The 71,084-nt window shown below is 44.4% G+C and overlaps 3 protein-coding genes across 4 annotated transcripts; 1 reads left to right on the top strand and 2 right to left on the bottom strand.

Moving 5' to 3' along the window:
- Positions 1-15,171: 15,171 nt before the first annotated feature.
- SCO1 (synthesis of cytochrome C oxidase 1) lies at positions 15,172-29,458 on the bottom strand. The gene is made up of 6 exons (XM_081108756.1): positions 29,139-29,458; positions 28,139-28,229; positions 25,489-25,686; positions 24,084-24,176; positions 20,895-21,010; positions 15,172-16,044 (listed from the first exon to the last, which is right to left on the bottom strand). The coding sequence occupies exons 1-6, from the start codon at positions 29,421-29,423 to the stop codon at positions 15,910-15,912; spliced, it is 918 nt and encodes a 305-aa protein (XP_080964882.1). The 5' UTR covers positions 29,424-29,458; the 3' UTR covers positions 15,172-15,909.
- TMEM220 (transmembrane protein 220) lies at positions 15,172-62,894 on the bottom strand (the record flags this gene model as incomplete). Of its 2 annotated transcripts, XM_081108758.1 has the most annotated exons (9): positions 15,172-16,044; positions 20,895-21,010; positions 24,084-24,176; positions 25,489-25,686; positions 28,139-28,229; positions 57,103-57,226; positions 59,223-59,283; positions 62,073-62,102; positions 62,759-62,848. In XM_081108758.1, 5 exons carry the CDS (start codon positions 62,846-62,848, stop codon positions 28,208-28,210), a joined length of 327 nt encoding a protein of 108 aa, XP_080964884.1. In that variant the 3' UTR covers positions 15,172-16,044; positions 20,895-21,010; positions 24,084-24,176; positions 25,489-25,686; positions 28,139-28,207. The 2 variants fall into 2 exon arrangements, with proteins under 2 accessions (XP_080964884.1, XP_080964883.1); XM_081108757.1 differs by lacking the exons at positions 15,172-16,044; positions 20,895-21,010; positions 24,084-24,176; positions 25,489-25,686; positions 28,139-28,229 and adding exons at positions 44,492-45,673; positions 55,787-55,846 and having other exon boundaries at positions 62,759-62,894.
- Positions 37,000-44,465, top strand: ADPRM (ADP-ribose/CDP-alcohol diphosphatase, manganese dependent). Its single transcript, XM_081108755.1, has 4 exons — positions 37,000-37,009; positions 37,097-37,714; positions 38,558-38,674; positions 41,715-44,465. Exons 2-4 carry the CDS (start codon positions 37,114-37,116, stop codon positions 42,029-42,031), a joined length of 1,035 nt encoding a protein of 344 aa, XP_080964881.1. The 5' UTR covers positions 37,000-37,009; positions 37,097-37,113; the 3' UTR covers positions 42,032-44,465.
- Positions 62,895-71,084: the final 8,190 nt, after the last annotated feature.

Below are 71,084 nucleotides of genomic sequence, written 5' to 3'. Positions count from 1 at the left end.
TTTGGGATGCCTTTTGCTGAACTTGGGGCTGGCGACGTGACGGACCAGCCTGGCTGGGGAGGCCCTGCCGGACCACCGTGCAGGCAGCTGCCAGGCTGCGACATCAGGGGGAGCCCTGCCCGGGACAGAGCAGTCAGACTGGCCACAGAAACCTCATCTTACAGGAAAGTGAACGAAACTGAAAACGTTCCCATCCTCCTGGAGATTTGAGTAGACTTTTGTCACAACGCAGGACTGTGTGATTATAAAACTTATGCGAGGAACAACGGCGACAGTAGTAATTCTCCTTCCCTCCCTCCCCGCTCGGCCCACTTCTCCTTTCCCTGTGCACCTTTCCGTTTCACTAGCAGCATCTCAACGTGATCCTTTCTCAAGCACCAGTAGGGCCAGTAAATTAGTGCTGGGCGCTATCCCACCCGCTAGTATTCCCAGCAACAGCTGCGAAGGCCCTGTTGTTACTAAGACGTATGACCGATTAGGAAAAACCAGCTGCTGGCCTAGGCGGGGGGCCGGGGGACAGCGGTGGCCTGCAGAGAACGGGAGGGTGTGGGGTGTCTAACCAGTGTGGTTGTTGCTAAATCAGGATTGGAAAAATAAAGCCTCAGAGAAGAGCAAGGGTGTAGTTGAAGCTTTTGCCCATGCCATTCTACTTTTCGCTTGTTTTACCCCTCTTTTCCTGATCAAATCTTTGGGAGTGGCCAGTGGGCAAGCTATGGCTGTTAATTCGAAAGAGAGCTGTGTGTCAACAGTCCCCACTTAAGAATAAGGGCTGCCTGCTCCCACCCTTACCAAGCCCAGGTATGGAGGTTACTCAGAGAGGTGTGGGGACATTAATGAAACACCTACTGTGTGCTGGCCCCTATACAGAGCACTTCAAAAAGATACAAAAGAAAAGGAAGATGCAGCCTTTATGCTTAATCGTTTATATTATAAATGATGAATCAATTGTTTTTCAGATTTAGGCGATTGAAGTTCAATGCAACACATTTATTGAGTGCCTGTTGTAGGAAGGCCAGGCCACCGGGGAAAGGCTGCTGACCCCTTCCTGCAGGACAGGTAAATGTCACCTGTGGGGCAGGTGTTCTCAGGCCCCGTGGAGCCAAGGGACAGTGCAAAGGGCCCTGGCTACCTCTCAGGCGGCGAGGGGTGCCGGGCAGACGGAGGGTGGGGCTGGCGCTGGCAGTGCCTTCTTAAACACAGGAGCGCTGCGGGGAGGGCCTTTGTGGGGGAAGAACATGGGTCCGTTTGGATTCGTCCTTCTCGGTCACCAGCTCACGCAGGTCTCTGTGTAACCACACGCATACCCACGCTCAGGAACTGAAGGGCATATTCCCCACGGGACTGCGTGAGCGCCGTGAAGGAGCAGATGTCACATCACCGAGCCCAGGGCGGGCTCTGAGATGCTGCCGGCCTTCCCCAGCCTCCCCAGCTACCCATCCTCCTTCTTTCCTCAAACTTCCTGTCGAATCAGAGGGTTCCGATGGAAGGTCGTAGAGCGCACTTGCTGCCCGACCTCCTTCTGCATGTGAGCAAGTGGAGGGCAGGACGCTGCCCGCGGCCATAAAACAGAGGATCCGGTGAGGCATGAAACGCAGCCCTCCGGAAGAAACCCTGAAGATGAAGTGACTACCGAAATGGCCACGTGGAAAGCAGTTTAAATATATTTTTATTGATTTCAGAGAAGCAGGGAGAGGGAGGGAGAGAGAGAAACATCAGTGGTCATGGGCATTCAGCAGGATGTTAGCTTCTCAGACACTGTGCCTGCCGCTGTGTCTGTCACGTGAAGGTTCCGTGTGTTAGGCACACGCAGTACCACTGCCTTTCTGATGAGCCTGAGTGGACTATGTTGAACATTTGTTTCATTGAGATGGGGGGGGGGGATGGACATATATAATATATTTTTCACAAAAGATTCCATCCAGAGAGAGAAAAATATCAAAGAAGAGAACCTCTTGTTGCTTCAAGGGCAGTCTTCAGGGGCTAACTGGGTCCTCTGATGGTGTGGGATTCCTCCCGGGATCCCTGGGTCAGGTGGCTTATCCGTGTATTATTAGTCGGCTTTGGGGGACCAGGAGGAGCCCTTGTTGGTCCGGCCATCCCCCAGCCAGAGCTAATCCCCGCAGCCGGGCGGAGAGCTGCCTTTATTTTTGGATGAGCTGGAAAGAACACGTATTGTCTCAGGAATGCTCACTGGCTCCGGAGGCAGTAAGTGGGGGGCCGCTGCGCCCCCTCCCCAAGCCCCACTCTTCCTCCCAAACTGTCCTCCACACCTGCCACCCCTGCTCCGCGTGGCCACGGGCTCGGGCTGTGCACCGCGTGCTCAGGCCACTGTCCCCGGAGCATGAAGTCAGCTTCCCTCGGGAGCAGGTGCCTCCAGGCCCCAGTGCCTTCCCGGCGTCCCACTGGGAGGGAATTGAGTGTCTGGGAAACGAGGAGCTACTCTGAGCCAAGACCGCTGCCAATGCCCAGAGCCCCCGGTGAAATGGAAGCAGAGGCCTTCCACCCCTTGAATTCAATTCCACAAACGCCCTTTCCCCCACTTTCTATTATGAAAAATTTCAATGTACAGGCAAGTGCAAAGCACCCACTCGGATGTGGACCCTCCTGCTAGCTGTCTGGGGGGATTCAGGGAGGGATGGTCAGGAACTAGGAAGTGAGCCACCTGTTTGTGAAGTCAATCAGAGCAAACTTACTGAAAACGTCCCACTTCAACCTGCAAGTGAGAGGGAGAGCTGGTGCTAGAAGGTGGCCAGTGCGGAGATAACTCCACAGTCAGGGAAACATGGCAAGGACTAAAGATGAGCGTGGGCAAGGCTTGAGCCACTCGGGCTGGCAAGGAGGAGGGAATCCCTGCCGCAGGGGGGGCCCTGCTGACGTCCCATCCCAGCCGGCAGGGGTTGGATGGCTCATGGGCCTGTGGCTGGGAGCACCGAGCAGCATGATGGGAGCAGGGAAGATTGCTTTGAGCAGGGCAGGAGAAGACGGTTATTTTATTCGGAGGGCAAGGCGGTAAAGAGGCAGACCTGGCCCAGAGCTTTGCCAAGGGGTCGGAGGATAGGAATGAAATCTAATGCATGAGTCTGGACAAGGCCATAGAGAAAGAAACAGGTAAACTAGCCCACTGGCTGCATGTGGGTGTGGAAGGTAAAGGTCAAAGATCACCAGGAGGTTGCCAAGGGGTGAAATGGAAAACATATAGCACCCTGATCGTAGAGCTTCTGGAAGAAAGGTGGCCAGTGTGGGGGGAAGGGGTTGATTACGATTTGAGCCATAGCCTGTGTATCGAAGGATAACACTGAATTTTCATAATAAGTTGTGGTTTTCAAGTTGGCTATACCTTAAAATCACCTGAGGAGCTGTTAAGAAAAAAACTTTGGCCCTAACTGGTTTGGCTCAGTGGATCGAGCATTGGCCTATGGACTGAAGGGTCCCAGGTTCGATTCGGTGAAGAGCATGTACCTTGGTTGCAGGCACATCCCCAATACGGAGTGTGCAGGAGGCAGCTGATCGATGTTTCTGTCTCATCGATGTTTCTAACTCTCTATCCCTCTCCCTCTCCCTTCCACTCTGCTAAAAAAAAAAAAAAAAAAAAAAATCAATAAAATATATTTTTTTAAAAGAAAGAAAAAAAACTTAGCATAACCAATTGGAAGACATGATGTCAGGTGGAAGAAAAGGCTCCACAGCCATAAATAAGGTGAAAACACTGTAGAATAAACTTAACAAGATCTGTGCAAAACCTGAAAGTGGTTCCGGAAGACACAAAAAGAGATTTTCTTTGCTTTTGATGATTCGACATTATAAAGATGCCAGTTATGCCCAAATTAATATATACATGTAATGCAATCCCTATAAAAATACCAAAAATCTTTTAGAGCTAGATAGTTGATTCTAAATTTCATGCATGAATAATAAAGAAAGCCCTGAAAAAAAAAGTCACGGGCAAGCAGCCCTCCAGATATTAAAACCTACACGATAACATCAATAGTGAAGACTGTGTGCTGGTGCCTGAAGAGACAGACCGACAAACACACACACACGCATGCGCACACACACACGCACACACACACACACATGATCAAAAGCCCAGAAAACAGCCCAAATAAATACACAGGGAACTTGATTTCTGATGAAGGGAGCATCTCAAGTCCCCGGAGCACAGACAGATTCTTTCATAGCGGTGGAGGGACAGCTGGATGGCCATTTGGACGAGGATAAATTTGGATCCATACCTCATGCCACATACCAGATTAACAACAAGTATCAGATCCAAGTGTAAAGAAATGCAGGCAGTGCTAAAAGAAAGCTTGGGTGAATTCCTTTACGGTCTGGGAGTGGAGAAAGCCAACTGTGACTCAAAATGCAAAGCAGTCAAATAAAAACACAGACCAAGTCAACAGCATGACAATTAAAGCAAACCTAATGGCAACAAAAGTGAGCAGAGGATATATTAATAACAAACTGGGAGAAGATATTTTCAGTTTAATTACAAAGGGATAATCATCTAGTATAGAAATCTTAAAAATTAAGAAGAAAAACATAGAAACTTGAGCAAACAAAGCAGGCAGCTCACCGATAAAGATAGACAGGTGGCCTTTAAACATAGAAAAATGCTCCCTGTTTTTAGAGAAATGCATATTAAACCACACTTTCTCACCATTTTGAATGGGAAAACATCCAAACACTGAGTGACATGTTCGGTTGGGGGGCTGTGATTAAATTCATACTCCCATACCTTTCTGGTGGGTGAAAACTTGTGCATCTGTTATGGAGGAGAATTTAGAAAAAATTAACAAAAATAAAGAGAGCCCTGGCTGGTTTGGCTAGGTTGGTTGAGCAATGTTCCATGCACCGAAAGGTTGCTGGTTTGATTCCTAGTCAGGTCACATGCCCAGGTTGTGGGCTCCATACCCAGTAGGGGGCGTGCCAATTAATGTTTCTCTCCCTTCTCCATTCATCTCTCTCTAAAATCAATAAAAATATACTTTAAAAAAAAAGCAAATAGCAATTTCCCTTTGACCCAGCAAAACCTCTTCCAGTAATCTGCCCTGAAGATCTATGTCCACGAGTACTAAAACATTGTAAGCACCAGGTTACTGTACTTACAATGAACAGTACAAAATCGCAAGTAGCTCAAGTATGTACTGATGGGAGACTTGCTGACTAAGTTATGCTATAGCCACATGATGGAATATGTGGGTCTATGGCTATGCAACAATTAAAAAAAAGAATTAGAAAGGTCTTTATGAACTGAGATGGAATAATTCCCAAGATATATTGCAAGTGAAAAAAAAGGTGCAGAGCAGTGTATATAGAATTCTACCTTTTGTGTGAGAAAGGAGACATAAGAATATCTATACATATTTGCTCATTTTTGCAAAAAGAAACAAGGATAAACCAGAAACTAATAAAAATGGTAAAAGTGGTTACCTCCAGGGGGTGAATGTGAACCATAAACTCTGCCTTCTTACATGATCCTGACTCTGAGCCATGTCAATGACATATATTCAAAGATAAATTTAAATTGAAAAAGAGGGGAAAAAGCAATTCCTAAAACTGAATACAAAGTGAACAAATAAACCTAAAGTACATCAAAATGATAGCATAGCCACACTTTAAAAAGACTCCTGTCAATTTGGAAAAGTACGGTGTACCTTCTTAGGGAAATGTACTAAAAGCATAAAAGAACTGCAAAGAAACTGGGAACGCCTCTCAAGTGTGTTTATTATTAGTTATAATACTGGATTATAATTTCAAATAATTTATATTTTTTGGAAAAGGCAAATAACTACACTTGATCTTAGCCAAAAGGCCGAGAAGCGATGGAAAAGGCAAATAACTAAATAAATATGTCCTTCTTATGAGAAACAAATATTTTCACTCTAAAATATAAAATAAGACAAGAAGGTAAGAAAATCCCTGTAATATTCATTTGAATTGTGCCTGTTAGTATGAATCAATCTGAGCGTCTGAAAGAATAATGACTAGTTGAATATCAACATATTGAATAGAAAATAGTCCATGAGTCTTATGGGTGGGCCAGTGAAGAAGGAAAACTCTTTGTCACAGAAGAATGCCACTAATAAAGGTGGACAGAATGAGAAAAATCATTTCATTAGCCAATATTCCAATACAAATTTTTAGTAATCTTCACCAACATTATACCTTTATTATATAATGAACTTTCATTAACATGGATCTATTTCCATACTTTTGTGACTTGATCTGCTAAATGCTGTGTAAGCACCATCCTTTAAAAATATTCATATGGTTAGTAAGATAATTAATATTATTAAGGCAAGTCCTTTCTCCTTGCTCTTATTTCTACTAATTATTTTTCACATTTATTGTTTCAGGTTCATTTGAGAATCTTTTTATTTTTTTGAGCTCCAAAAAATGCCATTGTAAGTTAAAGAAATATCTTAACAGGAATTTTATTTTCAGCCAATTCATTGCTTAGAGCAGTGATGGTGAATCTATGACACGCGTGTCAGAGGTGACACGCGAACTCATTTTTTGGTTGATTTTTCTTTGTTAAATGGCATTTAAATATATCAAAGAAATATCAAAAATATAAATCTTTGTTTTCCTATGGTTGCAAATATCAAAAAATTTCTATATGTGACACGGCACCAGAGTTAAGTTAGGGTTTTTCAAAATGCTGACACGCTGAGCTCAAAAGGTTCGCCATCACTGGCTTAGAGTCTGACCTAGACATTGGATCAGACATGGGATATTTGGGGAGAAGAGGAAAATTACATAAATCAATATTTTCTTTCTTTCTTTATAAAAGCATTAAAAAGTCCTCCAAATTTTTAATTTTACTATTAAGTTAAAAAATAGTTTAATTTTTCTTTTACTCAATTTCAATCTGGGTCAAGAGATTCCCATGGAATTTTTTACATGCTCAAGTCTTGCATATTATACAGAAAACTCCTTTTTCTTTCTTTTTCTTTGATGAAGGCCTGAGTGGCAGGGGGGGGGGGCGGGGGGGGGGGAGGAGGAGTGGCAGGGGCAAAGTGGAGGGGTCATTGAAGAAAAAAGGAACATCTGTAATACTTTCAACAATAAAGATAAATTTTTAAAAATTAATAAAGGAAGTAGCATAAAAAATTACAGTTGACATACAATATCACATTAGTTTCAGGTGTATGACATAGTGATTAGACATTTATATAACTTACAAAGTGATCACCCCAATAAGTCTAGTACCCATCTGACACCTTACATACTTATTACAATACTACTGGCCCGGTGCACGGATTCGTGCACATCGAAAGGAAAGTAATTAAAAGGTGGCTGGCAGGGCGGGACTGGGCAAGACAGGCTGGACAGGCCCTGGAGCCAACCTCCCACAGCCCCTCCCCAGCTGGCTGCACCTGGCAGAAACCGGCTCTCTGACATCCCCCGAGGGGTCCCGGATTGCAAGAGGGCACTCCGCAAAGCTGCTGTTGTACAGGGTGTGGAATGCAAATGCAAGTGTGCAGTAAACCAGATTCAGGCCGACAGTGCCCCCGCAACAACATAACCCAGGCTGAAGGTGGAATTGCACGGCCCCCGCAAGGAATCAGGCTCCCTCCTCTCTGATCCGGCCTCACAGGCTGGCCAACAGCCATCCCCTCACTGTTTGCTGGAGTTACATCAACTCAGTGCAGACACCTGGGTAGCCTGTGCTGAACAGACGCTCCCACAGGGAGTGAGTGAGAGATGTTTTTGAGGAGAATTTTGAAAACGGGGCCATCAAATAATTATCGGAAAATGGAATTGTTTACCTGAGAGACACACATGATGTGTTTCATGGAAGCAAATGAGCTAAAGGACTTTCTGTTCGGGGAAGATGAGTTCGTTTACTACTGTTTCCCTTGTCGCTTGCCTGTTGGGCAACAAGCAGAGGCGCTGAGGTGCAGAGGACACAGGTCAGTGTGCCGCGAGCGCTTCTCCAACCTGCACGGGCACAGGACTCAGGCCCGGGAGGCGTGGAGTGGAGCCCGTGACTCCCAGGTCCCTACGCTCCCAGGGGACGTGGTGCTGTGGGTCCGGGGCCACACCTGGGAAATAAGGCTGGAGAGTGAGTTCTGGTCTCAGCTCCGCTACAAACCTGTGGGCAAGTCCTCACTCGTACTCCTCCTCTCCCGCACAGTGAAGGCATACGAGATGGTCTCCGCCACGTCTGATGCTGGGATGGCATCACAGAAACCTCGGTGCCCAGCAGGGGCAGGCCTCTTGCGACTGGGAGGCTCTAACACGTGTCTGGAGAGTTGGCTCTGGACCCTTACCTTTGCATCATCTTGAATGGAAAATGGGTAATGGGCCGCTAACTGTGGCTCCGCCCACGAATACTTCAGAGGGCTCAAGTTTAAGGGCTTTGTCCCTGGCTTACTCCCTAAAAAGGGACTCCACCAGGCACAGGAGCCACCCAGCAAATGGTCAAGCAGCCGCACAGCTCGATGGACAGTGCCCAGCTGCTGCTCTTCTGTAACAATAGTAAACTCCCTCCTTTGAGAGGAAGAGAGAGGGAGAAAGAGATAGGAACATCTGGGTCCTGGGCCCCAGAAGGCCTCTGAGCAAACCTCTCTCCAAGCGTGCAGCCTCAGCCCGTCCCCCAGCGTGGGGGTCACCAGAGGTACTCATTTCCTGAGCCTCTGAGTGCAGATGAGAAGGAAGGTACTGAACATGGTGGGCCTTCACCAGACCCACCGACTTCTCTGACTCCCATCACTGACTTCGTTAAAGCTTTCGGAGTTTCGCCTTCTGTGCAGTCAGTGTGTGGGCCTTCTCTCACCTGGGAACCTGGTGGGGACCATTAGCCCCTGTCCCCCTGGCCAAGCTGGAGCGAGTTGCTGGGTGGTGGCCGAGCCTTCTCCTCACCACACACAGTTTCCTTGCAGGCCTGCCTCTCACGGGAACTCTTCTTCCCTCCCCCACCCCCTGTTTTTGAGTCATAGATTCTATACAACAAAATGCATAAGTCTAGTTTATACCTCAATTCATTTTTAGATACGTAATTCATCATCCGGATCAAACTAAGCCGTGCACATGCCCAGGGCTCCAAAGGTCTCCTCGAGCTTTTCAATTACTAGCCACCCAATTACTTTACACTCTTTTGACTATGATCATAGTTTAGTTTTCCCTGTTCTCCCAGCATCTCACTTAGTTCTCAGGTTATCCACTTACAAAAACAAAACACCGAACCAAGGTCTTTCTAATCCGGCCCAACCTGAATGCCACCAGCCATGCGTGGGAGTGGTAGGGAGGCTGCCGGGTCGTCTCTCTAAACCCCTCTGTCCGCCATGAGCTGGGTGCAAACGTGAACAGAACACACCTCCACAGCGACAGTGCCGTGCCTCCTACAAAGCATAGGGCCCAAAATGAACTTGGGTTTTCACTGACTGGCTATTTGATATGAAGAAAAAAGATGGTGTGTAATAATGGGATTGTAGTTATGCTTTAAAAGCTAGAGTTGGTATCTTTTAGAGCAGGGGTCCTCAAACTACGGCCCGCGGGCCACATGCAAATACAAATATTGTATTTGTTTCCATTTTGTTTTTTTACTTCAAAATAAGATATGTGCAGTGTGCATAGGAATTTGTTCAGTTTTTTTTTTTTAAACTATAGTCCGGCCCTCCAACGGTCTGAGGGACAGTGAACTGGCCCCCTGTTTAAAAAGTTTGAGGACCCCTGTTTTAGAGATACCTACACATGCAGGATCAGGGTGGGTGGGAGTGGGTGGAGGTATAGATGAAATGAGATCAGCCACATGTTGGTCATTATTAAAGCTCAGTGATGGGTAGCTCACGTTCATTCAACTATTCTACTCTGAATAGATTTTTAAATTCCCACAATAAAAAAAAAAAAGAGAATTCAAGTTGTCTCTCAATTAACAATCCAGAGCTGTTCTCCTGAAATATTACACAGGGTGAGTGCTGTTAAGACCGCTAGGAGGGGTGGCGTCAGCACGGTCAGACATCTGTGAATCAAGACCATAATCCCCCGGCGATGGGTCAGGTCAGGGCCTGCTCTCAGCCCTCCTGGGGCCTCCATGGCACTCAGAGTGTCTGCTGGGAAAGCAATGGGCCCTGCCCCTTTGCCCTCATTGCCCACTGTGACTCTCCAAGCTGTTGTTCGGCTGGGCTCCCAGCTGTTCTCGAGCTTCCCACACATACTCCCAAGGTCCCCCTGATACTCCCAGGGCTCACCCCCAGCTTTCAGAAGGTCACCTCCTGAAGGAGTGACCAATCACACTGATACCCACCCTCCCATAACTGCCCAAACCCCCACCTTCTTCACAGCACTTATTACTCTCTGACCCCACTGAGGGTATTTATGTTTCTAGTCTGTCTACCCTACTCCACACGGCAGGGAGTTGGTTCAGTTCACTACTGCATCCCCAGCACCCAGGGCAGTGCCTGTGCACAGTAGGTGCACAATAAATACTTGTTGAATGAACAGACAAGTAGGCTGATAAGTCAAGCTTTTCTCCAGGCTGGCTGTGCTGGGGCTGAGAAGGGGAAACTTGCTCACCATCTGTTCTGGAACCCACCCTGTGAGCCCGTGAGTAGAGGCAAGGTGGATACGGATTAAACTAACCATGCCCAGAGCAGCAGACACGAGCCCTAGGGGAACCTGGGCCGCAAAGGACAGCAACAGGTCCCTCCATCAGAGTGGGAGTGACACCCCTCTGTGGAAGCAGCAATCCCCGATGGAAATGGCCATGGCCTGGTGGAGCAGCAGCTCCCCCAGCACTCTGCCCTGAGCATCTGTCAAGAACTCTGAAGGAAGCTCACTCTCTTCAATGGACTCGCTTGAAAATGAGCCGGCTTCCTGAGGCCTCTGGCCTAGCAGGACCCTAGAAACCCTCCCTCCCCCCAGGCTGCCTGCTCTTCCCAGGAAATCATGCCCTCATGTTCTGTCAAGATCAAAAGCCCAAGTTTCTGGTTTGAACTTTATGTCTTTTCAAGAAACTTTCCTCTACATAAGAGAAGGCAGGTTTGAATAGTTAAGGCAAGATGACCGAACAGTTCCAGGCTTAGATACGTGTATGGGGGTGGGGCTGCAGAAAACGCGGAGGCGACCAGAGATCAGCATACAAGGCCGGCTGGAGGGGAACCGTGATGGAGGGACAGTGAAAACGCTTAGGACCAAACCCACCTCCTGACACAGTCTTGGTCAAGCAAGCTCCAAACCACCACCCTCCTCAAATAGAACGGCGACCCTCCCTTACCGAGCATGTGCGTCAGAGCCTTCATGTCAAATAGACCCCTGGCAACAGTCTGTGAGTGTTCTAGGGTGCGGGGAAGACAAGTGAGGCTTCGGGAAGTTACTTCGCCAGGGATTCAGACCAGGCTGGTTCTGGTGCATTGAGTTCCTGAGGGGCAAGCAGCGATGGTGATGGTGGGAGCAGACGGTGTGGGCGCCCTGCACACCACCAGTGCCTGCAGGGAGAGCCCCCATTCTGCCAATAGAGGATCCTGACTGTGTGGTTCCTAGCTCCTTATGGCCATTCTCAGAGTAGGAAGCTTATCCAACAACATACCCCAAACAACACCATTGTTCAATAACAGGTGTGTCTCCATGGTGGGGATAGGGGACAACTGAAGTTTACTTCGCAAACAAATTTTTTCTCGAGTTAATCTACTACCTAACCTTGGCAAGGGACAAGAGGAACTATTTCAGGTTACTTTCAGTATTTACCACTCAGTAATATAAATATACAAAGACATAACAAAAATAAGCCACAAAAACTAGTAATATCTGCGCTAGTCACGGTGATAAAACTTTTAACCTAGTATTCATCATTTGAGCCAAAAACAGCCTAAGTAGATCTAATACTCTGGAGATACCCACCCACCCTGCATAGCAGTGGGCCGTGGTGGGCAAGAGATTTGAGCTTGATCCGCCATGTCTAATTTTTTTAAAGGAATACATTTGTGAATTTCTGGTACAATAAAATATTTTAAAATGTTGCAGATGGTAAGAAAATGCATCCAAATATTTCCTGGTGGTGATTTTAAAACTTCTTCTGACTTTTCTGTATGTATAGTACAAATTTTCTCTACTGAGGATCTGTTAAAATTATGAAAGAACCAATAAATTTTAAGATACATCTTTTAAAAAATATATATTTTTATTGACTTTTTACAGAGAGGAAGGGAGAGGGATAGAGAATCAGAAACATCGATGAAAGAGAAACATCGATCAGCTGCCTCCTGCACACCCCCTACTGGGGATGTGCCTGAAATCAAGGTATATGCCCTTGACTGGAACCGAACCTGGGACCCTTCAGTCCACAGGTTGACGCTCTATCCACTGAGCCAAACCAGTTAGGGTAAGATACATTTTTTTAAATGAACAGAAGATAATTATCTCCTAAGTTCTAAGGGTGTTATTAAACAACACATGGCTGAAAAGGTTAATTGCATCTCATTAATAAATGGGAATAACCTCCAATGTCATTAGTGATATAATTCATAACTGAGTAAAAAAAAAAGCTGAAAAGATAAAAAATGCTTGTGTGACTGCTCTTTTAAAGGTAACACACACAATTTAAATAGTGCTATATGCAAAAAATTGTTACTTGGGGGATTATGGGTGATTTGAAACATTTTTTAACTAATCTTACATTTAAAACTATATTTTATGTAGATACTTGACAATTTCAAATCACTTTTAATGAGTTCATGTTAGCCTCCAACTCACATGTGCGTTTTTTACTGGAATCTCCACTCTCGTGCCTAAGGTATCAGCTGCCTCAGGGACAGCTGGGCATTAAGTACTTCCGAGCTTTTTGCAGACAGGATTCTTACAATTTTCAAATAAACAGCATTTCCTGTTAATTCCATTGAAGAGTCCAGTGAAAGAACACACTCTAACCCACCCAGGTAAAGGCCTGCAAGTGATGCTTTGCTGAAAGGCAGTCTTGATTTCAATTTCCCAAGATTCACAACTGAAAGGATGCCCCACAAGGACACAACACCTCGTTTCGGATTCATCTATACTAATAAAAGGGTAATATGCTAATTAGACCAGGAGACCTTCCAGATGTCCTTCTGGACAAAGCCATGGTGGCAGGGCCGAGGCAGAGGCAGTTAGGGGCGATCAGGCCAGGAGGGGAGGGCAGTTAGGAGTGATCAGGCTGGCGAAGGTGGGGGGGCAGTTGAGGTCAAGCAGGCCGGCAGGCGGGGCCAGTTGGGGGTGAACAAGCTGGCAAGGGGGGGCAGTTGGGGGCCAGAAGGCTGGTGGGGGGGCAGTTGGGGGTGAGCAGGCCGGCAGGCAGAGTGGTTAGGGGCGATCAGGCAGGTGAGCGGTTAGGAGCCAGCAGTCTCGGTTTGCGAGAGAGATGTCCGACTGCCGGTTTAGGCCCGCTCCCATAGGGATTGTAAACTGGCAGTTGGACATCCCCCGAGGGGTCCCAGATTGGAGAGGGTACAGGCCAGGGTGAGGGACACGTGCCCCCCCGCCCCCTGTGCACGAATTTTGTGCACCAGGCCACTAGTATCACCATAAACACCCCAGAGCGGTGGAACAAGTAGGGACTTGACTAGAAACTGGGGCCCAAATTCTAATCGAGGTTCAGAAGTAAAGGCACCACCTTCACCTGTGGAATTGTCTCCTCATGTATCAAGATTTGGATGTCATTCCTGGGGCCCCTCTCCCTGCTTCTAACATCTGAATCCTAAGCCTTTAAACTTGATACTGGAATGAAGAGCAAATCAAAGGTTTCTTCAAAAGCTGCCGTTCCCTTTCTGGATCATTACACAAGGCCTAACCTGCAACAGCTGAGAATGAAGACAATTTTATCTACAGCAAGCACGCTGCAGTGATCCACACAACTGCTTGGTGGCTTAAAACAGACCATCTTTTAAAGTGTCTGGCATTTTAGACACTTAGCATCTTGTTACATGAGACTAGCCTTTTAGCAAGTTCCTCACCTTCACAAGGTTCCTGGGAAAGTCATTCCAACCTTGTAGCGGTTTACTAAGGAACCCACCCCAAGAAGGGACGGCTACTGTGCTCATTCGCTAAGGCTGCTGTAATGAAGAACCAGAGACCAGGGGCTGCAACTAGACATGTACTTCCTCCCGGTTCTGGAGGCAAAAGGCTGAGATCAAGGTGTCGGCAGGGTAGGCATCCTCTGGAGGCCTGTCTTTACAGGGTGCTGGGCGCCCTGATCTTCTCTGATGAGGACATCAGTCAGACTGGAGGAGGGCCCACCCTGACAGTCTCATTTTAACTTCATCACCTTTAAAGACCTCCATCTCCAAATACAGTCACTTTCTGAGGTCGGTGAGGATTTCCACGTATGGGTTTTGGGGGACACAATTCAGCCCATAACCACTGCTCATGATTTTTCTTTTTCACATATTTTGACATGCCTTTAGAGTAGGTTTAATTAGGTATTAAGAAGACATATAAAACCCAAAAGATAGGCTTGTTTCATGTGCATGGAAAACGTAACTGATGTGCACAGAGAATCTGTGGCCTGACTAGGCACTACACCTGCTGTGGTAGGATCTGAAAAACTTTCAGAGGACTTAGCCCTATACAGCAGCTATAGGTGAAAAAAGTGAAATTCAGAAAAAGGCCAAAATTCATTCTATCATTCAACAGTCATTTCCTGGTTATGTGTACTTTTTTTTTTTTTAAATCCTCAGCAAGGATACTTTTCCACTGAAATTTTTAGGAAGAGTTGAAGAGAGGGAAAAAGAGAGAAACACTTGATTGGTTGCCACCTGCATGAGCCCCTGACCAAGGCCCAGACCAGGGAGAAGCCTGCAACCAAGGTACATGCCCTTGACCAAAATCGAACCCTTTGGTCCACAGGCCGATGCTCTACTAGTATATCCACTGAGCCAAACCGGCAGGGGCCAGCTGTGTGTACTTCCATCGACACATAAAGTGATGGTCAAGTCTTCACTCCGCCCCGTCCAAACCTTGTTCTCTCACATTTTCTCAAGGCAGTTCCCAGGCCACAGCATTTGAAGCACGTCAGACGTCTGTTATGAACGCAGCCTCTACATCCCACCCGACTCAGTGAATCCGCTCAGGGTCTGGGAGCCTGCACTACAGCACCACCCACCCGTCCCCTCCATTCCCTGGGAGTCTGTCCTGAGCTGTGTGCTGCCATCTACGCTCTCGCTCTTCACCCATGAGGAAGGTCACGCTTGTCCAAGCTGCAAAACTGAAAACATTTATTTCACACAGAGCAATCAGTACAGACAGGAAAGAGCTCGGTTTCCATTTGCTGTGTCACTGAAAACCTAGCACATCATTTGGCTAAAATTCACAAAAAAGTTCCCAAAAGAAACGAATCTAATGGTTTCCCCCAAACAATAGATTCTCTCTTGATTAGTCAGACCAGCACCTGCTGAGAGGGAATGCACTGCAGACCTGACAGTGATATTTCTTAACAAGGACGACTCCACATAAGCTTTCAAGTGTAAAGAGCAACTTCGAACGGCAGCGAGCCTAATTCATCAGCCACCAGACTCGAAGGGGAAGCCACAGCACTGCGGACATTACACTCCTCCTGGGAATCCAGCCCCACAACCTGCAGGAGCAGGGGTCCCAGACAAAGGAGAGGCAGCAACACTGAACGGGCCCTACCCCGGGCGGAAACGCACGGACTATGCCTCCTCCTCGGCTGTGTCCTTCTCCGAGGTCCACTCCACTGGCTTCATGTTAACTTGGTCCTCAGTCTTGCGGTGCTATTTGGGAGACTTTTGGTTGTAACCGGTAAGTTCTAAGAATCCACGCTGGCTGATTCCAAGGGTGGCAGGCCCTGTCCAATACACAGGTGTCCTCACGGCTTGAAGGCCATCCTGCAGGTTGCACACATATGTCAGCGGTCTCCTATGGGAGACGGAGCTCCTTCCTCTTCAGCAGAGAACAGTGCAGGGGCAGCGGCTCTGGCTAGCTCCTCCTCCTGTGCTCCCGCATGTGTGCAGCGATGGAACCAGCTATTTCTGCATTCCTCTTGTTCTGGCCAAAATAATCTAGAAATTCACCATCTGGTCCAATCAAGTACATTATTATGGTATGGTCCACCTGCAGAGAAAGGGGGGTGGGGATGACAAGATTACCAACATAAGCGGCTTATGTTACTGTTTAGGTGCTGCAGGATAACAGAACTTCACATTGTGCTTAAATAACCCATGGCACCTATTATCTACTGAATGGGCCGAAGCCTATTATAGTGACACATTATCTCAAATAGCTTGTGTTGTAGAACTCTGCACTGACCATTGCCTGAAACATCAGCTATAATTTGGATTTCCTTTGGTGTAATCCTTAGCATATCCACACAATCTCTGCGAAAAGATTCCACTTCTAAGAAACAGCAGCTCTGGCCTGGCCTTCATAACACGGTCAATGCTTGTGGACAATGCTCGCTTGGGAAGAGCTGACATTTATGAGTAAAATATTTCATCAGACCCCTGGACTGTATTACAAAGACATAGCGCATGGAATTAAAAGTGTTGGGGAGAAATTATGTTATTCAATGAGTTCTTGGGTGTATGCCTTTGCTTTAGGAAGAGCTAGCTGGCTGTCAATTCATCAGGACCTGAATTCTGCTTACCATGTTTCATGAGAAGAAACCAGAAAACCAACTACTAACTATAAAAGTTATAGACTCTAACACAGTATTTAGCCCTGATAGCAGTGATTCAAATGGAAACATGACAACAGGTGTCTTTCTCCCGCAGGAAATTCTTACACTACACAGGGCAATCCCATCCGAAGCAAAGCACCGGGAAACTCTGAGAAGCCACAACATTACACCTTGGAGGGATCACCTAAAATCCACCATCCCAGTGGTTGGCAAACTGCGGTTCGCGAGCCAAATACCGACTTCTGCGCATGGACCACGAAGTTTCAACCGCACTGTACGTGTGCGCCCACACGTGGTATTTTGTGGAAGAGCCACACTCAAGGGGCCAAAGAGCCGCAGTTTGCCGACCACTGCTCTATCCTTTCCAGGCAAAGTTCTTAAAGTATTCCTAGCTCTAACTTAAGTTTAGACTAGTCACCAGTCTTTCTTAGTTACATGATTCCACAAAACCCCATTTTAAATGAGCAGAAGACTTAGAATTTAGAGTCCTTGGAATTTACTGCAGGCTTGATTGTTATTTGGCAAGATTAAAAGACAGGGATGTGATCACACATACCAAACTGGAGACAGCCCTCAAATATATCCGAACATATGGTATATGCGTGAGGTAATTACTTTTTTATAAACACACATTCATAAAGACACAGCAAATGGAAAGAGCCACCTGCCCACTCAGATACGGAAAGAATGTACCCCGCAGGCTCAGGCAGCTGTGGCTCCATGTCTTGCATCATTCACTGCAGGGGCAGGGCAGGGGCTCTGTGCTTCTCCACACATTTGAAATATTGGTCAGAACTAGGTCTCCAGCTCATCTTCAAACCTTATCCTGAAGCTTACCCCCTCCTCCTCCCTATTTCTTCCTTTTCTCTATTCTCTATTTAAAAATAGAATGTCAGTGCAGTGAACTTAACTTTATGAGTATTCTTAATATAAATTACTTCATAATACATAATAAAAATATTGTACTATCCATGTATGTTAAACTTGTCAGTGGTCAAGTCTCAATGCACATTTGGTTAAGGGCAGAGCAAACTGCCACCTGTTTTTAGTGTGGGATACTTTAAAGTTCTAGTAGTTCCCAGTAGAGAAAAATAAACCGAGCCACCTGGCCAGGGCACAAGCTCTTTCAAGTGTCACCTTAACCCAGGAAATAGGTATCAGACACCTCTACAAACAATAAAATAGGCTGAGAGGGTAAATTATCACATTGGTAAATGCCAGACCGAAGCTTAGAACCTAGATCTGCCCAATTTCAAAGTCCACAATCGTTTTATATCCTGTTGCCACTATCTCTACTGGATATACACGCACAGGCCTTTTCATTTTTGAAAAGGTAACTATGCTCATAAAAAAGAACACACTTATTCAACGAAAGTCCTCCTCTTCCAGACCCTCTGAGCCCTCAGAGCCCTCAGTTCTCCTTAGAGGGAAGCCCTGCTGCCAGGTCCTGTGTTCTCCTAGAGCAGAGGTGGGGAATGTCCGGCCCATGAAATCATTGGTCTGGCCCTGCCAAGGCATCAGGGGTGAGTTAATTAAGTGTCTGACCAAATACAGCAGCTAATGTTTAAGTTGATAAATTTGTATGGCCTGGGAATGATGTTATAAATATCCACGTGGACCTTGGCAGAAAAAAGGTTTCCCACTCCTGTCCTAGAGAAATTCTCTGCATCTATTAGTGTGAGTTTCTATCTACTTATTTCTTTTACCACCTGTCACCTATTTATTTTTACAAAGAAGTAACAATATACTTTTCTTCTCATTTAATGACATACTGGACGTTGTTCTGTATCAGCACATATATCGTAAGCCTTTTAGAAATGGTTGTCTGGTTTTCAGTCTTTTTATAAGCAATGCTGCAGGTTATAGCTACAGGTAAGTTCCAAACAGTAGAACCTCTAACCGAAAGAGCATCTGACAAACTGCCCTCTGAAGAGGGCGTTCCCGTCAACCACGCAGGAAGTGCCTCATCCCAACAGCTCCTGGGCTCTTTTCCAAAATTCGACTTTGACAACATGTTTCAAGCTTTTGATCTTTGCTGGCCTAACAAGTGAAAATGGCATCACAAGTCATGTTTTTCACTGAATGACACTGAACATCTGTTTTTGGTTTGAAAGCCATTTATATTCTTTGTCAAAAGTAGTTTCCATGCATACAAAGCCCTGTCAGATTGCATGCACACCGGGCAGCGCTGTGCACATTTAGCTTTCAGAGGACCCCTGAGCGGCTGGCACACCAGCACACATACGGCCACTCTGAGGGCTCCGCTGGCGTTTGGAAGCCAGAGGCGTACCTTGTTGCTATTGTTTGAGATTAAGAAAACCTCATTCCATTACACCTCAACCTTTAAGATACTCCCTGCCTCCTTGCAGTCCCTAAAATTGTAACAGCAGTTTCGCACACGATCTTGTGGATGAAAATCTGTGACTTCCAGGGCAGAAGCCATACTAATGAACCAAGAAACTGGAGAGTGTCTCCCCCTGTTGGTTGATTTGGCAAACGTAGAGCAATGGACTCCACATTAAGATAAAATATTAACATCCCATTCTGGAGGATGTACACAGTACAAATCTCAGTGCCCAAACTCGAAACCAGTTAACTCTCTTTAACAGAAAGAGTAAATAAGCTGGAATTTCTTGACGTGGCTTCCTCTCGCCCTGTACTCTTCTCTCATTCTTCTCATGCTGCTGGTGCAACACGGGAAAACCACAGTAGGGTTTCCTCTTTCCTTAAACTTAGGGCTTATGGAAACATGCTAATTTTCTCATGAACCCAAGTTTCCCTAAATCTAGGAGGCATCAGAATTGGAAAATAAGATTATGGAAAATAAGATTAAAGCAAAGGGACCAGAAGCCAAATTGAGGCTGTAGGCTACAGTGTGCCCCAGGTTCAAAGGTGACAGAGAAACCACAGGGCCGCAGACAAAGCACCACAGTGAGATGTCCCCTCTGCACACTGCTCTTGGAAATGAGCCATGGCATAGCCAGCAGATCAATGACTCAAGGTCCTGGCCAGCTTTCTTTCTATAAAACAGCTTTGCTGGTAAAAAAGCTCTTCTGGTTAATCACTTTGTCCATCCAAATTAATACAGAAATCAGAGTATGAAAACTGAAGAAAAAAATGGAAATGATACTAAAATACAATGTCAACTTTTTTTAAAAAAAAAAAAATACATATTTCTATTGATTTCAGAGACAAAGGGAGAGGGAGAGAGAGAAACATCAATAATGAGAATCATTGATTGGCTGCTTCCTGCATGCCCCACAATGGGGATCGAGGCCGCAACCTGGGTATGTGCCCTGACTGGGAATCAAACCCTGACCTCCTGGTTCGTAAGTCAGTGCTCAACCGCTGAGCCACGCCGGCCGGGCAATGTCAGTTCTTACTGTGATGGGAGAGGATGTCCTACTGAGAAAACCGAATGGAGCAGCTGCATGCCCTTTGTTGGTGCCTCACTGTGAGACCACTGGTAAGAAACGGACCTCAGGAGCTCGGGCCTTAGCCTAGGGCTCCTGGGGCAGTGCTGATGAAAGTAGATAGCTCTTGAATGGATGAGCTACAGCAGAAACCTTAATGGAATCATTAAAAAGCACATAATTAAACATCTAATGATGCAAGTCATATAGAGATATGAAAATACACCTGCCCTAGTTTGGCTCAGTGGAGAGAGGGTCGGCCTGCAAACAGAAGGAGGCTGGGTCCAATTCCGGTCAAGGGCACATATCTTGGTTGCAGGCTCCTCCCCGGCCTGGGCCCTGGTCAGGGCTCGTGCAGGAGGCAACCAATCGATGTGTTTCTCTCACATTGATATTTCTCTCTCTTTCCCTCTCTCTTCCACTGTTCCTAAAAATCAATGGAAAAATATTCTGGGGTGAGGATAAACAACACAAAAAGTGTCCTTGAGTGGGGATTAACAAAGAAAAAAAAATAAAGAAAATACACCTTATAGAAAGTCTACCTATCTGTGCCTTTCCTATTTTCTCTTGCTTTTCTAAATTCTTATTCAATTCATTCACCCCCAAAATACAGTTCCTTATGGCCAGACACTGCTTCTCAAAAGAAGCATATTTCTTTGACCTCTTCACAGGGGACACAGAACAATACAATGCTTTTAACAAGTAAAATAGCTTTGCTCCAAAATGCTGGCTTCTCTTTATCCCTAATTCCTAAGGAATTTGCAAAAATCTCAGGTTTTCTTTCCTCTCTGATGCCAGTTGTCACTTAAATCTATATGAACATCTGAGCCCCGAGAGTTGGCCTGTGGGTAGAAACCTGAGCAAGTACTTACTATGTAGTCCTCATCTTCGTCCCTGGGGCCAGGGCTGTAATACACTCGGTAAGCTCTGGCTACTTGATCAATCTCCTCTTTTGTGCCAGTCAAGCCAACCAGTTTGGGAGAAAATTCTAAATAAAAAATGAGAAAGACAGCAAAAAATGAGAAGCGCTCAAAACAACCTACCCCTACATGAAAAAGCAGTACTAGTTATAAAGAAGCCCTATTGCTACTTTCTTCCTGTGAGTCCCTAAGCATTTCCTCATGTTTCAAAAGAAAAAAATTTCACATAGAGAACAAATAAAATTTTTCCTGTGGTATACAAGTCACTTTGGAATTAAACTAGAAATCAGTAACAGAAGATAGCTGGAAAATCCCAAAGTATGTGGAGATAAACACACTTCTAAATAACATGGGTCAAAAAGGAAATTTCAAGAGAGTAAAAAATATTTTGAAAAATGAAAATGGAAATGCAACTTACCCAAATTTGTGGGATGAAGAAAAAGCAGTGCTTAAGAGAGAAATTTATAGTACTGAATGCATACATTAGAAAAGAAGAAAGATCTAAAGTTGGTAAGTTTCCTCCTTAGGAAACTAGAAAAAAAAAGAGCAAATTAAACCCCATGTAAGCAGAAAAGAAAAATGAGAGCTGAAATCAATGGACTTGAAAACAGGATATTAATATAGAAGATCAATGAAACTGAAAGTTGGTTCTTAATAATCTATCAGTCATATCCTTTCATGACTATCTAGTAAAGAGGGAATATATTCTAATTATTTGTCACATTTCTTATTTAGTTGTTTTTAAATAATGAGATATGCTGAAGTTCAAAGATATTGTCATGAATTAAGCACTACAGTTTTTATCTTTATATCATATCATGAGATAAAAATTTGTCTCATTATTAGTTCACACCAGGTCAAAATATCTGTATCTCATTTTCCAGCAAATAATCTCATACTACGGATCTGCTGTTAAGTTTTTGGAATTTATGTAAGTAAGCTGGTGAAAGTCACTTAAAACACCTGGATTCATCAGACTATTAAAGTGATAGTCCAACATTTAACCACAGTACCTTCTTCTGAAAGCCTATTTTCATTCCTTGGACTAGTTCATTCTAAACTGAAAAATTGTTCAGGTACTGAAAAAGCAAGATGGCTTGTCTTTCTTTTCTGCTCAATGAGTAAATGAAGAGAAAGGTAAAAGAAGCCTGAATTAGTTGCACATCCAGACCTTTTTAAATTGTTGAAATTTCAATAATTTTCTAGCTACTAACTGAAATATTTTAAAATTCCCCCAAATGCAATTACTAATGATTACTTCATCAATCACTGTCAAGTGATTGACAGTGATTGATGAAGAGTATCACCACAAGGTTTTGGTAGTCTAGTTAGGTGCAGCAACTCAGGTATCTATTCATTTGGGGTATTTATAGTTTGGTTGCTACTAGTATACCTGCTTTTTCTGGCTTTAGAAAATACCCTATTGCCCAAGTTTCTGACAAACTTGCAAACTATGAACATTAATTCCACTTTTACACACTAAAAACATAAACCTTTGTAACCCTGGATTATGCAAAGATTTCTTACATATAAAGCCAAAACCATTATCTATACAAGAACAAGTTTATAAGCTGGATCTCATCAAAATGGAAAATTGCTCTTCAAAAAACATGGCTGCAATGACAAGCCATGGGAGAAAATATCTGCAAATCATACAATTGATAAAAGACTTATATCAGGAATATAAATAAAAGTGAATAAATAAAACAAACAGCCCCAAAAGATATAAAGAGACACTTTTTACTGAAGAAGACATACAGATGGCAAACAACAGCATGAAAACATGCTCAACACTAGGGAAACGCATATTAAAACCACAACGAGGTGCATATCCATGCTCTTAGCAGTTTTATTTGTAATAGTCAAAAACTGGAAATAACTCCAGTGTCCATCAACTGGATACTATTCAGAAATAAAAATGAATGAACTATTGATACATTCTACAATAAGGATGAATCTCAAAATAATTAAGCTAAAAGAAGCCATTCAAAAAAAGAGTACATATTCTATAATTCTATTTACATTGACTTGTAGAAATGCAAACTGATCTACATAGACAGCAAGCAGATCCTGGCTGCCGAAGCCAAGGGGTGGGTGAAGTGGAGGGCAGGAGGGAGGGATGAGCAAGGGCACAAGGACGCTGCTGGGGGCACGGATATGTTTACTCCTTTTGTGGTGATGGTTTCCCAAGCACACATATGTCAAAAGGTAACAAACTGCACACTTAAATATATACACTCTGTCAATTATCTCTCAATCGGTCTGTTAAATAATAAAATATATAGTAAGGGCCTTCAAAAACACATTTTAAAAAATAACCTCAAAGATTTAGAGGACATGTGCATTAGACTGTGTCATAATAAAAACAAATAGAACACTATTCACTAGTTGTTCTGTCCAGTAATTTAAATCAATTTCACCATAACTACAACTTAAATTCCTGATTTTTAAGCACCCACCTTCTGCACACTAGTATAAGAACAAAACCTGCTTGATCAGATCTTTATTCTCAACACACTTTTCAGCTGAAAAAACTCAAATCTAGAGAAATTAAGCAACTCACCTAAGCTCATAAAACCTAAATATTCACCTTTAATTCTACCATAATTTAGTCTTTAAAAGTACCTTCTAATAGGTTTTGACCTGCATGTTGAGATGTTTGAATTGAAATCCTTCCACTAGTAGTTATGTTTGTCATAATCAATGTTTTGGGTTTATAAACTATGTCCTGAGTTCAAAATGTGTTTATATAAGATTTATTTTTAATCTCTCAATGCACATACTCCCAGAACGTATGCACATTAATTTTACAAAGGAGAGAATGAGATGCACAGGCAGAATTAGAAACAAGGCCCCTTATTCTCAATTCAAGGCTCTATTGACTTTGCTGATACACGAAGGCTGAGTTCAGTTCTCCCACCCTGACAAAATAAAAGGACCCTGTCCCAGCAATTAAGAAGCCTGTGTCTTATTTACTTATTAGCCACAGTCATAACTCTGAGCCTCTTCTTTTTATTTGACTGTAAAATTGGAGATAACATTTGTCCTCCCTATTTCACAGGCCATTTTAAGGTACAAATGAGTTGATATTTCAAAAACTGTAGAGCTAAACAGATATTAAGTATTAGTAATGGAACACACCTTTCACATAATTTGCAATGGCTTCTTTTGTGTCCCTCTCTGGGTCAATAGTGATGAAAAGTGGAGTTAAATTTGGCAGAGTTGGAATATCATCTGAAAGAAAGTTCCTGTTAGTCAGTATTCACACTGTAAGGGAAACGACAAAGAAAACCAGCAATTACAGTAGAGTGTAGTAGCTACAGCAAGGCTTAGGGAAACAAAGGCACATCTGACACTGGTGTTACATGACCGGGAAGGGGATGGGATGGCCTTGAGGAGAAACAGATCGGTAATTGCCTGTGGTGGAATCAGACAACCCACCAAATACCTGCACCAGGGTATCTTGTCCCCTAATCCAACCCATATTATAGGTTAGTCCCCCCACCATGCCCCAAAGGCAGGGCAAACTATTCATAAGAACCGAATAGCCTGGGATAATTCATTTTAACACATTTTGTACCACTCAGGAGTTTTCTCGTGTTTCGCGCGCCATCTGTTAAGGACCGCTCACGAGTGTTCTCGTTTTTCACGCCCACGGAAAAAGGAGCGAATCTAGATACTTACGTAAATTTTGTTTGGTCCCTCTTCATAGAGGAAAATGTTTTTTTACACAGTGCCATACGTTAAAAAAGCACTAGGAACTTTTATTGTTTAATTGTTTTTGTAAATAAAAATGTTATAATTACTGAAAAACAACACCTAAAGTGCATTATGATGACTTAAATAATGTGCAGTTTGCCCAAAAACGTGCGGTCCCTGGCGTATGTCTTAGAGATTTCTATGCGGTATGCAATGTGTTAAGAAGGATGTAGCCTGCCTTCTTATTGGTATTAATAAATGCCCCTGACTGCACATCATAGACCACCCACAGATTTCAGTCTAACCAATAGTCATCTGGGAAAGGCAACAGTGGAGTCAATGATGGAAGCCACAATAAAGGGATACAAAGCAGAGTTAAGAGAGATCCAGACCACACTGACATTTTTTTAAAATCCTCACCTAAGGATATTTTTCCATTGATTTTTAGAGAGAGTGGAAGGGAAGGGGAGAGACAGAGGAACATCCATGTCGATTGGTTACCTCCCACAACGTGCCTGCACCAGGACTGAGGTAACATGCCCTTGACAGGGAACTGAACCCAGGATGCTTCAGTCGGTGGGCTGACGCTCTATCCACTGGGCCAAACCAGGTAGGGTCACATTTTTAAGCAAACTAATACTTAGCATCATAACAAGCTTCTTTTGGTGGAGAATTTATAGGTCATGGGAATCCAAGCAACAGACAAGCCTAACACTAAGATTTTATGTTCACACAAACCAAATAATTACAAACCTCCATCTAACAGTAATACTAGAATGTGAAAAGCATAGTAACATTAAGGACATTAAGTAAACATACTTTTCATGGTAAGCGATGGCTTCCTTACCTATTTCATCCACGACTTGAATCATTTTTTCTAGTTCTTCTGGACAAACATCAGGGCAATGAGTGAAACCAAAATAAATCAATACCCACTGACCCAGGTAGTCCTTATTAGTTTTGGGCTCTCCGGTATGAGTTACGAGGGAAAATGGTCCCCCAAGTAGAGGCTTTCCAATGCTTCGCTGCCGTTCCTTCTCCAGCTCTTAAACAGACACAAATACACACACACACACAAATTGTCAATATAACCATAGTTACTCAATACCTGATATATGATTCACACTATACTAATGGCTGTGTGGGCACAAAATGTACAAGAAATAGTGTCAGTTTTCAAGAACCTTAAAAAAACCTCTTAAGGAAAATAAGCATAAAATAAAAAAAATCAAATTAAATCTAATATGTACTAAAGACGATAAGAAACGAAAGTGGTAAAAATATTTCTTCTGGAACAATTCAATCCTAAGCCAACAGGTGTGCCATAATGCGGGTGAGAGAGGGGGCATAGCTATACAGAATGCCTGAGCCCAAGCGGGCAAGGTGGTGGCCTGGCATTGGAAGTCTGAGCCTGAGTGTGCTGAGGGCAGCTGTGTGCTGAGGGGAGGGGACAGCGGGATGGGAGCTTACTTACTTACTGGGGGTTGATCAAATCAGTAAATATATTAGAGATAAGAGAGTTACAAATGGACAAGGAGTTAGAACAATAGAAAGAAAGAAAACTAGAATGAAACTTGCAGTACTGGAAAGAAACTGGAGGTACAAAATGAACTTATGGTTTCTATATATACAGAAATATAGATAAAAAGATATATATATATACATACTGTATATCTCTTTCCTAGCTCTGTCTACTGAGAGGACCTGGGAGAAGATACACTGCACTCATATACCAATAACAACAAACTCGTATCCTGACTTCTAAATATCCTCCTCCACAAAAAGGAAACAGGGTTTTTAGAGAGATAGCTGATATCAGGTCCTGAAAGTCAAGTAAAAACTGAAAAACTTACAGATTGAAGGAGACTAAAAAAGCAGCTAGGCATGAGGTGTGGTTCTAAACCAGACAACTTTTGCCATAAAGGGCATCAGGCTGCACCACTTTAAAGAGGTCTGAACACTCAACAGTAAAGCATATCAGTGTCGATTTTCTGATTTTGAACACCGTATTGTGATTATACTGGAGAATGTCCTTATTTGTAGAAATATACAATAAAGTATTTGGAGATGCTGAGGCATCATGTCAAGCAAATATTTTCAAATGATTTAGGAACACTTTGAATATTGTATGTGTCATAATACATTTTTAATAAAAATGTTATTAATTGCAGGTGACATTCCAAACTAAAGTCAAACGAAGCTTGCATTTTCCTTAAATGTCTTTACCAACACTTTCCTAGCTTTTCAGTTTTATTTCACTGTGAAACTAAAGGAACTTAACTGCTTATTAGAATATGAAAATTATATCAATAAAGTACTACCAGTTATACAAAAGAAAGGTCTAAATATCTGCATGAATCTTATATTGCTCAGGTTCTAAAGCCTATGAATTCTCACTCCCAGATTTAAACACCATCCTGTGTATAATGGCATCAAGAGACACTAAAAAAATCAAAACAGATTCAAGTGACACTGTAAAGATTTACTGAAAACTCTAAAACAAATCTTAAGAAGTCCTAGAATATTCGCGAAAATATAAACTTCTTGTAAACAATTGCTAAACACTTCAAGTGCCTGTCCACAGCGGTTCCTGGCTTCCCGCCACAGGTTCTCCCTCCCTCTGTCTTCCACGGTCAGTCTCTGGCCTTCTTCTGTCTGCTGGTACCCAGTGGCTCATGGTAGGGGTTAAGCCTTCCTTTGGCCCTCAGAGCACCCTGAACTTCCCTCTGGCCTGACAGAACCTCATCTAGTAAAATCTGTGCTTCACAGGTATCGCAAAGGCTGGACTGCATCTTAGTCATCTTTGTAGCCTCTGGACTCGCACTAACCCACGTTCAAATCTGTCCGAAAAGAAGTCATTGCACATAGGTGGACAGCGCTATGCTGGATTGGATCCTGGAACAGCTAAAAGGCAACGGAAAAACAAGTGAAATCCAAATAAAGTGAGTGAGTGGTTTAGTGAGGACTAGTGTGTGTACCAATTCTAATTTCTTAGTTTTCATGACACGTCAACATTAGGGGAAGCTAGGTAACGGGTACATGAGAACTCTCTATGCCAGAGGTTCTCAGCCTTCCTAAGGCCGCGACCCTTTAATACAGTTCCTCATGTTGTGGTGACCCCCAACCATAAAATTATTTTCGTTGCTACTTCATAACTGTAATTTTGCTACTGTTATGAATTGTCATGTAAATATCTGATATGCAGGATGCATTTTCATGGTTACAAATTGAACATAATTAAAGCATAGTGATTCATCACAAAAACAATATGTAATTATATATGTGTTTTCCGATGGTCTTAGGTGACCCCTGTGAAAGGGTCGTTGGACCCCCGAAGGGGTCGCGACCCACAGGTTGAGAACCGCTGCTCTATGCCATGTTTACACCTCTTCTGTAAACCTAAAATTATTTCAAAATTAAAAGTCTAAAAACAAAGAGATGCTAGTCCAGAGGCAGGGAAGACGTTATGCAGAGCTGACCAAATGACATGTACTCACTGTCCGTCTTCTCTTTCTTGAAGAGCTTCATTCCAGCCAGTAAAGCGCCTCCAATGGCAAACGTGACAGCTAGCGACTTCCAGGAAACGGGCTACTGGGGCAGAGATTTCAAAACCAAAGCCACTAGTAAGACGCAGACATTTAACCACACTGAACATATTACCGTAGTTTTTAAATATCAAAACGGGGGCCCTGATATCGTTCAGGGTGCGGAACGTTTCATGCCATTTGGGATGAGGACATACTGAAAGTGTCTGCGGATGCAGCTGTATCTGGGCGCCTAAACGCAACCACCAAGGCACGTTTCCAAGGGCAAGTCCGCTCCGCCCATTTCTTTTCATTTGGGGGGGGGGGGGGAACTAGCAGTGTGCCTCTGATCCCCACTGCTGACTTGAAAACCAGTTCATTACCTGCTGGTGCTGCTATTGTGAATATCAATAAACCAAGTAAAGTTCGGGAGGTGAACCTGGCTTGCAAAGTGCAAGAGGCTGCGAGTTGCAACGTTCCTGCAAACGCATGGCACCCTCATTTCCTGGTTCTCTGCGAGTCCCTAGATGCGCGGGCTGCGCAGCCTAACTCACTGACATCCCCCAGATCCGAGAAACACTGCCCTCACCCACCACCCTAGACTCTAGGTCCTAGAGGAAGCGGCTTGTAAGTTCTTTTTGGGTCAGAAGAACCTGCAAGAACCGCCCCCCCTCTCAAAAAAAGGGGGGGGGGCTATCCAGCAGGCAACAACGATCCCTATTTTGCTCAATTCCAACGTGCACACCGACCCTCCGAAGGGGGACTCGAGTGTCCAGATTCTCAAAACGCCCTGACCCCTCAACAATGGAAAGTTTCGGGTGGAGGACGCTAAGGAAACCCAAAATGTTGACCCAGGTGAGCGGCTGGGCCGCAGACGGTTTCAGGCGCGGCCGGGTGCTTTCCGAGGTGACGACCAGGTGGGAGGGCCCGACGGCCGCGACGAGGGCAGGAGGTGCTCCGCGTGTGCACTCACCCCGGGCTTCGAGGGGCGCGAGGGGTCTCGGCGGCCCTTCGGCTCGGGTCCCGGCGCCCCCGGCGGCGGCGGCATCGCGGAGCTGAGGCGCCTGCATCCCGGGCAGCCGCGGGGGAGCCCCCAGGCCCGCCATCCCTTCTCCGGCTGCGCGCAGCGTGGCCTCAGGAAGACGCCCACGGCCCCAGGTGCCCGGCCCCACACCCCGAAACCTCGAGGCGAGAGGAGCCGAAGCTGACCACCCGGAAGCCGCAGGAGCCGGCCCGATCCCAGTAACAACCCCGCCATTAGCCGAGGAGGTCGCGCCTCCTTCGACCCGCCCCTCGACTTCCGGTTCCACTTTGACTTCCTCCGGAAGTCGGAGGAGCGGCTCTTCCCGCCCCGCTCGGCTCGGTGGTGACGCGGTGAGTCGCTGAGCGGAGAGTCCGGCCGCCCTTCGCTGGGAGCTGGCGCGCGGTAGGTGGCTCCTCGCGGTCGGAGGCGGGTCGCCCCGGGCTGGGCAGCGGGACCCTCCGGAGCGGCCGCCTAGGGGTCCCGGCTTCGCGGCGGGGCCTGGGCCGGGCAGGCCTGAGCGCTGGGGGCCCCTCGCTCCCCGGGCAGCTCCCCACCGCCCCCCCGGTCTCGGGGACAGGAAAACGGGGTCCGCAGCCCCGCGAGCCCCCGCAGCCCTCACCCCACCTTGTGGCCCGCCCCCTGCCCTGTGTGGAGGCCGCCAGTTGGCTGCTGACCCCTCTGCACCTCCGCGCCGCCCCCTGGCGCTGGAAGGAACTGTTGCCCATAAGGATGATGGATGTCTGTGGTCGGAGTGGCGAGGGCGAGTCAGGAGGACTGATGCCCGGCGCGCCCGGCTCTCCTGGAGCCTGATCACACACAGCGGCGCAGGGCGAGGGAGCTGTGCTGCGTCACACCCGGCCCCTTAACTTTCTCCCTCGGCCCCAGTTTCTTCAAAAGCCCCCGGCGACCCCCCTGCCCCTTCCGTTCCGCGGCGGAAGGTTTGGGCGGGTGTCTCGTCTGGGGCGGAGGGGCCGCGGCCCCATAGTCGTTCCTTCCGAAAGCTGGACTCGCATTCGTTTCGTCTGCCTTTGTCTCCGCGTCTGTGATCGGAACCCCTCCCCTCCCGGCTTCCCTGGTGGATTCGCAAAACGCAGAAAAAGGGAGAAGTCGCCCTCTCATCTTCCTCCTCCGCTGCAGACCCCACTCCCGCGTGGCTTTCCCGGTGCCCGGCGCGCGGGGCGCTGAGCTGGGGTTTCCTGGGCCACGTGTGCTCCGTTGGTTGTAGTCTGGCATCACCCATGTGTTTTTTTATTCCAAAGTTGAACGGGAATTTTCTTGAATTTCTGCTCAAAGTCAGTATTTGCTCAGCACTTCAAATCCATTTTTTAAAAAAAGATATTTTATTGATTTTTTATAGAGAGGAAGGGAGAGGGATAGAGAGTTAGAAACATCGATGAGAGAAATACCGATCAGCTGCCTCCTGCACACCTCCTACTGGGGATGTGTCCGCAACCCAGGTACATGCCCTTGACCGGAATCGAACCTGGGACCCTTCAGTCCGCAGGCCGACGCTCCATCCACTGAGCCAAACTGGTGAGGGCCCTTTTAAATCAAATTAAATTTTCTGTCTTGGAGTTGCCTGTGGGTAGTAATATTTCTTTACCCTCATATGTCTGTGTATTGGTTTGCCCAAGGAGAAATTTCCCCTCAAATGGACAGAAAGCCACAAAAGCACTTTGCTTATTCGGGCAATGAGCGGATGAAGTTGCTGTCCGTCCTTTTCAGTTGGAGGCTCATTGATGACACACGCGTCATGTACGTTGGAATGGAGTGCGGTGTGTTGCCAGCTGGTCACTTCAGTTGTGTTTACCAGGGTGATTCTTTCCATCGCCTCGCCTTCGTTGACCAGAGCATTTTTATACAGCCTCTTCATATTAAATTTATAATGTTAAGTAAACTATTAGTTTCTGAGACAGCTCTTGACTCAAAGTAGGTGCTGTGTCGCTGTCCTTCGGAAGAATTGCTAAGCGTAACACCTCCGCGCCTGATTCATGGACCTATGGAACTTTAGTGTTAAAAGCTACCTAAAGCATTATCTAGTGTAAACCTATCACTTATCATCAAACCACCAAGATCCCCAAACGAGGTGGGGTTTTTTTTTAATTTATTTTCTTTCCATTTCAATACTTTTCTTGGAAGAGCGGACACAAAGAATCATCTGACGATGCTGACCAAACGCTGTCCTTGCTGTAGACTGTTTTGACCAGGACCGCTAGGCCTAACTTTCGGAAAACCTTCCCGGCCCTGGAACTTTATTCTCATCTCCGGTTCACACATCTACCCCGGGTGTCTAGCCACAAACATTTCTGCCTCAGTTTTGCCATGACTGCAATATTTAGCACAGTTACATTTCAAGGCCCCCCCCCCCCCCCCTCTTTCCACAGCCGCCTACCCCATGGACTGTGCAATCACAACTTGGCTCACCCACACTCGGTCACACTCTTCTGGCTCAGGCTTTCAGCATCTCTCTGTTGGAGCAGTTCCTCTTATCACAGGCTCTCACTAGTTTCTGGATTTGTCACCCCTCCCCTTTATCTCTGACAGTAGAATAAAGGAAATATTCTTTTCAGTGTCAGGCTGTTTTTCTCCACCAGATGGTTAAGGAACTTCAGCCTTCTGCCAGACCTGATTATTACAGAAGTTTTATTAGTATCCTCTCGGAGCAAGTTTTCAGCAGTTAAGCATCTCTATGTATTTCTTTCTTGTTCCTAAAAATCATTGATGCCTGCTGTGATTTTCACAAAATGCTGGCTGCTTATCCTGCACCGCGACTTCTTGAGAAAAACTTGCAAAGTTTTCTGCATTTTCTGTTCTGTAAAAAGTTTCAGGTATTTTGAGGTTGACCAGGCAGACATCCTTTCAAATATGTAATTAAAAAATAATATTCTAGCCCTAGCCGTTTGGCTCGGTGGATAGAGCATCGGCCTGCGGACTGAAAGGTCCCAGGTTCGATTCCGGTCAAGGACATGTACCTTGGTTGCCGGGCACATCCCTAGTAGGGGGTGTGCAGGAGGCAGCTGATCGATGTTTCTCTCTCATCGATGTTTCCAACTCTCTATCTCTCTCCCTTCTTCTCTGTAAAAAAATCAATAAAATATGTATTTTTTAAAAAATAATAATAGTCTTAATAGTGCTTTATGATTTACAAAGTAAACTACTGTGTATTATAACTCAGTTGAATCTCACATCAACTGATGAGGGTTATTTTGCTGGGAAGTTTTCTCCTAAATGTCCCCGTGGGGAGCGTGTGGGAGGCAGCCAATCAGTGCTTGTCTCTCGTCATTAACGCTGCTGTCTCTTCCTCTCCTCTCCTTTCTGAAATCAGTAAAGAACAAGAACAAAAAACTTTGAAAACTTAGCATATGGTGCAGGCAAAACTTGCAGAACAAAAACTTGGTATTTTCCTTTCTTTTCAAAAGCAAATTATTCCCTTGGTTATTCTAATTCTTCCAGACTTTATTTTCTCTAAACCAGTGGTTCTCAACCTTCCTAATGCCGCGACCCTTTAATACAGTTCCTCATGTTGTGGTGACCCCCAACCATAAAATTATTTTTGTTGCTACTTCATAACTGTAATTTTGCTACTGTTATGAGTCGTAATGTAAATACCTGATATGCAGGATGTATTTTCATTGTTACAAATTGAACATAATTAAAGCATAGTGATTAATCACAAGAACAATATGTAATTATATATTCAATATGTGTTTTCCAATGGCCTTAGGCGACCCCTGTGAAAGGGTCGTTCGACCCCCAAAGGGGTTGCAACCCACAGGATGAGAACCGCTGCTCTAAAATTTTGAATGCTATTTAAAACTTTGTATTGTAGACATTTAAAAACACATAGAGCGAATAAACCTCATGTACCCATTGCTAGCTTCTACAATTATCATCCTCTCCTCACCCATGTTTTTTGTGTTTGGTGAAGCAGGGGGATATTTTGAAAAAGTCCCTGGAATTAATTGATGAATCTTATTAATTCTAACTCTCGCCCCTGGAGGTGTCTGAATTTTGTCCTCTGTCTAGGGGACTGCTCTAAGCTCCCTGAGTCATGATCTAAGACTTTGAACTAATCAGGAGAGTCTGCTTCCTGCCCATGGGTTCTCTTCCCTGCCTTACTCACTTGTGATCCTAATTGTCATTCCTTGAAAGTGCTTGTGTTCTTTCCTCTTGCCTCATATCTTTCCCTGAAGAGATCACAGTATGGAAATTAAAGTTTCTGTCTTTTTAAGTAATTTCTTTATGTAATAAAATCGCATGTATCCTATCCATAACCTTGTTATTTTTTTTATTCTTGCCTGAGGATATATTTATTGATACTATTTATTATTATTATTTTTAATCCTCACCCTGGGATATTTTTTCCATTAATGTCTAGAAAAAGTGGGAGGGAGGTGGGAGGTGGGAGGTAGGAGGGGAAGAGAGAGACAAAGATAGAGCCAGACAGACATTTTTGTGAGAGAGATACATCAATTGTTGCCTCCCGCACCTGCCCCCACCAGGACTGGGGAACCTGCACCAAGGTGCTTGCACTTGACTGGGACTCGAACCCTCGACCCTTTGGTCCACGGGCCAGTGCTCCAACCACTGGCCAAAACCGGCCAGGGCATATTTCTTGGTTTTAGAGAGAGAGGGAGAAACATCTATGCAGTATGTGCCCTGATCTGGGATCGAGCCTACAATGTTTTTGGTGCCCAACCAGCTGAGCAATTCTGCCAGGGCCATAACCTTATTCTTATTTTTATTATTTTTTAATTTGAGGGAATTTTCTTTATATGTCAACAAATGATCATTTTTCTTCAGTGTTACATGTGCATTTGCAAAGAAGGTGTATTCTTTCATATGTAATACACGATAATGAGATCCACCTTTTGGTTGTATTATTTAGGTCTTCAATAGCCTTATAAAATTTTTGTCTACTTGATCTATCTTCAACTAAGAGAGGTTTTAAGTCTTATTAATGTTTCCAAGTCTTATTGACCGTCCTAAGACGTTTTTTAAAAATCAAAGTTGTCATAATACCCATGTATCCAATAGTACATCTTCATTGAGCTTGCAGCTTGTAGCCTTATTTGTGTCTCCCTCTTTAATCATTTCTGGCCTGAGTTCTACCTAATGCAACGTCAAAGGAGTAACCTCTGTTCTCTTATATTTGATTTTTCTGGGATTATCTTTGCCTAACCTCTTATTCTTCACCTTTCTGAGTCTTTCAATTTTGTACTGATAACATAACCTTATTTTTTTTAAATATATTTTTATTGATTTCAGAGAGGAGGGGGGGAGAGAGAAACATCAATGATGAGAGTGAGTCATTGATGGGCTGTCTCCTGTACGCCCCCTACTGGGGATCAAGCCCGAAACCCAGGCATGTGCCCTTGACTGGCATTGAACCCAGAACCCTTCAGTCTGCAGGCTAACGCTCTACCCACTGAGCCAGACCAGCTAGGGCCATGACCTTATTTTTCAAAGCTATATGCATTCAGTATTTTGATCTCTTTTCTACTCCAGAACACATTGGTCTTTGGAAGTGTATGGTCCTTGCTGGTTCTTTCCATGTTGCTTCACTTTAAAAAGTTGGCGAATCTTACTTTATCCCTAACCTGAACTGTGTCCCAGGAAGATGTGTCTGATTGGAATCACATGATAGAAAAGTAAAGCCAATTCACTTTGACTTTAAGCTCAAAGGAGAATTTCTTGGCTGATATAACTCAATGGCCAATATTAGTTCTGGCAGGAACAGGTGGATCCAGGTATTCAACGAATAGTCCCAGGACTCTACCTACTTCTTTCTGTCAGTCAGATTTCTTAGTTAATTTTCCCCCAGCAGTTCCAGTCTTAGTTATCAACTTAGTAGAAGAAGTTCTAATAATTTTGCTCATAGTTCCAACAAAAGTCCCAGGGCTGACCCTTGGCCCAGCTTAGGTTATATGCCTACCTCTGACAAGTAGGGAATGGCTTTTATAGGCCAACCCTGGGTCATGTGTCTGCCTCTCAAACCACATGAAGTAAGATTGAGGAATTACGTAGATACCTAAAGAGATATTGTGGTGCTGTTACAAGAACAGGAAATGGATGCTAGGCAGGCAGAAATAACAGCTATCTACTGGAAAGAAGATGAAATTAACAGGGGCTAAATGTCCTCTAAGAGTTACACAAGTACTTATTATTGCCTTAAAGGCTCTAAGTTTAAAGTTAAAAATAAGCGCATTTGACAAGGGACAAAAGCACTCCCAGAATGTTTTCTCTTAAGCTTTGGTAATAATGTTCCACTGATACTTTTGCTAAATTATCTTTTAATTTGATTCTTCTATTAATCTGTACTTGGAATCGTAAATATTTGAAATCTATTAGAACTAGAGCTTTTCAACTGACTTAGGTGAGTTTTGTACTTATTATAATTGTACCTGAGTTCTTTGCCTTCCAAATCAGATTATCTCATCTACCCACCCTCACACTTATAGACTGACTTGCTATCTGGTGGGGTTTTCAAATGGGGACTGCAGGAAAAATGAGCAAATGAAAAAACCCAGCGTAAGAACACAGGCCATGTTTTAGGGTCTCCATCTCTTTTTCTGGTGCTGTTTTACCTGTTTTTGGAATAATTATACCCAACCAGATTAGGGAAGAAAGGAAAGTAGCTGAAGCTCATAATTGGGTGCGTCAGATCGTTGTAGAATGAAAAGAAGCCCCTAATTCTCAAATTAGTCAAATTGAAGTCTGGCCTTTACTGCCAGTTGTGGGGTTGTCACCTCCACCTCTGATAGGAACACTGACAATTAGAATTTCACATATCCGTTTTGTTGTAAGGAAGGGGAGTTCATATTCAGCTTTTAAAAAGCGGTTTGAAATTAATATCCAACTATTGAAGAACCAAGACCCCCTACTCTCATAAGTGAAAATAGTCCCGCTGGCATGGCTCAGTGGTTGAGTGTCAACCTATGAACCAGGAGATCATGGTTTGATTCCTGGTCAGGGCACATGCCCGGGTTGCTGGCTCAATCCCTAGTGTGGAGCGTGCAGGAGACAGCCAATCAATGACTCTCTTATCATTGCTGTTTCTAGCTCTGTCACCCTTCCTCTCTGAAATCAATAAAAATATATTTAAAAAAAATTTTTAAGTGAAAATAGTCACATCAATGTCATACATAGTTTTTGTGCCAGATTTTTTTGTTTAAAATTATTATTCTCATATCTTTACCCTTTTATCCCAGATAAAAAATATGAGAAACTTACCCACCAACAAAGACACAAAATAACCCACAGCAGGAATTTAATAAAGTACAATGAATGAATATAATGTATGACTTGCAAAAAATCCTGAAATTTTTATAGAATTATTAGAAGAAGGTGCCTGTTTAAAATTAGTATATTTTGTAAAAATTACAGATTATTCCAGATTTGATTTTGACTTGCCTAGAATTAGAATGCCTATTCATTAATAGAATAATACTCTTGTAAATTAATACCCTTCTAAAGAATACAGGTTATTCTCTATTTTACAGATAAGAAAACTGAAGCATTTCAAGATCTTGGTAATTTGGACCTAAGACTCTAAAGCCCAGGCACTTTCCTCTATAGAGTCTATACCAGCCGTGGGCAAACTACGGCCCGCGGGCCGGATTCGGCCCATTTGAAATGAATAAAACTAAAAAAAAAAAAGACCGTACCCTTTTATGTAATGATGTTTACTTTGAATTTATATTAGTTCACACAAACACTCCATCCATGCTTTTGTTCCAGCCCTCCGGTCCAGTTTAAGAACCCATTGTGGCCCTCGAGTCAAAAAGTTTGCCCACCCCTGGTCTATACCAAGCTACCTAGTGAGTCAACTATTAAGTTTAATATCCACTTTACCATTTAGAAGATTAAGATGTTTATAACTGAGTTATCTTTTATACTTTATTTAGAAATCTGTTCAGAGGTTATGGATGACAAGCCCAGTCCTGGAGCCGTAAGTGAGAGTTCAGAACATCTCTTCTCCTTTGGAGTTATAGCAGATATTCAATATGCTAACTTAGAAGATGGCTATAATTACCAAGGAACCAGAAGAAGATACTACAGACACAGTCTCCTTCACTTGCAGGGTGCTATTGAACACTGGAACAGAGAAAGCAGTCCACCCTGTTGTGTCCTTCAGCTTGGAGATATCATTGATGGCTACAATGCGCAGTATAAAGCATCAGAAAAGTCACTAGAACTTGTTATGAACGTGTTCAAAAGGCTTAAAGTCCCAGTTCATCACACGTGGGGAAATCATGAATTCTATAACTTCAGCAGAGACTATTTAACAAACTCTAAACTGAACACAAAGTTTCTAGAAGACCAGATTGAACACCATCCGGAAACTGTGCCTACGGGGAGTTTTTACGCTTACCATTTTGTTCCATTCCCTAAATTCCGGTTCATTTTACTCGATTCTTATGACTTGAGTGTCTTGGGCGTGGACCAGTCCTCTCCAAAATACCAGCAGTGTCTGAAGATGCTGAAGGAGCACAATCCAAATATGGAATTGAATAGTCCTCAAGGTGAATTATTCCTTTGAGCTGAGAGTCTAATACATTGTCTTTAAATTCTTCAGCTACCTTTTATTCGGCAGGAAGATGGATGACTAAGGTAAAAGTATATTGTCACTGTTGTTCAGGGTCAGGATTTCTCACAAGCCCCATGGCACATGGATTGGTTGCTGTGTTGGTTGAAGATTTATTTAAATATCTGAATGATTGTTCTGGGCTGAGCACTTTTTCTAGAGCTTAGCTATTTAGGACTGTAAGCAGTATTGACAATATCACTTTTTTAATGGGTAGAGTGGAAGGAACAAGAAAAATAGGACAAATAATAAATGAAATTGTAACAAATTATTTCCACAATGATATATCCTACCAAGAAAATGAAGTATGACTGAGAGGACTGATTTAGTTTAGGTGGTCAGAGATAGCCTTTCCAAGGAGAAAACATTTAAGCTGAAATCTAAATGACAGGAGGGAGTCAACCTTGGGCAGAGTATTTGTGACAGAGGGATAAACAAATGCAGAGGCACTAAGCATAGTTAAGGCTGGCATTCTTGAACGCAGGAAGGGCCAGTGTGCAGGATGATTTTGCAGGAGCCCTGTGGACAGTTAAGAGTCTAATTTATTTTCAGTGTAACAGGAAGCTAGTGAAATAAACAGAGGAGTGTCAAGACTAGAAGCAAGACACTGGTACAGTGTGATTTATTTGTATATTCTAAATTCTTGTGGTTTCCTGTGTTAAGTCGGTTGCTGCCAAATGTTCCTAAAGAGAAGTATAAGTTACCCATATTAGCTAAGTTAAAATGCCCTAATGATGAGAAAATTGTATTTGGTGGCTCTAACTTACAGAATTTATTTTAGGACTTTCTGAGCCTCAGTTTGTCCAGTTTAATGGAGGATTCAGCCAAGAACAACTGAACTGGTTGAATGAAGTCCTTACATTCTCTGACACAAACCAAGAAAAGGTGGTGATCGTGAGTAAGTATTTAAATGATTTGTGTATACTAGCATTTTAGAGAATGGGAAATTAGATTTTAAAGCATACTAATAACATGTGATATCCTCTTTCAGTAAAATGAATGCTTAGTTTAAATTTAAAAACAATCTAAGTATGAGATTAACATTTAAGGTCGAGTCAGGGAAGAATTGAATGTAAAGTAACAAAAACATCTTGCCAAATTCTAGAGCCTGTGAATTGGCTTTTTAGGTTTCATAGTAGAATTTCTCCAAATGCGATCAATTTACATAGTAATATTTAAATGAAAAATTCAGTCTAGGTCCCCTACCACACCTCTGGCCCTGCTGCCTGGATGAAAGCAAAGCCGATGTAACAGGGACAAGTGTTAGAGATACAACTGACAGTGAGCACTTACGTGATTATTGTTTTCATTTAGAATCGTTTTTGACAGACATACTGCCATCAGAGATTTAGGAATCTGGAGGTGCTTACAGTACATGCATTGGCTGTGTGCACATGTATGTATATACAAAGAACTGACTTGGGATTTGCATTGTGGCTGGTATACTTGGTTGGGGGCTGAGATTATATCCCTTGTTTTAGGGATCAAATTGATGTGGCGTAATGGATAAGAACATGGACTAAGGGTCACAAGGACAGAATGCCATTCTGGCGCTTACATCTGTGAGCTTTGATTGGGCATATGTCGAACCTACAAACTGCAGTTTTCTCAGTATTGCATCAAATGAAATTGTGAAGAAAATGATAGGCTGCTCAGGTAATTGATATAAAATGAGGTTTCTATCAATATAGTTTTTACTTATTACCTTTCATTGATGTAGTAAAAACATGTAGATGGAGTTAAGGGTGTTTCTGCTACCATCAAATATCATTCAAGGCTTGGAAAATGTAAGGGACCCTCAGGGGTTATTGGCATGATGTGACACTATTTTGGCTTTACAATGAGTGGTCTCAAAAACTGAGACTTCTTGACTTGTCTCTTCTTCGCTGTTAAGTTGTACTTGTGACTTTAGAGGCATGGGGAACCTTTGTTCTGCCAAGGGCCATTTGGATATTTATAACATCATTCCCGGGCCATACAAAATTATCAACTCAAACATTAGCCTGCTGTATTTGGTCAGACATTTAATTAACTCACCCCTAATGCCTTGGCAGGGCCAGACCAACTGATTTTGTGGGCTGGACGTTCCCCACCCCTGCTTTAGAGAATACTGGCGCTAAAAGGGACCTAGAGAACATACAGTCACACCTTTTAATTTTAAAGATAAAGAAACTGAACCAAAAGAGATTAAACAACATAGCTAAAATCCCTCAGCTCCTGACAGAATTGAGGCTAGAGAGTCCATGTTTTGTATCCCAGCCCCTTTCCCACACTATCCTGTCTTCTCATTGTGTTTATGTCAGCGCACGTATCTACATTATCAGTCTCTAAAATTTCTCCTGTTTCCCTGTAAGCTTAGAAACTGGATGAACAAACCTTTAACTCAGTGCCTTGGGTTTTCTTTAGCAAAGTTTAAAATGACTAATCGAAATTTTCTTTTTGTTTGCTTTTACACTTCCCTTTTGGCTACTCACATGTCATTTTGCCTAATTCTAGAGTTCTGGCCATGAAGTTGGAAGACAGAATTGCTGTTAGCTGGAATATGGAACACTGCAGCAGGAGGGGGCTTTGGGTGGAGAGCTCAGGAGTTGAAGGTTGAAAAGATTAACTTTCAGGTGCCTGTTACACATGAGCAGAGATGTTGAGTATAATGAATCTGAAATTCAGAATAGAGGTTTGAGCTAGGTGTATAAATGTGGCAGTTGAAAGAATACGGATGATATTTAAAACTATGGACATTGCTAAGAGATCGCCAAGTCTTTAGGTGTAGACAGAAGTGAAGCCCACAAACCAAGCATTCAGGCACTCTAATAAGATACTGGGGAAATGAGGAGCCAGCAAAGGAGAGTGAGAATCAGTAGCCTTGAGGTTGGAGGGGAACTGGGAGGATTGGTACTGTCCTGGGAGCCAGGTGTTTCCAGAAAAAGGGAGCAACTAATTGTGTCCAGCGCTACAGGGATTTGATAGGTGCTTCCAGTGTGGCATCTAGATCTGGAAAGTCACATGGCCTCTTTGGACCCTTAGCCCTTGGCACATCTTTTTTTTTTTTTTTTTTTTTATTGCTTAAAGTATTACAAAGGGTATTACATTTGTGTCCTTTTTTTTCCCCCGCCCTTGACAGTCCTCCCCTATCCTTGTCACATCTTAAAGAGGAGCTGAGTGTATGTGTGCGGACAGGTGTGCACTATTAGCTCCCTTTTTTATACAAAACTAGTAGATATTAAGCAGAATAAAAATAAACAGTAATAGAATTAGTGGGAAGAAGCAAAGACCAATGGGCTATTGTATCTGTCCTTCAGAGTGAAATGTGGCCTGATGTAGGATGTGGCCTCATTTACGTCTTGGCATCTACTTCCACATATCTCCTGTGGGACCCAGTATGAATATTCCCCACTTTCGCCTAGTTTTCTCATCTCTAAAATGGCTATGACTACCTTGTTCTCCTGGAGGTGTTTAAAGGGGCATAAATCAGTTCTTTATAAAACATTGAGTGTTTAGAAAAAATGACATATTATTCACTGGTCCATCCCTAAGCTATCTTTTATGTAAGAGTACCTCTGTGTGTGTATGTAACATGTCTATACTTTCAGAAGTCGGAGGCTGGACTCCAGCACAGCGCTGGCCTGATTCTACTGCCTTTGCAGACTGCCCTGTGCGGGATGCCTCTGTCTCCCTTGACGTGTGTACATCCTGGGACTCGCAGGGCTTCTGTCTCTGCTGTGGCCTCTGCTCTTGCATGTAAACTATCTCACCCTCCTTTATGCTCCAGACTCCTGGTTATAGATTACTTCATTCTTCATGTATGTGAATTCTCGCTGGTCTCAGCCCATAATGAAGGAGCAATGCACATTGTTTTCCTGAGTACTCGTTTTTAGCCATTTATTTTGGTGAAAGTGGTATATCCTAATTGGCTCACAACTCTTCTCTTTAACTAACAGGTCATCTTCCCATTTACCCAGAGGCCTCTGACTCTGTGTGCCTGGCCTGGAATTACAGAGACGCCCTCGCAGTCATTTGGTCTCATGAGTGTGTGGTGTGTTTCTTCGCCGGTCACACCCACGATGGTGGCTACTCTGAGGATCCTTTTGGTGTGCACCACATCAACGTGGAAGGAGTCATTGAAACAGCTCCGGACAGCCAGGCTTTTGGCACGATTTATGTCTATCCCGACAAAATGATGTTGAAAGGGAGCGGCCGAGTTACAGACAGAATTATGAATTACAGGAAGGAAAAACCTTTTCCACTTTTAGTCTGATTTATTTTATCCATATTGAAAGAGGAGACTTAGCTTTATGTTTGCGCTCCGTTACCCCACCCCTGACTCCTCTGTCTCATTGTTTAGTATTCTGTTGGTGTAACAAAACGTATTTATGGCTTCAGTGTGTTTTGCTCATAAGACATTCTGAAGTCATTTTGGAATGTATATCCAGTGCTAAAAATTGGAAAGAAAATGAATCAAAGTGCCATGAATGAACCAGGGAGGAGACCGGGCAGGGTGGGGTGGGGTATAGTCCTCAAAACAGACTTTATTTTCGCTTTACCTGAGACTTTTAAAAAATTTTTTACGAGGAGAATATGCTCATTTACTAGCTATATAACTTAAAATTCATAATAAAAAAGCAGCTCAGGTAAAGCTTTTCCTTTTAACCATCCTGTGCAAATGAGCTTTGGACATTTTTTTGCTCAGAATAGCCATCATATATTTTTATAAGCTTGTGTTCCTATTTTGTAGACCAAAACTGTCATGTTACTCCACAGGTGAATGAATGAATGGTGCTCTCATTCTCATAAGTGATGTGTGCCTCTCGTGTGAGACTATAAGAAGGGCCTTCAGAGAAGTTATGTGGCCAGTGCAGCTGTGTGCCTGTTTCTGGGGTCTGTTTGGGCCACCAGCTAGAGCTGCCTGAGGATAGACAGCAGCTAAATGAATTCACCCTTAACTCCCTTCGTAGATAAATGGGACGTGTTCAATTCAGTTGTCATGCTAAGGCTTATTTGCAGAAACACTATATGGCAAATGGGGACTGTTTGGAGTGTAGAGAAGGTTTGATTAAGGGCTTAAAAACAGTAAGGTATCAACCAATGCTGATCAACGTGAGTGTGCCTGCCCAACCCCTTACCTAGGCAGTACAGGTCTATTTGTTTTCTATGGCTGTGGTGACAAATTACCACAAACTTGGTGGTCTAAGTAACATATTTGTTCTCTTAACAGTTCTGGAGTCAAAAGTCAGAGTTATTTTCACTGGGCTGGGATCAAGCTGCTGTTAGGGCCATGCTCCATTTTGCTATATAAGGTAACATTCCTAGGTCCTGGAGATTAGGGCCTGGGTATCTTTGAGGGGCATTATCCAGCCTACCTCCGAGGTGACTGATGTACTCCCTGCAGTAACCAGCTGTATAATGGTGAGGAAACAGACCCCTACATACAAGTGTGAAGAATATGGAGCAGGAATTTCATATTGCTTGAAGGGATTAGGGATGACTTGAAGAAAGAAGAAAGGTTTAAATGGGTGTGGAAGTGCATTTCAAGTAAACAGAATAGCATAAGCAGAGGCATTGAAGGATATGCTGAGTTTAGGAGATGCAAGTAATGATACGACGATTCACCAAAAGGTGCCGAGTAATAAAACAGGAAAAGGTTAGGCTATGGCTGTGTGCAGAATAGCCTTGAATGACCAGCCCAAAGTTCAAACTTAATCTTGTCACACAGTGTGAGAACCCCAAGCTCCTGAGCTGGGCCATATATGATTAGATTTGTGCTTCAGCCCAGGCAGTAGATGATGAGAGGCTGGTGTACAAAAGTCTCAGTGGGAAGAGAGACGATTGGGGGTGAGAAGACATGTTTTGATAGTAGAAATATTAAACTTACTGGTAATGCTTCAATTGAAAAGTAGAGTTTAAAAGTAATTTCAGTAATGCTCTTTTCTAAAGGCAGTACTCTACCAAAAGTTAGTTCCTTATATATACTTACGGAGATTTAAAAGGAGCTATAAACTCATATTCAGTGTGATGTGGGAGATGCAGATAAAATGAACGTGTATCTTGGACATTTTTTTTCAAATTGGAACATTATTGACTTTTAAGCACAGAATCAAGCATGACTTGGAGGATGGGTAGGTTCTATATAGAATTTGCAAGTAAGTCCATTTCCTCATGTATGACCTTAATAATTATACAAAAAGGTATAAAAGCCGTAACTGCTATACAGACTAAATGCACATTGGAACACTGAAATCCTTAAAGTAAATTTCACTTTAATCACTTTAATGTCAACTAGATTTTTTCCCCTTTTACCTTATCTAAATCTTGATCAAGAATTTCTGACTATCCAGAGGCCATTGTGTAAAATAAAACACATGTATACCTCCTTAAACAAACATTTATAGAACACTTAAATTGTATTTAAGGTTATAAGAATAGAGACAAACTACCAGGCTCATTTTCACTCTCCTGAGTTATGATTGGTGCTAATACTTTTTGATTGAAATATTTCCTACATCTCATGAAATGGTGTCTTGAGTAGCCCATGTGAAAAAGTTGCCATATAAACAGCATTGACCAGCAGAAATATAATGCGAGCCTCATGAATAAAGTATTTTAGCAGTCACATTTAAAACAGTAAATAGAGGCTGGGGGAAGGTCAAGGGGAAAAATAAAAAGACAAATGTACTATTTGTAATATTTTAAGCAATAAAAAGAAGTTAAAACAGTAAATAGAAAGATAAGATCAACTTCCAATACGTTTTATTTACCCCAATATATCTAAAATATTTCAAAATGTAATCGATATAAAAATTTTACATTTGTTATACTATGTCTTTAAAATCTAGTGTATATTTTATAATTCAACCCATGCATTGGACACTAACTTCATTAGAAATACTTGATCTAGTTTTAGATATAAAATTTGCAGTAGGTTCACATACTTACTCCAAGCATGCTTAAAACAAGTGTTCCAGACATTATAAGCTTTCTAATAGCTGAATTGATAAGTTTTTAAATTAAAATGGAAAAGAAAATGTCCTCCGTCTAGACACATTTCAAGTGCTCAGTGCACACATGGCTGGTGGCTGCGGTATTGGAGAGGACAGCTCTAACATGGTCTCACCCCAGGGTTACTTTTGAAATTCATTTTTTTCAAATGTGTATAGACTTCAGTCTTATTTTTTATTTACAGTGTAATTGATATTGTTTCCTTTTTGGTTCCAAATTCCTTGATCTAATTTTCCTTTCTTTCCAAGACATGCTTGCTTATTTGTTTTATCCGGGTCCTCATTTAGTTCATGGCACTGTACAGTTAAATGTAATGAGATTAGGTCAGGGAGACAGTCCCCTCTTGAACCTCTACTTCTGTCATATTAACCAAGCCCCGCTTCCCTGTATTTTAATCATGCGTAGTAGCCCTTTGTAAGCAATTTATATTTTCAGAGTGCCCTCATAATATCTAGTTTGATCCTTCCAACTTTGTAAGTAGATCTAGTTTTAATCCTGGTTTATAGATAAAGAAAGAACCACCAGGAGGTTTTTTATATTTCCCAAGTCACATAGATCGTGAGGAAGCTGAGTTAGAATTCATATTTCTTAACTTTTTTTCAACTGCCTTTTGTACTACACTGTGACCCCTAGGTGTCGGACCCCGTCTCTTACTAGTCCCACCCAACCCTGTAGTCGGCCTTAAAAGGTTCCTGGGATTAAAAAAATAAAATCCATGTTTATAAAAATTGAATATTCTCATTTTGAGAACAGGATTCTTCATTTCATTTAAATGACTGTCTTGCAGTGAGTTGGCCAGGAGGAACGCATCTCCTTGTTAATATATATGTAGAACCAGGCAGTAAATGGGAAAAGAGCAATTACAGTGGCAACAACCAACTGAATTCTCCCACCAACTGGATTCCTATAAAGACACAAAAATTATCATAAGTAAAAATCCAATAAAATTATAGATTACATTGGAAACAAGTATAAAGATAGAATTTGGTAAAACATCATTTTTTGTATGGTCCTTTTTTTAAAATACTGAACTATAACTTACTGATTTTATGAATTTATATATTAATGCAAATCCTGGTTTACATGTGTTGCAAATAGCTTTTCCCACTCAATGATGTCTTAGATAATTATTTCAGGAACTGAAGTGATTGTTAAAATTTATCTTTTCATAATGATTTTTGTGTCCTGTTTAAGAAAACTTCCCAGAGGTCTGGAAAATATTGTTACCTTTTCTAGGTTTTACTTTCACATTAGATCTATAATCCACCTGGAATTGATTTTTGTAAAAGTTGTAAGGTGAGGGTTGTTTCACTTTTTTCCCTTATGCTATTCAATTGCTCCAGCGCTGTTCATTGAAGACTGCCTTTCTTTGCTAACCTGCCGCGCCACTGTGTCATAAGTCAAGGGTCTGTGTATGGATGGATCGCTTTCTAGATTCTATTTTGTTTCATTAATTTATCCTTTTGCCAGTAATAGATTTTAGCCTATACTGCCACTGGATAATTATTTAGGTTTTCCTTATTTTAATATTTAGGTCTTTAATTTCTCCTATAATATTTAATAGTTTTGTGTAGAGGTATTTTGCATCTCTGTTAGATTTAGTCCTAGGGAGTTAATTTTTTTTTATGTTACTATAAATGTTAACTTTGTGTTGTTATTTTGTTACTTGCTGATAAAAGTACAGTTGATTTTAGTACAGTGGGGCCTTGACTTATGAGTGTCCCGACTAACGAGTTTTTTGAGATACCAGCTGTCTCTCGGCCGATTTTTTGCATTGAGTTGATAGAGTAATTTGAGTTAATGAGCTCCTTAACGAGCTCGGTCTCGGAACGAATTAAACTCGTAAGTCAAGGCCCCACTGTATATTGACCTAGTATCTAGCAATCATGTTAAGGTCACTTATACAAATAACTTTTTAGATTCTTTTTTATTTTCTATGTATGCAGTCATGTCACCATAAATAATGAACTTTAATGTTTTCTTCTCAATCTTTGAGCCTTCTTCTTCTTGCCTTATACTGGTTAGGACAACAGCTAGAACAGTGCTCAGTAGAAGCATCAATAGTGACTAACCTCAGCTCATTCCTGATCTCAGAGGGAAAGTTTCACCTGCTCACTGTTACGTATCATGCTTTGGCACAGATACCCTTTATCATGTTACTTCCCTTGGATGCCTATTTCCCATGAGCCCTTACTATGAATGGGTATTGAATTTTATCAAATGCTCTTTTTGTATAGATTGAGAAGATTGTTTTCTTTTATTCTGTTAATGCAGCAAGCATTTGTAGCTTTTTAAATATTAAAACCATCTGTATTCCTAGAATAAACACAACTTGGTGGTTGAGTTATATATTGCAAGATTTAATTTGTTAATGTTTTGTTTAACATTTTACCATCTGTGGTCGTGACATTGCCATGTAACTTCCTTTTGTTTTTGTATTATCAATTTTAGTATCATGAATATTCTACCCTAATAAAACGAATTGTAAAGTGTTTCTTTTTTTACTGTTCTCTAGAAGATTTTAAGTCTGATGTTATTTCTTCCTTAAATGTTAGGTAGAATTCTCCAGTTAGGACATTTGGTCTAGAGTTTTCTTTCAGGAAAAATTTTAATTTTGGACTCAGTTTCTTTAATTTGTATGGGACTGTTGTGAGTACTTCTTGTGTCACTTTTGATAAATTGTATTTTTAATGAATTTGTCCATTTTTGCCTACATTTTCAAACTTATTGGCAAAAAAATTGTTCATACTACCCACTTACGCGTTTTGCAATATCTGTTATACTGTATAGTAACGTTCTGTTTTTCATTCCTGCTATTGGTTATTTGTGCCTGTTCTTATTTGCTCTCACTCTTACTATTTTGCCAGGGCTTACTAATGTTATAAATCATTTCAGAGAATGAATATGGACCTACTTAATCTTCTGTGTTTCATTGGTTTCTGCTTTTATGTTTATTTTCTTCTTGTTTCTTTAGGTTTAATTGATGTTCTTTTTATAACTTCTTGAATTGGGGAATTCCTAAGTTTTTGGAAGCTTAGCTCATTGTACCCTTTCTTTTCTGTTCTTTAAATACATGTGTTTAGGCTACAATTTTCTCTCAAAGCATGATTTTTAGCTGCATTCCACAAATTTTAATATATAATACTCCATTGTGTTCAAAGTATCTACTAAAGTTCCATGTAATTTCTTTTACCCAAATATTATTTGGAAGTGTATTTCCTAATTTCCAAATATACGATAATTATCTAATTATTTGTTAATGATTTCTAGCTTGGTGAAAGAACATTCTCTTACATTTTTTGGGTCTTCTTTCATGGCTCAACATCCAATCTTTTTGTAAATATTCGATGTGTATTTGAGAAGAATGTGAATTCTGCCATTCTTGATGCTAATGTTCTGTGTACATCCATTAGGTGAGGTTTCTTATTGTGTAGCTCAAATTATCTGTATCATTGTTGATACTTGTTTTCTTATACTATTAGTGACTGAAAGTCTCCCAAGATGATTGTCAATTTTTCAGTGTTTCTCTTTATTCTGTCAATTTTTGTTTTATCTATTTTGAGGCTATGTTATTAGTTTTATACAAATATACAACTCTTATTATCTGTCTGATATAATGGTTTATTATACTTCCTGATTTAATGAATTTTTAGACATTAAAAAGTGTCTATCTTTGGCATCTTAAATCCAAATAATATGTGTTGAGATCACCAGATAGCCAAAAGGAAAAAAAGATAATGTTGGATCAGTTCTTTATACAATCACACTAGGATAAATTCTAAATACATGTCCCAAAAACATGTACACACACTTTACCAGCTGATAGCTCAATTGATGTTTCTTTCTTTTCAGCCAGACTAAGCTTTGAACAAAGGAAATTCATCCTAAAATGCTACTGGAAGTTTGAAAATGCAGTTTAAGTACAAACACTGCCTTTATAATTATTCAAACACCCTGTATCTCCCCCCAAAAAGATGTATACACACTTGACAGCTGATAACTCAATTTTCACTCCTTTTCAGGTTTAACTGATTTGAAATACTGGATAAAGCCAAACTAAGCTTTGAACAAAGTTTATTCACTAGACTTTTTTATTGAGATACATAAAGGATAAAGTTTATGGTACAAAAACCAGCAACAGTTGATGAATTGAGGGCGCACAAATACTGAGCAAAATGATTCTTGATGTTTGCTATTCCTTTGCTTCGCATTATCAGCAGTGCCTGGACCAGAGTGGTCATCAGTTTGAAAATAGGCATTGACAAAAACAATTACTCATTTCTATAGAGCAGTGGTTCTCAACCTTCCTAATGCTGCGACCCTTTAATACAGTGCCTCATGTTGTGGGGACCCCCAATTTCATTGTTACAAATTGAACATAATTAAAGCATAGTGATTAATCACAAAAACAGTATGTAATTATATATGTGTTTTTTTTCCGATGGTCTTAGGTGACCTCTGTGAAAGGGTCGTTTGACCCCCAAAGGAGTTGCGACCCACAGGTTGAGAACCGCTGCTATAGAGTCTTTTAAATTTAGAAAATGAACTGTATATTAATAAACAGTGACTTTATAATCATTGAGAGTGTGTATACACTTTTTGGGACAGTCTTTAGATCAAAGATTTAAATGTAAAAATGAAACTACATGTATTAGAAGAAAACTTACTATAGAAGAAAGAAAGATTTCCTATGACTCCAAATCCAAAAGCAATAAGGGGAATGATTGATATATTTGGTTACTCTAAAATCAAAGCATTTTCATGGCAAAGTAAAAGGATGAAACAGCAAAAGAAAAACTTCCAGCTTATATCACAAAATGTTAATAGCCATAATATATAAAAAAGAGCTTCTAAAAATAGAGAATAACAACTTTAGAGATTAAACCTATATTTCTCAGAGATGATCCAATATTTCATATGAAAAATGCAAATGGCTCTTAATCAAATGCAAATATGCTCACCTTTGCTCATAATGCAAACTAAAACCACCCATTTTTCACTTTAACTGGTTTGGCTCAGTGGCTAGAGCGTCCGCATGTGGACTGAAGGGTCCTGGGTTTGATTCCGGTCAAGGGCACATGCTTGGGTAGCAGGCTCAATCTCCAGTAGGGGGTGTGCAGGAGGCAGCCTATCAATGTTTCTCTCTCATCATTGATGTTTCTATCTCTTCCTCTCTGAAATCAATAAAAATATATTTTAAAAATAAATAAAACTACCTATTTCTAAACTATCCTATCTAATAAAAGAAAAACATGGTAATTAGCCATACATCCGCTACCCTTCCCATTGGCTAATCAGGGCAATATGCAAATTAACTCCCAGCCAAGATGGCGGCCGGCAGCCAGGCAGCTTGAAGCAAACATGAGGCTTGCTTGCTTCAGTGATGGAGGACTCCAACGTTCCCCGCTTGCCGCTGCCCGCCTCTGAGCTTGCAGTTTGAAACATTGTTACAAATACAGAAGCTAAACAAAACCCCAGAAACCTGCTTTCAGCCAGCCTGGATCTCAGAGCTGGAGTTGAAACAGTGTTTTGATTATAGAACCCAAACAAACCAGATACCTGCTTTCAGCAGCCTAGGCCTAAGAGCTGGAGCCAAGCCTCAGAGCTAAAGCTGGCCCAGAATAAAAAAAAAAGAAAAAAGGAGTGGTTGGGAGCTTCAGTCACCCGCCAGCCTGAAAACAGCCCTCAGCCCCTCACCCAGGCTGGCCAGGCACCCCAGTGGGGACCCCCACCCTGATACAGGACACCCTTAAGGGCAAACCAGTTGGCCCCCACCCGTGCACCAGGCCTCTATCCTATATAGTAAAAGGGTAATATGCCTCCCAGCACTGGGATCAGCGGAGCCGCGAGGCCTCCCGGCACCGGGATCAGCTTGACGGGGCAGCGCCCAAACCCCCTGATCGCCCTGCGGCTCTGTGTGTGACAGGGCGGGGCCACAACCTCCCTATCCGCCCTGCTCTGTTCGTGACAGGGGAAGGCACCCCAACCCCCTGATTAGCCCTGCTCTGTGCCTGATAGGGGGGAGCTCCCCAACCCCCTGATTGCCCTGCAGCTCTGTGTGTGACAGGCTGTGGTGCCCAACCCCCTGATCAGCCCTGCTCTGTGTGTGACAGGGTGCGGCGCCCCAACCCCCTGATCGTCCCTGCTCTGTGTGTGACAGGGTGCGGCCCCCCAACCGCCCCCCCGCCACGGGCCCTGCTCTGTGTGTGACGGGGTAGAGCCATAACCTCCCCATTGGCCCTGCCATTAGTGTGACAGTGGCGGCGCCCCAACCCCCTGATCAGCCCTGCTCTGTGGGTGATAGAGGGCGATGCCCCAACCGCCCCCCACGGGCCCTGCTCTGTGTGTGACGGGGTAGAGCCATAACCTCCCCATTGGCCCTGCCCTGAGTGTGACAGGGTGCAGCGCCCCAACCCCCGATCCGCCCTGCTCTGTGTGTGACGGGTTGGTGCCCCAACTCCCCTATCGGCCCTACTCTGTGCGTGACAGGGGGGAGCTCCCCAACCCCCTGATCGACCCTGCTCTGTGCGTGACAGGGTACGGAGTCCCAACCCCCCTGATGGGCCCTGCTCTGTGAGTGACAGGGGGCAGCGCCCCAACCTCCCCATCGACCCTGCCTTGAGTGTGATGGGGTGGTGCCCCAACCCTCCAATCGGCCCTACCCTGAGCGTGACTGAGGGTGGCATCGCAACCTCCCGATCTGCCCTGCTCTGTGTATGACGGGGCGGCGCCCCAACTCCCCAATCAGCCCTGCTCTGAGCCTGACCAGGGGCTGCACCTAGGGATTGGGCCTGCTCTCTGCCACCCGGGAGCAGACCTAAGCCAGCAGGTCATTATCTCCTGAGGGGTCCCAGACTGCAAGAGGGCACAGGCCGGGCTGAGGGACCCTCCTCCCCCCCCCCCCCCGAGTGCACAAATTTTTGTGCACCAGGCCTCTAGTCCTATATAATTAAAGAGAAACATGCAAATTAACTGTCCCTCTGCTATGCTCAAGCCATGCCCACAAAAGGGTAATGTGCAAATTGACCCTAACAGCAGAATGACTGGGAATGACTGGTCACTATGACACACACTGACCACCAGGGGCAGGCGCTCAATGCAGGAGCTGCCCCCTAGTGGTCATTACACTCTCACAGGGGGAGCTCAGCTCAGCCACAAGCCAGGCTTCCAGCTGCCAGCACAGTGGTGGTGGTGGGAGCCTCTCCTGTCTCCTCAGCAGTGCTAAGGATGTCCGACTGCAACTTAGGTTTGCTCCCCACTGGCAAGTGGACATCCCCTGAGGGCTCCTGGGCTGCCAGAGGGATGTCTGACTTCCAACTTAGGCCTGATCCCCCGGGAAGCAGGCCTAAGCCAGCAGGTGGACATCCCCCGAGAAGTCCCAGACTAAGAGAGGGCACAGGCTGGGCTGTGGGCAATTTTTGTGCACTGGGCCTCTAGTAATTAAAAATTCCAAATTTTGACAATATACTCTTAGAATTCTATTTAACAGCAAAATATTGTATACTCTGGACCTATCAGCAGATAAGGAAAGTCTGTATATACTACTGAGTGATCTTTAGCATATAGTGATGGAAAAATCAGAGAGGACATTGTATAATTCTCTAAGACAAGCAGGAATACAAATAAATGCACATATTTGCTCCATTAAGAAACCATGGAAGGATAAAACATAAAATTGAAAAAAGTTTTACCTGTAGACAAAAGGAGGGTATAGGGTTAGGGGACTAAGAAGCTAGAGGTCTTTGAATATACTTTGTTTTGTAGATTTGACTGTGGGACCATGTAGATACTTTATATTATAAACAAAATATATTTTTAATAAAGTTATCCCTAGAAATGAAAGTGAAATTAACAGTATTCTTTTGTTAGGGTTAGTACATAGAGTAACTATCTCAAGCAATTTGAATATACATCCCTTATATGGCTGTTTCAAAACAAAACAAAAATACTCCAAAAAAATCTTTAGTAATCATATTGTTATTCTGAGGTTGTGTTTGTATTGTGGGTTAAGTCAAATGAGTTATGTTGAGGATATTGAGATGAGATTTTTTTTTTTTAGAACAGTCTCTATGTGATCTCCACTTTCGGTCCTCAGGTGTCAGGGTTTTCTCCTGTGAGTTTTCCATTGATTATTGAGGAAGCTTTTCTGTATTTTAGTTGCGATGAGATTTTTGACATGATTAAAAGGAAATATAGATTAAGATTGCTGATAAAGTTAAATGAAAATCTGTGTTCTTGAATTTGAATTGCTGGGATTAGTAGGAACACGTAAGATATTTTTAAGTATATATGTAAAACTAGAGGCCTGGTGTACAAAATTCGTGCACAGGGTGTGTGTGTGTAGTGGGGTGGGGGGTGGAGGGGAGTGTCCCTGAGCCCTGCCTGCGCCCTCTCACAATCCGGGACCCCTCAGGTAGGGTCCCTAGGCCTGGCCATTGATCAGGGCCTATCAGGGCCTATCGGGGCTTTCCTTTCTCCGGCTGCCGGCAGCTGGACCTGCCCCCATGACTGCCACTGCTTGCCATCTGTGCAGTGCTGCCCCCCCCCCCTTCCCCACCATTGGACGCTTTCCTCTGTGGGCGACAGGCGTGGGGTTCGATTGCTTGGCTGGCCTGGGCCTCCCTCTGTGGGCGGGGTCCTCAGATTGATCACTGCGCAGAGGGAGTCCTCGCCCACCCGCTGTAGCACCGCTGGCCCAGGGCCAGGTAGCCCGGGCCAGGTGGCCTGGGCCTCTGCTCCACAATCAATTGCCCAGCAGAGGGAGGCTCCCCCCACCTGGTCAGGGCTCCAAGATTGATCAACGTGCAGAGGGTAGCCTGTGCTTCCCTCTTTGGGGTGATCATGGAGCTCCCCCCCCCCCCCACAACCCCCGCCATCGATTGCCCTGCCGGTGGCCTGAGCCTCACTCTGCGGGGCGATCGTGGGGCTATGGCAGGGCCTCCTGACCAATCGCATTGCACCTGCCTTGGCAGGCCTGGCACCAGTGCGTGTCATAGCGTGGTTGTCCAGAAGGTTGTCTGGACCGTCATTCTGCTATTCAGTCGTTCGGTTGATTTGCATATTATGCTTTTATTATTATAGATTATTTTTATATGTATAATCTATATACATTACACATAGATGAGAATTTCCTAGCTCTGTCCACTAAAAAGAACAATCGACCAATCCAGTAGCAACAAGCACTGCTTATGCCTGGATTGTGACCTCTAAATACCATTACCTACCAAAAATAACCAGGGCTTTTTTGGAAAATGGTTGATTCCAGGTCTGGGGCTTAAAATGGTTGATTCCAGGTCTGGGGCTTAAAATGTACAACATTATCTAGGAACATTTTGTCATACCAAAAAGCAAAAATTACTATGATTATGTCAAAAAGAACTCAGGATCCAAACCTGAATAAGTGCAACTGGTTGAAGATGGACAGCTAACGCATCAATAACTTGGTAACTTCCATGGACTGAAAAAACATAAACTATGTCGAAACCCATGACTTCATAATAACACTCCTAACAGAACATTGGTCACTACTGGAAGAAGCTAAGGCATGAAAGACTCATTATTTTGATAACTGGTAAATTAAGAGCTCCTTTTTTTCCTTTTCCTCTTAGAAGCTAGATCTCAAAGAATTGATAAGTGGAAGTTTCTCTTTATAGAAGTTTTCCAACTAATAATCAAGGAATGGTATAATTAGAATAGCAGTATTTGCAACTCGAATTAATGGGCTTAGGCAATAATCACAAAGACTATTAACATTACAAAGAAACAGCTAGGCATTATGTATATTATGATGGCAGTACATAATACCACCCATGAAGTAGTTTTGCTTAGTAGTAATAGTAATAATACCAGAATCTGGCCAGGCCTCTAGATCTAATCACCAATTTATTGGAAATATAGAGCACGGAGGAGCAGGCATTTACAGGACAGTGGGGAAATATAAACATTGAGTGGAAAACTCAGTTTTGAAGAATTATTTTTTTAATTTTTGTGTGTGATGATGGTAGAGTCGTTATTTTTTTTAAGTGCTTTTAAGGATACATACTGAAATATTTACAGATAAAACAGTATGTCTCAGATTTATTTCAAGGTAAGTGTGGAGAGGACAGTGATATAGATGAAATAAGACTGGACATATATTGAAAATCATTTAAGCTAGTTGATAGGTACATCTAATTCACTATGCTTATTAATCTCTCTGATTTTATATATGTTTGAGTATTTTAAAATAAAAATATTTTTAATCAGCAAAAAGTCCTTTTTCTGTAATGCTGCCCTTAAAGTCTACTTTTAAAATTGATGTACTAACTTTCATTTGATTGGTATTTGGATAGTGTATTTTTTCCATCTTTTGACTTTCAATCTTTCTGTATCTATATACTTAAGTGGTGAATTTTATAAGCAGTGTTCAGTGGGTTTTTAATCTTTTTATCCACTTTGAAAATCTTAAACTCTTAATTGAAATATTTGGAACATTTACATTTAACGTGACTTCTCATATACTTGGGTTTCTCTAAACATCTGCTTCCTATTTTCCCATCTGTTCTATCCTTTTCCCTTCTCTTTTCCTGCCCTCTATAATCATCCTTTTCTTCTAGTGGTTACCCTAAGGATTACCACATGAATTCTTGACTTATCAAAGTCTAATATAAATTGGTACTACTTCCTAGATAATTGAAGGATCTTAGAACACAATACCTTCATTTATCCCCTTCTAACATATGCTATGCTTGTCACACATTTTTATTCTTTATATGTTTAAGCCCACAAAATATCATTATTATTGTTTTATAAAGTTAATATTCATTTATATATACTCACACTTTTTTAAAAAATTTGCTCTTCATTCTTTCCTAAATCTCCAAGCTTCCTTCTGAGATCATTTTTCCTTCTTCCTGAAGAACACCTTTATGCTGGCAACTCCATATGATTACATTGGGCCATGTAGGAAACTGGTATTCATGATTAATGATCATGAAACTCTGACTCAACCTTGAACATATCTGATTTGAAAACTTACTTTGATGAACTGTGGCATAGACTCATCCATGCTGTGATAATCACCAGACCAGACAGCTCCCTATAAAATAGCATACATTTCATCTGTGACATGGCCGCAAGTGAGATGCATATCACCCCATTATCTCCATGATACATGATTTCTGGTTGTTGAATGGCTTCCCCCAAGATATATAGCATCTATAGAATATTTTTCAAGTCTGGTATGATTTAAAAATTACTTTTTTCTCCGTTAAATCCCTATGTAAAAATAAATTCCATTTTATAAAGCAGATATGAACTCCATGATTGTTCCCCAATGTAGAAGTGAACAACAACAACAAAACCAATAAAACAGAAACACAGCTAAAGCACTTCATGTCACTGGGCGGAATACTACAACCAAGAAAATTTCAGCCTGACCAGCTATTCTTTTTACATTGTCTTAGAGTGCTCGGTGTTAGGTTGAGCACAAATGGTTTGAGCACATGTTGCAGAGATCAGGCCACATCTTCGTGAAGATAAATGATTTGTAGGGAGCCAGACTAATGCTAGAAATCTATGTTAAAAGCACTTATTTTTTTTCATAGAGTAGAAAATAATTGCGTTTGGCCATAGTACCACTGGAAGCCCCACTTTGAGTTCACCATACCTTGTAGGCATCAAGTGGGTGGAGGTGATTCAACACATTTGGTTTACATTCCCATTGACCCAACCTGATCCAACTTTCCAAGGACTAGGACCTACAACTAGGACCTACAACTGGTAGCAGTACCTCACCAGTGATACTCAAAGGTCTTTAAATCTTCGTATTGCAGATGTTAGCAATGGGATAAAAAGTAAAGGAATCTGGCTATTAGCCCAGGATGTCTAGGGTGGGAGGCAGCAAAGGGAGAGCTGATTAAGAATGAATGTCCATGACAAAGGGGGACAACCTGAGATATGCCAGGGCCAAGCTGAACCAGGCTGACCTCTGAGGTGGCTGATCACACCTGTAGATAAGATTCTGGCTTGGCCCCCGAACTGAATCAGTGCTGATGGAGTTTTCACCTGATTAGACTGGACTGTCATCTTTGCTCATTGTAAGGGGCCAAGGTGCACTGCCTGACGGTAATGTAATATGCAGTGCTGCCTGGGGAAGTGATCACGGAGTGGGCTAGATGGTGCTGGGTGTGAGTGCTGGTTCCATCATTTCTTCAGTTTCTTCAGCTTGTAATGGCGATGACCCCGTCCCTACTTTTCATGGTGTAGGTGGAGACATGCACAGATAAGGTGTTGAGAAGGATCAGGAGGTTTCCTCCTTCCCACCTTTCCCAGAGAGCAAAGGTCAGTGCTCACCTGCCTTCTTCCTCGTGTAAGATGTTCCACTGAGCCTGAAGCATGAGGTGGTATGCCAAGCTGGCAGCCCACACCACGCAAAAGAACACGTGTACTGCGGAGACACTCTTCCAAATGACGTTACCTGAAAGCAAATCACGGAATCACCTTCCAGAGAAAAATGGTCTGTGTGTGCTTCGCTGTTGTCTGCTTTCAGACAAAGCACTCGGGAAAGGCTGGGTTTGGTTTGGTTTGGTTTTGAGGGTCATCATGGAAGTTAAAGCCGTAATTATAAACTTAGGTGGGCATTTATTATTCTGTTGTCTAGCACTCCTTTTCCTGTGATGACTGCCCTTCTTTTCCTTGAAAATCCACTCTTCCCACACACCCGGCCACGTGGACCTAAGCTAGGTCAATCAATGTGTTTCATTCGTTATTGACAGAAGTTTAGCTCAGAATCAACAGATGACAAATCAGGGCCAACAACTCAATTCTTGAGACTCCTGTGACGACATCAGGGAAGTTGGTTCTGTCTTCTGTGGGACTTAGTGTAGTGAAGACATGAACTTGGAGCTGCCGGCTACCACGTGGAGCTCCAGACTGAAGTCAGTGCAATCGATGGAACTGAGAGTAGAGAAGTTCAAATTCTGAGCCCAGTGCCTGAAGCCAGCACCCTTTGCCTTGTCAGTAAAGTATCCCAGTACATCTGCTTTTTAGCTTGGAGCCCATCTGAGTTTAGTTGTTTGCCTTGCTTGCAATGACTGGAGCCCTAACACACTTTAAAGATATAGACAGAGCCCTAGGGGCCTATCCAAGGAGCCCATGTACCTGGGGACAGGAGTTTTCCCCACCCAGGTGGGACTCAGTCTTTATTCTGAGGGCCTGACAACCTCTAAGCCCTACTAGTAGAAGCTGTTTTAAAGAAAGTAAAGAGTAACTTGCAGGATAATATTCCCCATTAATAAGAAAATGATGGTAAATAATGTATTTTTTCTAAGGCACTGCTTTATAGTATAAAATTGTCCAACTTAAGGTTTGTTGAGAGTTTTTAGGGCCATAAAAGGCAAAGCAGCCCTAGCCAGTTTGGCTCAGTGGATAGAGCATTGGCCTGTGGACTGAAAGGTCCCAGATTCAATTCTGGTCAAGGGCACATGCCCAGGTTTCAGGCTCGATCCCCAGTTTGGGGCGTGCAGGAGGCAGCTGATCAATGATTCTCATCATTGATGTTTCTATCTCTCCCTCTCCCTTCCTCTCTGGAATCAATAAAAAAATATATATTTTTTAACGAAGGCAAAGCAGCTACGTTTTGCCCATAATTGAGGAAGGTACCCTTTGGGCCAGTGGTTCTCAACCTTCCTAATGCCGCGACCCTTTATTTTTTTTATTTTTTTATTTTTTTTTTAAAGTCTTTTTTTTTTAATATATTTTATTGATTTTTTACAGAGAGGAAGGGAGAGAGATAGAGAGTTAGAAACATCGATGAGAGAGAAACATCAATCAGCTGCCTCCTGCACATCTCCTACTGGGGATGTGCCCGCAACCCACGTACATGCCCTTCACCGGAATCGAACCTGGGACCCTTCAGTCCGCAAGCCGACGCTCTATCCACTGAGCCAAACCGGTTTCGGCAATGCCGCGACCCTTTAATACAGTTCCTCATGTTGTGGTGACCCCCAACCATAAAATTATTTTTGTTGCTACTTCATAACTGTAATGTTGCTACTGTTATGAATCGTAATGTAAATATCTGATATGCAGGATGTATTTTTATTGTTACAAATTGAACATAATTAAAGCATAGTGATTAATCACAAAAACAATATGTAATTATATATGTGTTTTCCGATGGTCTTAGGTGACCCCTGTGAAAGGGTCGTTTGACCCCCAAAGGGGTCGCGACCCACAGGTTGAGAACCGCTACTTTGGGCACTACAAACCAGCTATTTTGAGTGAATTTCTTACATGTATACCCACTTGGGATATATGTGTGTGTGTGTGTGTGTGTGTGTGTGTGTGTGTGTATAGTCCAAGAAGCAGGTTACAGAATAAATACATGGTAAACCTCTGGTTTTTTTTTTTTTCATTCATTCATTAACAAGCAATTTTTTTAAGTATCTCTATTCAGTATCTAAGGTTCATACCTGTGACAAGAGGGTTAAGTCCAACAAGCAAGGTCAGCACTGCAGGAATCATATACACAACCTGTTAGCACAAAGAGAGGAAGTCACGTGGGTTAAGAAGTATGTCCAACATAGATGTTCAGAAGTATTGAAGTTAAGAAAGACATCAGTGGCCATCACAGTCCACAATTTACTGTAGGTTTCAGCGATAACCTCTGTTTTTATGGCACTTACCATGTCAGGTTGTAATGTTATCTGCCTTCCTCCTAGATTGTAGGCAATACCAGGAAAGGTTTATTCATTTTTGAGCTCTAGCATTGAGCAGAGTCTGGGTCTCAAGACACACTGACCTCCTAATCTCTCCCAAGCAACATCCATGCCCAAATGGCCCTTCCCCACTTGCATTAAAGAAAATGCTCTTTGACAAGTAGGGAAGGAGGAGCCATAATCAGCTAGGTGGCCCTGCTGGGTCTGGCACCATGGACCATCCAGCCCAACATTCCATCTCTGCAAGTGAGTCCACAGAAAGTTTCCTAACAGCCGATCAGATGTGCCCAACAAGATCAGGCTCTTCATCTTAGAAACTGATGATAAGTTGGTTTGCAGTTTGGAAGACTGGCCCTGAAGGGGCCCTATTTGCAAGCCTCATTCATAGCAAGCAGACTAGCCAGACCTGCTACTGCATGATGAGGGAAGAGGGCAAGTAAGGAGATGGTGGGTCTATAAGAAACACGGTCTTTCCCAGGACAAGTAAGGCGATGCTGGGTCTAGAAGAAACGTGGTCTTTCCCAGGACAAGTAAGGAGATGGTGGGTGTATAAGAAACGTGGTCTTTCCCAGGACAAGTAAGGAGATGGTGGGTGTATAAGAAACGTGGTCTTTCCCAGGACAAGTAAGGAGATGGTGGGTGTATAAAAACATGGGTTTTCCCAGAAATGTAGTTGCTTCACTACATTAATTGCGATCCTTACGTCAGAACGTTTAGTTTATTTAGAAGTGGTCAGAGCTGTACATTTTTAAGTGATTTGCTGACACTGAAAACATGTCTGTCTTCACCCTGGAGAGAGAGTGTCTAGATCAGCGGTTCTCAACCTGTGGGTCGCGACCCCTTTGGGGGTCGAACGACCCTTTCACAGGGGTCGCCTAAGACCATCGGAAAACACATACATATTGTTTTTGTGATTAATCGCTATTCTTTAATTATGTCCAATTTGTGACAATGAAATTGGGGGTCACCACAACATGAGGAACTGTACTAAAGGGTCGTGGCATTAGGAAGGTTGAGAACCACTGGTCTAGATTCTACTGATTCTGTTTGTCTTTCCTACTCCCTCCCTAATGATGACTGGTGTATTAGCCAATGAGGAATCAGGTCACCTCTCACAGGTGGGCAGTCATGCTCCTGAGGGCTAGACCAGTGCTTCCCATACTTTAATGTGCATGTGAATTACTGGAAATCTTACTAAAATGTAGGTCTGATTCTAAGTTCTGGGGTAGGACCCAAGATTCTGCTTCTCTAATAAGCTCCCAGGGGAGGTGCTGCTGTTCCAAAGACCACACTTAGAGCAGTGAGGGGTTGGTCCCCACTCTGAAAAACCCCATGGCTTAGCCACTGAGAGGGAGGGAAATTTCACACACACAGGCTGTACAGTATTTCTTTGTGCTTTCTGTAAGCAATGTTTGGCAGAGATTTTTAAAATGTGCAAATATATCATGTTTTTGTGACTAACAGAGAAAAGTAAGATCTTATTTCAGTATATTGTAAACATGTGAACAAAATAACCCTTAAAATTAAGTAATGGTTTCCCATGGCCATTGTGCCATGTCGATCCTTATTTAAATTATTTTCTCTATCTTGAATGAGATAATTTTTGGAGGGCAGAGAGACTAAAAATAATTGTTTTTAGTAACAAGTAAAAACAATGCACAGTATAAATAATAACTCAGTAGAACCCATCTTAACAGTCTTTTTCTGTTGGTGGATGTTTTAAACTAAGGCATCATAATATTATTTTACAATATCTAGTTTAATTCAGCCTATCATCATTGAGTCCCTTGGCAGTCATTCCTGATACTGCCTCCCTTGTCCCCTGGCCACTGGAAGAACGGAAAAGCCTGCTTGTTTTCCCAGCCCCTTTTGGCAGCAAGGGGTGGTCACATTCCAGCATTGAAATGGAAAGTCTCGGGGCCAAGCTGAGGCTTAAAGTACTTAACAACCAACAGGCCCAGATGCTGACTAATCCGAACGGATCCCAGCCCAGAAGCCATACTTGTGTGTACAAACTAAATAGCCTTGGGGAACATTCCTTCCCGGATCGAAGGGCAGAATGCACAGGACAAACACTCCTTTTTGCTCTTGCCTTGCTGCTTCCTACATGGGATGCTCTTGTCTGGGGATGAGATGTGGGAGCCGCAGCAGCCATTCTGTAAACAGGAGAGGCTATAGCACACATGGAGGAGCAGACAAAAGAGGAAGCCCAGGCCCCTGATGATGCCGTTGACCATTAAGTAGCTGCCTCTGCACTTCTTTTCAGTGAGAAATTCTGTATTTTTATAACCTGATGCTAGTCAGGTTTTCTATTATTTCCACCTGCGTGCTTCTATGATACACGTATGCTTCATGAGTAAGATGAAGTAGGGACCATTTCATTCAAAGGGAATACTGCTGGAAGACCCCGATGTCTGCGGGAAATTCTGAGTTCACACGCCCCGTACCTTATCACTCGGACCCATTTCCCCCTGATATTGTAGGGAAAAGAGCCCACGAAGGATTTGATTTCTACTCTGTGAGGGGGTGGTGGCAAATGGACAAGACTGTGCGTTCGCCGCGGTCCACAGCGCTTTCAGATGCGGGACAGCAGCTCATACTCACCACCCAGAGTGCTGCGTCTGGATCATTCACCTGGAATCCAAAACATCAGACACACCGTCAGGTTCCAGTCTCAGTCATTTGTTACCTGGCAGACGCCCAGTGGGCACCGAGGACACTAAACGGGAGGAAGACACGGCCGAGCAGAGCAGACGGGCGCAGGGCTTCTGGCTGAGCACAGCAGGTGGCCGGCACCTCCAGCCCACACATCTTTGTGAAGAACCGCAAAGGAACTCTGACACGGAGAGCCCCTAGGAGTACTGTTCCGGGCCGCCCGTCTCAAGGAACCAGGAGAGCATGAGGAGGGGCCCGTGGGGACACGAAGGCCTCATCAGGCTCTAAGGGATTTGTTCCCAGGTCCTGAATTGGTTCGGTCTCATCCACTGGCCTGATACTGAGAAAGGCGCCGGGCCGCTTCTGCTCAGGTCCCTTCAGAGTGACACTGATCCAGCTCCTTCCGGCATGTGAGCAAGGGAGGGGCGGGCTGCGGTCATAGGAACACACACACCGTGTCTTAGGTGGGGGAGGCCAGGGGGTCCCCGAAGCACAGCACCCAGTGCCCGTCCTCCACCTAAGCTCAGGCCGGCCCCGCACGGAGCCTGGAGCCCGCGCCCTGTGGGACCCGCAGGCCCCTCTCCCACCGCCTTCCGCCCGCCGCCCGCCGCCCGCCTCCGGGGCCGGGGGCTGACCTGCACCAAGGCCGCCAGCGCGAAGAAGGCGGCCATCAGCGCATTGCAGGCCCTCCACAGGGCGGGCGCCCACCCGGCCGCGGGCGCCATGGGCTGGACCGGAGCCATCGGTGGGGCCGCTGAGTCCAACCCGGCCACGGGCGCGGGGGGAGGGGTCAGGGTGATGGGCGGGGCCTCGGGCGCCGGAGGCGGGGCCGGAGTGATGGGCGGGGCCTCGGGCGCCTGGGGCGGGGCAGGAGCGATGGGCGGGGCCGCGGGAGACGGACACGCCCCGCCCGGCCAGGTCCAGTGACGGGCAGGGCAGCAGGTGGGTGCACCGGTGGAGAAGCAGCGCTGCTTCATTTGTACTGGGTTCTCGCGATCGCTCCTCCCCCAAACGCAGCCTGGGGAGCTGTCGGTGTCCCCATTTCTGATGGGAAAGTGAGCCCCAGAGGGACTGGACGACTTGCCGGGCCGCGCAGCGCATTCGCGGTGGAAGGAAGTCGCCTCTGACCCCGGATGGGTCAACTCCAGCGCTTACTCTCACTCAAGCTACTATATACAGTGAGAGAGATGCGTGGTGGTGGTGTGTTTTCTGGTTCCAATTTATGCATTTCTTTCCAAAGCTCAGGAACTTTCAAAACCCTGCAAGCATTATGGTAATTTTTGGGTGACGACAGCTACATTAGCATCTCAGACAGTTCGCAGCTTTTCTGCCTGCAGGCTCGTTTATCTTCACGGTTTTTATTATAAAAGGTATTTACATGTTATACATATTTACAGTTCTTTCCCATCACCAAAACCAACAACATTTTCACATGCGTTGCTCATGAATTTCTTATGAACTAAAGACACTGAAATATTCACTGTTCCCCCCTCACTTGTTTTAGTCTTTTTCTGTTTTGTAATCTACCCTCTGATTAGTTCTTCCCCGGCTCATTTGCATATGCATAAGCCTCATGATTTTTGCTGTCCTAGAGTCTTTATCACTCCACTTGAGCAGGTGCGCCTGCCCTCTTCCTTTAACTAAGCTAACACTCTAGGAATTTGTTCTCGGTTTCATTCCTTTCAGGGAATGCTTATTTCAGGAACACTGTGTGCTGGGTGAGGGGCAGGGACCATGAACATGGGCTTGCTGTGTGCTCTCCGGGCAGGGAGCTGCCACTCTGGCAGGCGGGCACTTGTCTACGCAATGGCCACATGGGGACAGAAGGGCTGGGCAGAGGTTGGGCGGCCACAGCAGGGGCTGCCGCTGCGTGGAGTTGGAAAAGGCTCCTTACGGAGTTCCACCGTTAAATCCGTCCTGGGACGGGGACAACTCAGAGCACCCTCACTGTCCAGTTCCTAATCTGAAAAAAACAGGAGAGGGTGAGTTTGACCCTCTGTCAACTGAAGTCCTAACCTCAACTACCTCAGAATGTAACTATTTGGTGACAGGGTCTTAAAGGAGGTAATTAGGTTAGAATGAGGTCACTAGGGTGGGCCTCAATCCAATATGACTGGTTGTGGGAAGCCGCCTATTGTCTTCACTAGCAGAGCGGTGTGGACAAGGAACCCAGAAGGCTGGTGACCCTTGAAGCCCTGGCAAAGGTCAGGGCTGTGCACCCACTGTAAGTCCAGACAATGGTAGCTGAAGCAACTTCCCCATTTATTATTATGTAAAATAAATCCTTGCTAAAGGGCAAGTCTGCCTGTTACTGGAAATTGCCTGCCTAAGGGCTATGGGTGTATCCCAGACCAATAAAAGGTTGGCGAGGCCTGAGCACCAGTGGAAGTCCTTCCCCTTGAGTTGGACTTATCCGCCTGGCCCCCCAGTATTTCCAAATTATCTCTTGTCTCTTCTCTTTCATTTGTGTGCGGCTCCTCTCCAGATCCTGAACCCTGAACCACGCGGGGCATGGGGGAACAAACTTTACACAACTGGTGTGCTCATAAGAATAGGAGATGTGGACACAGACGTGCCCAGAGGAAAGACCATGTGAGCACACAGCAAGAAGACATCCATCCACAAGCCAGGGAGAGAGGCCTCAGAAGAAACTAACCCCGCTGACACTTTGATCTTGGACTTCCAGCCTTCAGAACTATAGTCAGAAAAGAGATGTCTATTAAGCACCCCCACCCCCACCCTCTGTAGTACTTGGTATGACAGCTCGAGCAAAAGAATACAGGGAGTGCTTATATTTGCTCTGCCAACCAACGAGTGGTGTGGGTGGCAAGGAAAGAGCGGTGTGAAAATGCTTTATAAATTACCGTGTGCCATATGACCACTGTGGGCGGAGTTTCACCATTTTCCTGTTCTTTGGGACCTTTGGGGTCACTGTGTGGACATTTGTTGTATTTGCCTGTGCAGAGTTCATCCCCCCTTCTTCTAGGGTCAGCCTCCCAATTACTGTGAAGGGGACCCCATTTCCACTCTCAGAGCACTGGGAGGGCTGACCATGCTCCCTCCTTTGCAGAGATAGGCAAGGGACCCTGGCCTGCCAGGGGCACAGCCCATCCTCCTGACCTGGTCTGGGAAGGTATGTGTCAGATTCAGTCCTAGGACCTGTGTTAGATGAGGGTTGTCAGATGAAATACAGGATGCTTAGTTCCATTTGCATTCCAGATTAGCTAGGGATAGTTTCTTAGCATAAAGGTGTCCCACATGATTGCTGAATCTGGCAGTTGGACTAGCTGGACTATTAAAGAGAAGCTTGCTTTTTGGTGAGCGTGGTGAGCTGGTAGCATGTAAGAACTCATGGACAGGAAGCAGAACTCAGAGATAAAGGAGGTTGGTGACATCACTAAAGGAGGCTCTGGATCCAGCCACACCTGAAGCTGGGAACTGCCTCTCCGCCTTTCACTTTTGTGAGCCATCCAAGTCTCTTCCTTATACATAAGCCTGTGTGAGTTGGATTTTTGTCGCTTGTGACCCAGAATGATGCCTGGTATAATCATGATTCAATAGTTAAGCCAATGCTTGAGATCCCGCACCCCTCCCCCACGCCTGCTGTAGGCTTGTCCAGATTGTGCAAAGACAGGGAAGAGAAGTCTCTGAAACATAATGAGGAATAAATTTAGATGAACCCAGTATCCCAGGGAGCTCTGCTTGAGGAGACATTGCATTATGGACGTTCACCGCAATGGTACGGTGCTGTAGAGATGCTGAGGAGTGGGGGGAGTAGGGGCCTGCCAACGCTGCCTTCGCTCGGCACAGAGGGCGGCACAGGCCTTTATCCTGCTGGGCTACCCCCCGGCGCCCAGGTCAGTGACAGCGTTGTGAAAGCAGTCAGAGCCACTGGTGCCAGGCGACCGGGACGCGCTTCTCCACCAGCATCCAGCGGTGCCTGGGCAGCGTGTGGGCATCTGTCCTCCAAGAACCGGAGGTAGCGGTGCTTGCTTGTTCTCTGAGAGAGGGATTGCCAGTCCAATGCTAGGAAACGGAGCAGAGACCGGCATGCTCACAGAAAGACACGGATGGCCTCCCAGGGCCACCAGCTAGAGAGAGCGCTGACGAATGCGTGAACATATCTGAAAGAAGAGCATCAGCAGGGGGGACTGATGGGCTATGGAAGCCCAGACAGAGTCATGTCCATCCGGGAGGCAGGGCAGGCCCAGGCCGTCCCAGCACCGGCTGGAGAGGGGCTCCACTCCGTGGACAGGGACCTCCATCCGTCAAGGCCATCCTCACGGGCTCACGTGACTGAGCGCTGCTACGCTCAGTCCCTCTCCTTGCTGTGATCCTAGAGCTCCAATTCCAGAGGCTGGCTTCACACCAGCTTGCCTGCAGAGGGCAGAATGCCAATGCTGACCTGCTGGCACAACAGTCTGGCCCAGGAGCCAGGTGTATTGCTAAGAACATGCTAGTAGAATGCTGTCCTCTCTTACAGACTCAATAACCTTGTAGCACTCTCCATTATCCACACATTTCCAAGTATGCCAGGCATGGTCAGCTACTCAGGGGGGCGGGAAGAACAGGTAAAGTCAGAGGCAGGGTCACCATTGGTGAGTGAACCCACTCCTTGTAGGGTGTCCCGAGTGTGGGTGTTGGTGACGCCCACTGGGTGACATGTTTGGGGACAGGGTGACAGGGAGCAAGAATGCTGCCCTGTGCCAGATGCTGTCCCATCCACCTTTCTCTGCCCATCAAACTGGATCAGCAAAGGCTCCCCCATGCCTCCAGCCTGCTGACTCTGTGTCAGGGAGGCTCCGGGGGAGGGGGCGGGGAATGGGACAGCAGAGGGATTCTGCTCTGGGCTCCACAGGCTGCTCCTGAAGTCTCTCAACTCAGACATCACCTCACTCACCACAGCGAGGATTGATGTGCATCTGCAAAACCCATCTGGTCTCCATGAAGGACTCGGGTCTCTACCGGTAGCAAAACATAGACCCCATTATAACAGCCTTAAAGCTTCCTCAGGGATTGACAGTGAAAGCTACCTGGCTCAAACTATGTTCCTCGATACCCGTGATGCCCCCAGAAGTAAAATCCGTGCGTGCAGCACCCTCCGCATATATTTCTGTCCATCACCATTGCTCCTCATCAGTGAGAAACACTCCCTGAGCCTGTATTTCACCCGCTCATTAACATGGCCGCAGGCCTTCCTGTGTGCCAGGCATGGTGTTGCTGACTGAGGACATGACTGCGAACGGAAGAGGCCATCCTCGTCCTGAGGAGGAGCTTACGCTGTGGTCGCCCAGCGGTCTGTGCTGTGGGGGGAGAGAGCATGGCTGTGGGGATGTGTGCCATGCGGGGAACCGGACCTCTTCCCTGGGTGTTGAGAAACTCCCTGGAGAGGCGGCTTTCAGGTACTGTATGTCCTGAAAGATAACGGGGCGGGTGTGGGTGCAGGAGGTGTGCACCGGGCTCACAGCAGGGAGGGGAGCCCTGGACCTGGCTCCCCAGGGCCGCCTGTGGGTGGAGAAGGAGGAGGCTGGGAAGGGGCAGGGAAGGTGGTTGGTCTTAGCCAGAGGGCGGTGAAGAGACTGGGCGCTCTGCCCCATTTGGCTGACCCCTGAGCGATTTTAAAGACCAGGAGGCCGTCACACCTGTGTCCTGGACCTTTGGGAGCCCGATAAGTTGAAGCTGAATTTGGAGGTAGGAGAAGTTACATGACTTTGACGCCGTTTTCTCTCTAATCCTGACGCTGTGACCAGGCTGTTAGGATTGTCCTTGTCCAGGAGATGGCAGGCTCCTGCTGCGGACGGAGTCGGCGCTGGGCGGCTGTGGGTGGAGGGGGAGGGAACAGTGGCTGCCGTGGCTCCTCCTGGGAGGCTGGGATGCAGGCTCTCTGGGTGGGGACCAGGTTGGTGCCAGCCTGAGGTGAAGAGGTGCAAACAGAACTTTGTACCAGGGGACATTTGTGTGAAGCCGGGGAGTCACAAGGAAAGGGCTGAGCTCTGCTGCGGTCCTGGCAGAGCTTCAGACTGGCGCCGGAGATCACAGGAAGCTGGAGTAATCTTCTAAAGTGGGAGCACTCCAGAAGGAAAGAGCAGCGGTAATGGCTATCAATTACGCAGTGTTTACAGCGAGCCCGCGCGGCCCTTTCATCTCGCCTCTCTCATCTTGCCTCTGAAAGTCACACAAAGCCTGCGTTTCCAAATCCAACTTACACTCTGCCTCTTGTCCCCACACCAAGACCTGCCCCCACCCCTCGTCTCCTCCCTCTGTGCGTGGCACCATCACACACAGTTACTCCTGGATTAGCTGCTAGGGCTGCCTTAGAAATTAGCACAAAACTGGAGACTTAAAACAATAGAAATTCATTCTCTCACAGCTCTGGAGACCAGGAGTCCACATCCAAGGTCTCTGCAGGGATGCACTCGTGCTGCAGGCTCTGGGGAGAGTCCTTTCGTGCCTCTTCCGGCTTCTGGTGGCTTCTTGTGGCCACATCCCTCCAGTCTGACTGTCCCTTCACGTGGCCTTCTCTGGGTCTGTGTCTTCTCCCCTCTGTCTCTTGTAAGAACGGTCTCATCTGGAGATCCTGAAGCATGGTAGCAACCATGTTTGGGTAAATGCTTAATTTTTTTAAGTATATTTTATTGATTTTTTACAGAGAGGGAGGGAGAGGGATAGAGCTTTAGAAACATCGATCAGCTGCCTCCTGCACACTCCCTACTGGGGATGTGCCTGCAACCAAGGTACATGCCCTTGACCGGAATCGAACCTGGGACCCTTCAGTCCGCAGGCTGACGCTCTATCCACTGAGCCAAACCGGTTAGGACAATGTTTAATATTTTAACCCTGCTGACTTGGCTTCTGTACTTATTTGCTTGCTAAAATAATAGAAAAGGTATTTTGATTTTCTGAATTATATAAATCATCCCATTCGATTGAATACCCTATCGATTGTAATGTGAATGCCCCATTGGTTGTGGCATACTGGTTTTAGAAAGCACATTCTTCTGTACCTGGGAACCAGGACAGCACAATTATCCTAAATTGCCTCAGTGGCTACAGATAATGCGTTCCGGTTGACCCAGTGGTCCCAACACCAGGACAGCACAATTGCTCTAAATTGCCTCAGTGGCTCCAGATAATGTGTTTCTGTTGATTCAGTGATCCGGAGACCCAAAACTATAATTTAACTAACAAGTGCAATTCGCTTCTCTAACTGCTTTGTGCAAACCAGGTTCCTCATTCCAAACCCAAAGATGTAATGAATACCTTTGTGATTTTTGCCTTTATAAATCCGGTGTTGGGGCTGGGTAATTATGGCGAGATTTGGGGAGCAAAATGCCCCCTCGAAGTCCCGGATTTGCAATAAATCTGACTCCTTAATTTGACTTCTTGAGGCGTCCTTGTGTGGTTTGTGGGGTACATTACAACAATCCTTAACTTAATTCTCTCTGCAAAGACCCTGTGTCTAAATGGGGCCATGGTCCACAGCTTTCAGAGATTAGGATCTGAGCATGTCTTTTCAGGGGCCACCATTCAACTCTACACTCAGCAAGGAAACCTAGAAGTTGTCCTTCCCCCTCCTCCAGTCTCACATTGAAACTCTGACTCCCAAAGTGACTGCATCGGGAGGGAGGGCCTTTCGGGAGATAATTAAAGTTGAATGAGGTCATAGGGGTGGGGCCCTAATGTGATAGGACTGTTGTTCTTCTAAAAAGTGGAAGGGATGCCAGCTCTCTCTCCTCGCACACACATGGGAAGGCCGTGTGAGGACGCGACAAAGAAAGTTACCAACTGCAAGCCAGGGAGAGAGATCTCAGCAGAAACCCTGGTCTTGGACTTTCCGTCTCCAGAACTTTGAGACAATACAGTTGTGCTGCTTCAGCCTCCCAGCCTGTGGTATTTGGCTGTGGCAGCTCGAACAAACCAGTACACACTCTGAGCTTTTTGCCAACCCAGTCTCCACATTGCGGCCAGTGCGACACAAAGCGCAAACCTCTGCTTAGAAGCAACTCTCCCCCTTCCCTTCTTCAGATCGACCCAGGCGCTGCCCTGAGCACCAGGGATGTACCAGTGAACAAAACACACCCCTCCCCCAAGTCTTCTGTGAAGCTTACGGTCCAGCCTGGCCTAGCTGCCTAGGGCTCTGAGGTTAAAGCCCTGCATTTTGAACAAGGTCTGCACAGCCCAGCAGGGTCAGCCTCCACTTAGTCCCTGGTCACCTTCCTTCTCCACCGCTTGACTACACATCGCCTGCTCCCTTCAGGAACACAGCCTCCCCAGTTCTCCCGGTGCAGCCCTCCTGCCCTCCGGAGAGCTCCCTGCGGCCCCTTCTGCTGAGGGCTCCCCCTTTGCCTGCTTACCTCGCTCATCTTCCCCCCCTCAGCCTCCTTGGACAACCCTGGCACCTGCTCTCAGCAGCTGCCACACCTCCCTTGCAGCAGTGATAACAATGGCAATTAAATCATTAATTTGTGCAATGAGTTGTTTGGGTCCTTGTAGCCCACCAGCCTGAGAGCCCCCCTGAGGTCTGTGCCTGTTCGTTTCCTGTTGTTTTCTCAGCTTAGGGAACACAGCGAGCGCTTGTTAACCATTGCTTCATGAATGAGCCAGGGCATGAGCGAACAACTCTAAGCAATTCCCATCCTTTAGAGCAGCGGTTCTCAACCCTGGCTGCACATTAGAATCACCTGGGAATCTTTTTTAAATCCTGATTCCTGGGCTTCATCTTCCGGAAATTCTGTTTCTTTGTTACGAATGTTGTGGCCCCGCCCCATCACAAAGAAACAGAATTTCCGGAGGATGAGGCCCAGACATCAGGATTTTAAAAAGATTCCCAGGCGATTCTAATGTGCAGCCAAGGTTGAGAACCGCGGCTTTAGATGTTTATATTCCCAATGTTCAGGTGCGGAAAGCAAGGCACAATGCGGCTAGGTACCCGGTCAGAGGCCACCCAAAGTCACAGGGGGG

Source organism: Myotis nattereri, assembly GCF_964212035.1.
Source record: "Myotis nattereri genome assembly, chromosome: 16".
NCBI classification, from domain to species: domain Eukaryota; kingdom Metazoa; phylum Chordata; class Mammalia; order Chiroptera; family Vespertilionidae; genus Myotis; species Myotis nattereri.
Note: the sequence above shows the minus strand (reverse complement) of the source record. Positions and strands in the feature narration are given on the sequence as shown.

Coding starts and splice junctions, on each gene's coding strand:
- SCO1 (XM_081108756.1), bottom strand. CDS start 29,423: ATGGCGGGGTTGTTACTGGGATCGGGCCGGCTCCTGCGGCTTCCGGGT. Junction 25,687..28,138: donor CAAGAAAGAGAAGACGGACA/GTGAGTACATGT, acceptor TGTCTGTTTAAG/AGCTGGAGAAGGAACGGCAG. Junction 24,177..25,488: donor TCAAGTCGTGGATGAAATAG/GTAAGGAAGCCA, acceptor ACTTTCTTTCAG/ATGATATTCCAACTCTGCCA.
- ADPRM (XM_081108755.1), top strand. CDS start 37,114: ATGGATGACAAGCCCAGTCCTGGAGCCGTAAGTGAGAGTTCAGAACAT. Junction 37,715..38,557: donor GGAATTGAATAGTCCTCAAG/GTGAATTATTCC, acceptor AATTTATTTTAG/GACTTTCTGAGCCTCAGTTT. Junction 38,675..41,714: donor AGAAAAGGTGGTGATCGTGA/GTAAGTATTTAA, acceptor TTTAACTAACAG/GTCATCTTCCCATTTACCCA.